Source organism: Pristiophorus japonicus, chromosome 17 (genome assembly GCF_044704955.1).
Source record: "Pristiophorus japonicus isolate sPriJap1 chromosome 17, sPriJap1.hap1, whole genome shotgun sequence".
Classification (NCBI taxonomy): domain Eukaryota; kingdom Metazoa; phylum Chordata; class Chondrichthyes; family Pristiophoridae; genus Pristiophorus; species Pristiophorus japonicus.
This window is the reverse complement of record NC_091993.1, coordinates 21877939-21938886: the sequence shown is the minus strand read 5'-3', so window position 1 is coordinate 21938886 and position 60948 is coordinate 21877939. Positions and strand designations below refer to the sequence as shown.

General features: G+C 46.3%; 1 protein-coding gene across 1 annotated transcript; it reads right to left on the bottom strand.

The window, feature by feature from the left end:
• Positions 1-1698: 1698 nt before the first annotated feature.
• Positions 1699-38470, bottom strand: LOC139228141 (retinaldehyde-binding protein 1-like). Its single transcript, XM_070859330.1, has 7 exons — positions 38459-38470; positions 34873-35001; positions 25215-25419; positions 21420-21598; positions 19717-19875; positions 13613-13723; positions 1699-1857 (listed from the first exon to the last, which is right to left on the bottom strand). Exons 1-7 carry the CDS (start codon positions 38468-38470, stop codon positions 1699-1701), a joined length of 954 nt encoding a protein of 317 aa, XP_070715431.1.
• Between the last annotated feature and the right edge of the window lie 22478 nt (positions 38471-60948).

Below are 60948 nucleotides of genomic sequence, written 5' to 3'. Positions count from 1 at the left end.
ACTCCATCTGCCAAATTTTTGCCCATTCACTTAGCGTGTCTATGTCCTTTTGCAGATTATTTGTGTCCTCCTCACACATTGCTTTTCCTCCCATCTTTGTATCAACAGCAAACTTGGCTACGCTACACTCAGTCCCTTCTTCCAAGTCGTTAATATAGATTGTAAATAGTTGATGTCCCAGCACTGATCCCTGCGGCACCCCACTGGTTACTGGTTGCCAACCAGAGAATGAACCATTTATCTCGACTCTCTGTTAATTAGCCAATCCTCTATCCATGCTAATATATTACCCCCAACCCTGTGAACTTTTATCTTGTGCAGTAACCTTTTATCGATTTCTCTCCAATATATTCAACGACTGAGCCTCCACAGCCCTCTGGGGTAGAGAGTTCCAAAGATTCACCACCCTCTGAGTGAAGAAGTTTCTCTTCATCTCAGTCCTAAATGGGCAACCCCTTATTCTGAGACTGTGACCCCTGGTTCTAGACTCCCCAGCCAGGGGAAACATCCTCCCTGCATCTACCCTGTCAAGCCCTGTAAGAATTTTGTATGTTTCAATAAGATCACCTCTTATTCTTCTAAACTATAGAGAATATAGAGTGCTGGACTTCTGCACTATTTGGCCCTATTGCACTATTTGGAACATCTATTTCTAGCAGCCAGCTGCCACAATACCTCCCACTTGCACAGACAAAGAAAGCCCCATTAGCGTACATTGGTTTGCTCAGCAGCTACATCTTACTTTCTGGCCGTGAATAATGTCTTCTTCTAGAACCTATTTTCTGCACTGAAAGAAAAGAGTATCCATTATTCAGAGCTTGCTAATCGATTCCTGTGCGATTTAGCTATTTACACACTATATCGTGCAGAGAAACAATCTTTCTCATAAATCTGAAAGCAAAATACTGCGGATGCTGGAAATCTGAAATAAAAACAGAAAGTGCTCAGCAGATCGGGCAGCATCTGTGGAGAGAGAAACAGAGTTAACGTTTCGGGTCGATGACCTTTGGCCAGTTCTGACGAAGGTTCATTGACCTAAAACGTTAACTCGGTTTCTCTCTCCACAGCCTGACCTGCTGAGTATTTCCAGCATTTTCTGTTTTTAATCCTCATAAATCTGCTGTGAAAACGTCTCTCTGGAACGCCAATCCTCTAAGAATAGATGGAGATGTGAAAGAATCGTAATTTGTTTCCCTTCCACCCCACAATTCTTTCCTCGCCTCCCAGTAACGAATCACGGACTCTTGCAGGTACCTGAACTGAGGCAGATTCTTCCTCTCCCTCTCCACCATGACGATCTCTTCAGGGTTGAGACCTACATAACAACCGGCACTACTCGACAAAGCAACTCGCTGTAAATGCGAACCAATTGGAGATGTTTCTGCAGGATGTGATGAGGTGATGTATAAATGGACGCCCGTCTTCTGTTATTGAACCACTGGGGGAGCTGCTTTTTGCTTTTCATAAAAACTCCTTTATTGCTAACTTTACATTTCAGGAAGGAACGATTTAGTTGCAGCACGGGCCTACCGTTAAAAACCATAAATGATGTGAAGAAAACATGGTGTGAGTTCAGAAAAGTTCAGTTTGTGTGGTGCAATGTTTTCGGTGGACAGTTTCAAGAACCCCCTTTACAATGTGAAAACTAGCCTGTAACTAGCACTATTTAAGGCTTTCTTCAACCCCCTTTATGGGTAACTAAAGGGCAGTATCTTCTGACTCAATACACTGACCAAAGATTTTCTCAGCGATCATTTTGCCGTCGTATTTGGGTAGATTACCGCCGAAATCTTCTGGGAGGATGTCAGCATCAATCTCCTTGAAGAAGGCGTCCAGCTCCTCACCATGCACATAAATCTGTGAAAAAAACAGTGTTTGATCCTGATCATAAATAATCTACTGGGCTAAAGCTACCGGAACTAAAATCACCAAATTTACCTCTTAAAGGGCTAAATTGAATGGATAAGCTATTATAATAAATTTGGCTTGTAGGGCACATGTTTCATTGATAAGTCATAGAAACATAGAAAATGGGAGCAGTAGTAGGCCATTCAGCCCTTCGAGCCTGCACCGCCATTCAATATGATCATGGCTGATCCTCTATTTCCAACACCGTATTCCCACTTTTTCCCCATATCCCTTGATGCTTTTTGTATCATTGGCCCTGAATTTGCATACGAGATGCACACGTGCCCAAAGGGGCCCCGCAGGTTATGGGTTTAGGCATGCACTGCACACGCGCCTAAACCCAGAACTTGCGATTTTCAATGATCCGCCTGACAAATCGCACGCATCTGAAGGTAAAGGGCCTCCGTGGGCGGAGAGTTGGGCGATTTGCCCACTTCTGCCCAGCCCTTCAAATTCTTATGACTGATAAAAGCAAGCGTAAGGCCTGCTTTTATTAGTGCAAGACTTTTAAACCTGGAATACTGCGTGCAGTTTTGGAGTCCCCTGAGGCCATCTCACTCTCCAACAAGAGTGCTGGCTCTTTTCATGCAAAGGCACTCCATGTTGGCTCTCGGCCTTTTGGCTAAGATCAAGTGTAGTCTCGGTTGATTGGGCATTCATATGCAAATTGACTGATTACAGAAACTCGTTTTTCCAGTTTTGCTGGCTCTGGCCTTTTGGTTTGGGCCAAGTGGCAATTGGAGAGAAGAGGAAAATCTGCATGTCGACTGACCATTGGGCGGGCCCGGAGGCCCGCCAAGGTGCCGGACTGGCACCACAACAGATTGAAGGCTTCGGCCAAAATACACATCGAAAGGAGGAATCTCTTTTGGCGGCCAACCGAGCGGCGAACCAGGGCGTCCGAAACACCATCCGAGTGACGGTAAAGAAAGTGGAAGGACAGACAACGATCAACTGGGACCTTTTTGTCGTGAAAGTCCTTCTGGGAACATGTGGCATGAAAGTCGCCGACATCTTTACCTTGCAGGACCTCCCGAAGAGAGGTTACTTTGATGCGACCTTCAGAACCGTCACCCTATGCCTGAAGTTCCTGAAGGGACTGAAGGAGGCCAGTGAACCGCTGCGCTCAGTGCCGACTTGGGAGCTACTGTTCACCCTCCCGTCGCAGAGAAGATGCACCATCACAGTGCAGATGTACAACCCCCACATTGATGTGCCAGGTATGTCGATGGGGCAGGAAACAGCAGCGACTTGAAAGACTTGCACGGGATTTGGACCAGCAAGCGCCAGATCCAGGTCACCATGAAGGTGGACGCCAGCAGAACCATTCTGCACCTCCCCCCCCCCCCCCCAGCTGCGCCATCGGAGGAAGTCGAGGCGACATGGTGTACGCTGGCCAACCCAACGTGTGCCGCACCTGCGGGAAGGCAGACCATGTGGCGGCAAGCTGCAAAACTGTTATCTGCCGAAACTGCAAGAACGAAGGCCACCAGACAAAGGACTGTAAGGAGACCAAATGTTGCAACCTCTGTGGTCTGGCTGGGCACCTTTACAAAAACTGCCCCAAAAGCAACTTCAGCTATGCGCAGGCAGCAAAGAACATTGCACCAGAGGAGGAGGAAGCTGAGGAACACAACGCTCCAGAGGAGACCCACACCCTCCCCCCGACCAACGCCCTGGGCAAAGAAGCAACCGCCCTCGTGGACTCGGAACAAGTCGGTGAGGAAGAGAAGCCTGCCACGGCGAGCTGCGAGACACCAGCAGCCAGCAGCGAAGCTCTCCCCCAGCGCACTGAGTCCAGGAACGAGGAGACAGCAGACGATGAAGCGGGATGGGAGACCGTCAAGAAAAAGGCCCGCAAGCGTAAGGAGAACAGGCGAGCAAGGGCCCCTGCGGAAACGACAGGGAAGAGGTGGCTAACAACCACGACAGACAGCAGCGACGGCAGCTCGTCTGTTGAGGAAAGGCGAGAAAAAGCCCCTTACTACCGCCACCAAAACAAGAGTCAATACGCCAACCCACAGCCACAGGCGACCGGGAGCAGTGAAGCGACCAGCGCAGCCCCACTCCAGGAATCCGCGAGCAGCGAAGCACACACGAGCTCCGGAACACCGGGAGCAAAGAAGCGACCAACACAGACCAGCTCCGGGAGAACGGGAGCAGCAAAGTGCCCAGCACACCCCACCTCCGGAATACCGGGAGCGACGCAGCGATCGAAGCACACCAGCCCGAGACTGCCGCGACTGAGGAAAAGAGGGAACCACCAACACCAGGCAACGAGAGTGCAGAGGACATATCGGACCTTATAACAGCACTGCAGCAGTCCCCTGGTCGAAACACTCCCAAGGCAGAGGATGACGACCACGCCAGCCCAGGTGCAGTCGACTTGTATAGTTTAAACCTATGCATGACGGAACTGGCCACTGGGCAGACCTCGGACTTAAAGGACGATTTATTTGAAGTGTAATGTTTGTAACTGTAAACAGTAACTTTAAAATGGATTTAAAAAAAGCTACTATTAACATGCGTAGCGTAAAATCCACTACGCGATGTGTTTCCACCTTGGGGTACCTCGCCAAGGTCAAAGCGGACCTGCTGTTCTTGCAGGAGTGCGGTCTGCCGCACTCCAGCAGTTACCGGCAGTGGTCACGATGGTGAGCCCATGGACCATCCATATGGTCAGAAGGCAATGACTGCCGGTCTTCCGGCTTAGGCATTCTGCTGCGGGGAGGCCACTTCGCCATCATCGAAGTTAAGGAGGTGGTGGGCGGCCGCCTCCTCGTAGCAGATGTAATGTACAAAAATTCCCCTCTAGGGCTAATTAACGTGTATGCCTCGCCTCTCAGAAGCGAGCAGCTGGCCCTCTTCCAGCAGCTCCCACTGCTGCTGGCGATGTCCAGGCCGGTCATTCTGGGCGGTGACTTCAACTGCATCATCGATGCGGCTGGACGATCCAGCAGAGCTGACAGCAAACTGGACGCCACGTCCAGACTCCTGATGGATGCGGTAAAAGATGCCAAGCTTTGCAACGTCTTCAGCAACCCTGCAGACGGAGCACCGCTCAGATACACCTGGTCGAGACCAGACGGGTCCTTCAGTTCCAAAATAGACTTCCTGTTTGTGTCCCACATACTCAAGGTCAAATCCACCGACGTCATGCCGGTGTTCTTCTCTGACCACTGCCTCCTACTGGCCGACTGTCGCCCACAGCAAAACCAGAAAGTTGGCAGAGGGATAGGGAAGCTGAACGTGAAACTGTTGACTCCGGAAAACGTTGAGGAACTCAAGAGGGATTACAAAGGTTGGAGAACTGTAAAACCCCTCTGCGATTCCCCCATGCACTGGTGGGAAACAATCAAGACGCACATCAAGAGGTTCTTCATCCTCAAAGGTGTTCAGGAGGCGAGAGGGAAACAGAGGGAATTGTCCCAACTCCAGACAAATATGCAAAACCTACTCCTGCTGCAGTCGATGGGGGTCGATGTCGCGGAGGAACTCGAAGAGGTGACGGGCCAGCAAGCCTCGCTCTTTGCCTCAGAGTCCTCCAAGATCATCTTCCGCTCCAGAGTCCGCTCCGTCGAGCAGGATGAGACGAGTTCGCGCTTCTTCTTCCAAAAGGTACACAGGGGGAGCTCTGTGATCACCAGCCTAAAGGAAGAAGACGGTTCTGTGATGTCTTCGCAGCCTGACATGCAGAGGATCAGCAAATCCTTCTATGCCGGGCTGTACGACATCAAGCCCACAGACTGCGCGGCCTCCCAGTCTTTCCTGTCATCTATTTCGGAGGTCTTAGACGACAGCGAGCAGGAGAGTCTGGACCATCCGCTAACTCTGGACGAGCTGACAAAGGCCGTCCGGTCCTTCGAGATGAATAAAACTCCTGGAAGCGACGGCTTACCGGTCGAGTTGTATTCGGCTCTGTGAGACTAGATGGGCCCAGATCTGCTAGAAGTGTACGGGGGTATGCTTCTGGCCGGCAGCATGCCAGAATCGATGAGGAAAGGCATCATCACCCTCATCTACAAGCAGAAGGGGGAGAAGGAGGAAATCAAAAACTCAATGTGGACTACAAGATCCTGTCAAAGGTCATCGCCAACAGGGTCAAGTCTGCTCTTGAGCTGGTGATTCACCCGGACCAGACCTGCGCTGTCCCAGGCAGGAAGATTTCTGATAGCCTCGCGCTACTCAGGGATATGATCGCCTACGTGCGGGACAGGAGGGTGGACACCTGCTTAATCAGCTTAGACCAGGAGAAGGCCTTTGACAGGATATCGCACACGTACCTGATGGATGTGCTCTCCAAAATGGGGTTTGGGGAGGGTTTCCGCAATTGGGTCCAACTGCTCTACACAGACATCAGTAGTGCAGTTCTAATCAACGGGTGGGAAACTGAAAGCTTTCCAATCAGATCTGGAGTCAGGCAAGGCTGTCCTCTCTCCTCTGTCTTGTTTGTGTGTTGTATCGAGCCCTTTGCCGAGTCCATCAGGAGGGATGCGGGCATTGGAGGGGTGACGATCCCAGGCAGCAGAGGTGCTCAGGTCAAGACCTCCCTGTACATGGACGACGTCGCCGTCTTTTGCTCGGATCTGCAGTCGGTCCGCAGATTGCGAGCAATCTGCGACCAGTTTTGAACTGGCCTTGGGAGCAAAGGTCAATCGCAGCAAAAGCGAGGCCATGCTCTTTGGCAACTGGACCGACCGATCCTTTATTCCCTTCACCGTTAAACCAGATTACCTGAAGGTGTTGGGAATATGGTTCGGAGCAGGCGGGGCGTATGCCAAAAACTGGGAAGAGCGTATCGCCAAAGTGAAGCAAAAACTGGGATGGTGGAAGCTGCGCTTCCTCTCCATGGCAGGAAAGAACCTGGTCATCAGGAGTGAGGTGCTCTCGGGGTTGCTGCACGTGGCACAGGTCTGGCCCATCTCTCGCTCCTGTGCCGAGGCAGTCACCCGGGCCGTCTTCCACTTTATCTGGTGGTCCAAAATGGAACGTGTCCGCAGAGACACAATCTACAAATCTCTGGAAAGTGGAGGAAAGGATGTTCTGAACGTGGCCCTCATCCTGATGGCCACCTTTGTGTGCGGCTGCATCACCAAGTGTCACTACGTGCTGAGGTTCTACCTGTTCACTTTGTTGCGAAGGATGAGCCTGGCTACGCTGCCGCGAAACACCCCCACCAGCTGGACCATGCCTGCCCACCTGTCCTTCGTGGAAAAGTTTTTCACAAAAAACCCCTTTGACCACAAGGCCATAAAACAGTGGTCAGCACATAACGTCCTGGACGCCCTACGAAAGAAGGAGAGGGTGGACCCTGTCAGGTGGTTCCCTGAGCAGACTGTCGAACTCGTTTGGCAGAACGTCTCATCGCCAGAGCTGTCACACAAGCACCAAGACGTAGCTTGGTTGGCGGTGAGGAGGGCCTTACCCGTCGGAGCGTTCATGCACAGCCGACATCTCAGCAGCACGGCACGGTGCCCCCGAGTCGGCTGCGGGGTGGACGAGACTGTCACCCATCTCCTTCAGGATTGTGCCTTCGCAAGGCAGGTTTGGAAAGAGATGCAGTGGTTACTGTCGAGGTTCATCCTGAGCAGCTCCATAACACATGACTCTGTGCTCTACGGGCTGTTCCCAGGGACACACACCGAGACAGACATCACCTGCTGCTGGAGGGCCATCAACTCGGTCAAAGACGCTCTTTGGTCTTGCCGAAACTTACTGGTCTTCCAGAGCAAGGAGATGTCTGCGTGTTGCAGACTGGCGCAATCCAAGATCCAGGATTACGTGCTGAGGGACGCACTTAAAATTGGTGCAGTCGCCGCAAAGGCACGGTGGGGAAGGGCCACAGTTTAAAGCCCTTCTGCCACGGTAAACCCGGGGGCAGGAATCAGTACAAAACTCCCCTCGGGCTGTACTTGTAACTTCTTTTTTGTGGACATCGAGCACCGTGATCTGTAAACACCTATGTAGTGCCATGTACAATGCAAGGTCTGTTTCGTGATGCACGTTGGAAAGGAAAAGTGTAAATGTACCGTCACCCATTCCGTGTACTGTATAGTGACACATGTAATGTAATTTGTTGAATGTACTACAATGTATCCCGTATTGTACCGAATTGTACTTGAACTGAAAAGCAGGGAAATGTATCGAACGGCACTGCCGTCAGCACCCAAATGTAGTGTATGGGATTGCTGCCCGCAGCTAAACGTACTGAACTGCTTTTGAATGTACTGTACAAATTTTTATATGAATAAAGTATATTTCGAAATTTAAAATAAAGATTTTTAAAAGACAGAAAAATAGTTTTTTTCCATAATTTAAGCATCTAAAATCCTACGGTAAGTTTATTTTTATACCCTTTTGAAATATGTACATTTATTTTCAAAAAATTTAATTTTTGTTTTAAATTAATTCAATTCCATTTTGATTCATTTTAAATATGTGATGTTTACTTTTAATTTATTTTAAGTTGTGTGTTTTTGGGGGTATTCCCATTCATACTTGTGGTCAGTTCCGTATGTATAGAACCACAAGTATGAATGGGAATACCCCTACTTGGATTGGTTGGGCCAGCCCACATGATCTCAGGGACACGTACGAAGCGTCCCTGGGATAGGTGGGCCTCTATGCAGGCCTTCGCCTGGAGACCCCGGACCACAAGTCTCCGAACCTCCCAGACCACCAGGTAGATTCGTAGAAACTTTCCAGGTCGGAGGCATACGATTGCAATTTCTGGGCCATGATAAGTATCTGCAGTACATCTGATGGCACTGTGAAAATCTTTTCAATGCTAAAGTTGTCACAATGTGTGATACAAAATCACGGCTAATTTTATAGCGAGAGTATGTTACTCTGAGATTGTAAAGTCTGGCCAACGGCATTGTTCCTTTTAAGCTGTGCTGCCGCACGGCCGAGCATCAGTCTGGAGGTCCCATGCAGCTGGCTCACTGGCTTTTAAATGGAAAAAACGCGCATGCATGGAATTTGGAATGGGCCTGTCAAAGTGCTGCGCAGCCCCCAAAATATTAGAGGGAACATTGGCCACCAGCTTCCCTTAAATCACTCTCGTGTATTCTGAAATGTTTTTCAGCTGCCATTTTTCTTCTCAGTAACTGAAATTTCTAACATCCAATAAAAGTGTTTGCACAAAATTGAAAAAAAACATATTTGATAGTAACGTGATCAACTTTATCCATGGAATTTTCTTCTGTGTCTTTTTTAATATTTGCATTAAAGTTTTTTTCTTGAAAGCGTCAGTCCCTCCCATAAACCTGGGCTTGGAATGGGGATATGCCTGCCTGGAACTGTGTGTAATACATCATCCGTCCCATCATATCCTTCAATCCCTTCTCTCACTAGAACTCTTGAGCCAATTTATATTGCCTGCTTCTACTGTCTCCCTTGGTCATTTATTCTCCAAGTCTGGCTTTGACCTCCTGAGACAGGAACGAGCTGCAGACCTCCAGAACAGTGACTTACATGGGCTATCTATAGAAATTTATACACAGAGCATTATGGAGCAACAACAACAACAACAACTTGCATTTATATAGCGCCTTTAACATAGTGAAACATCCCAAGGCGCTTCACAGGAGAATTATGAGATTAAAAAATTGACACCGAGTCGCGCAAGTAGAAATGAGGGCGGGAAAAGAGGTAAGTTTTAAGGAGCGTCTTGCAGGAGGAAAAAGAGGTAGAGAGGCAAGAGACGTTTAGGCAGGGAGTTCCAGAGCTTGGGGCCCAGGCAACAGAAAACATAGAAAACATAGAAAATAGGTGCAGGAGCAGGCCATTCAGCCCTTCTAGCCTGCACCGCCATTCAATGAGTTCATGGCTGAACATGAAACTTCAGTACCCCCTTCCTGCTTTCTCGCCATACCCCTTGATCCCCCGAGTAGTAAGGACTTCATCTAACTCCCTTTTGAATATATTTAGTGAATTGGCCTCAACTACTTTCTGTGGTAGAGAATTCCACAGGTTCACCACTCTCTGGGTGAAGAAGTTTCTCCTCATCTCGGTCCTAAATGGCTTACCCCTTATCCTTAGACTGTGACCCCTGGTTCTGGACTTCCCCAACATTGGGAACATTCTTCCTGCATCTAACCTGTCTAAACCCGTCAGAATTTTAAACGTTTCTATGAGGTCCCCTCTCATTCTTCTGAACTCCAGTGAATACAAGCCCAGTTGATCCAGTCTTTCTTGATAGGTCAGTCCCACCATCCCGGGAATCAGTCTGGTGAATCTTCGCTGCACTCCCTCAATAGCAAGAATGTCCTTCCTCAAGTTAGGAGACCAAAACTGTACACAATACTCCAGGTGTGGCCTCACCAAGGCCCTGTACAACTGTAGCAACACCTCCCTGCCCCTGTACTCAAATCCCCTCGCTATGAAGGCCAACATGCCATTTGCTTTCTTAACCGCCTGCTGTACCTGCATGCCAACCTTCAATGACTGATGCACCATGACACCCAGGTCTCGTTGCACCTTCCCTTTTCCTAATCTGTCACCATTCAGATAATAGTCTGTCTCTCTGTTTTTACCACCAAAGTGGATAACCTCACATTTATCCACATTATACTTCATCTGCCATTCATTTGCCCACTCACCTAACCTATCCAAGTCACTCTGCAGCCTCATAGCATCCTCCTCGCAGCTCACACTGCCACCCAACTTAGTGTCATCCGCAAATTTGGAGATACTACATTTAATCCCCTCGTCTAAATCATTAATGTACAATGTAAACAGCTGGGGCCCCAGCACAGAACCTTGTGGTACCCCACTAGTCACTGCCTGCCATTCTGAAAAGTACCCATTTACTCCTACTCTTTGCTTCCTGTCTGACAACCAGTTCTCAATCCACGTCAGCACACTACCCCCAATCCCATGTGCTTTAACTTTGCACATTAATCTCCTGTGTGGGACCTTGTCGAAAGCCTTCTGAAAGTCCAAATATACCACATCAACTGGTTCTCCTTTGTCCACTTTACTGGAAACATCCTCAAAAAATTCCAGAAGATTTGTCAAGCATGATTTCCCTTTCACAAATCCATGCTGACTTGGACCTATCATATCACCATTTTCCAAATGCGCTGCTATGACATCCTTAATAATTGATTCCATCATTTTACCCACTACTGAGGTCAGGCTGACCGGTCTATAATTCCCTGTTTTCTCTCTCCCTCCTTTTTTAAAAAGTGGGGTTACATTGGCTACCCTCCACGCGATAGGAACTGATCCAGAGTCAATGGAATGTTGGAAAATGACTGTCAATGCATCCGCTATTTCCAAGGCCATCTCCTTAAGTACTCTGGGATGCAGTCCATCAGGCCCTGGGGATTTATCGGCCTTCAATCCCATCAATTTCCCCAACACAATTTCCCGACGAATAAGGATTTCCCTCAGTTCCTCCTCCTTACTAGACCCTCTGACCCCTTTTATATCTGGAAGGTTGTTTGTGTCCTCCTTAGTGAATACCGAACCAAAGTACTTGTTCAATTGGTCTGCCATTTCTTTGTTCCCCGTTATGACTTCCCCTGATTCTGACTGCAGGGGACCTATGTTTGTCTTTACTAACCTTTTTCTCTTTACATACCTATAGAAACTTTTGCAATCCGCCTTAATGTTCCCTGCAAGCTTCTTCTCGTACTCCATTTTCCCTGCCCTAATCAAACCCTTTGTCCTCCTCTGCTGAGTTCTAAATTTCTCCCAGTCCCCGGGTTCGCTGCTATTTCTGGCCAATTTGTATGCCACTTCCTTGGCTTTAATACTATCCCTGATTTTCCTAGATAGCCACGGTTGAGCCACCTTCCCTTTTTTATTTTTACGCCAGACAGGAATGTACAATTGTTGTTATTCATCCATGCGGTCTCTAAATGTCTACCATTGCCCATCCACAGTCAACCCCTTAAGTATCATTCGCCAATCTATCCTAGCCAATTCACGCCTCATACCTTCAAAGTTACCCTTCTTTAAGTTCTGGACCATGGTCTCTGAATTAACTGTTTCATTCTCCATCCTAATGCAGAATTCCACCATATTATGGTCACTCTTCCCCAAGGGGCCTCGCACAATGAGATTGCTAATTAATCCTCTCTCATTACACAACACCCAGTCTAAGATGGCCTCCCCCCTAGTTGGTTCCTCGACATATTGGTCTAGAAAACCATCCCTTATGCACTCCAGGAAATCCTCCTCCACCGTATTGCTTCCAGTTTGGCTAGCCCAATCTATGTGCATATTAAAGTCACCCATTATAACTGCTGCACCTTTATTGCATGCACCCCTAATTTCCTGTTTGATGCCCTCCCCAACATCACCACTACTGTTTGGAGGTCTGTACACAACTCCCACTAACGTTTTTTGCCCTTTGGTGTTCTGCAGCTCTACCCATATAGATTCCACATCATCCAAGCTAATGTCTTTCCTAACTATTGCATTAATCTCCTCTTTAACCAGCAATGCTACCCCACCTCCTTTTCCTTTTATTCTATCCTTCCTGAATGTTGAATACCCCTGGATGTTGAGTTCCCAGCCCTGATCATCCTGGAGCCACGTCTCCGTAATCCCAATCACATCATATTTGTTAACATCTATTTGCACAGTTAATTCATCCACCCTATTGCGGATACTCCTTGCATTAAGACACAAAGCCTTCAGGCTTGTTTTTTTAACACCCTTTGTCCTTTTAGAATTTTGCTGTACAGTGGCCCTTTTTGTTCTTTGCCTTGGGTTTCTCTGCCCTCCACTTTTCCTCATCTCCTTTCTGTCTTTTGCTTTTGCCTCCTTTTTGTCTCCCTCTGTCTCCCTGCATTGGTTCCCATCCCCCTGCCATATTAGTTTAACTCCTCCCCAACAGCACTAGCAAACACTTCCCCTAGGACCTTGGTTCCGGTCCTGCCCAGGTGCAGACCGTCCGGTTTGTACTGGTCCCACCTCCCCCAGAACCGGTTCCAATGCCCCAGGAATTTGAATCCCTCCCTGCTGCACCACTGCTCAAGCCACGTATTCATCTGCGCTATCCTGCGATTCCTACTCTGACTAGCACGTGGCACTGGTAGCAATCCCAAGATTACTACTTTTGAGGTCCTACTTTTTAATTTAGCTCCTAGCTCCTTAAATTCGTTTCGTAGGACCTCATCCCTTTTTTTAACCTATGTCGTTGGTACCAATGTGCACCACGACAACTGGCTGTTCTCCCTCCCGTTTCAGAATGTCCTGCACCCGCTCCGAGACATCCTTGACCCTTGCACCAGGGAGGCAACATACCATCCTGGAGTCTCGGTTGCGGCCGCAGAAACGCCTATCTATTCCCCTCACCATTGAATCCCCTATCACTATCGCGCTCCCACTCTTTTTCCTGCCCTCCTGTGCAGCAGAGCCAGCCACCAATAGTTGAGCGATTATAATCAGGGATGTTCATGAGGGCAGAATTAGAGGGATGCAGATATCTCGGGGGGGGGGGTTGTGGGGGGGGTTGGGGGGGGGGGGGGGGTTGTGGGGGGGGGGGGGGGGGTTGTGGGGGGGGGGGGGGGTTGGGGGGGGGGGGTTGTGGGGGTGGGGGGGGGGGGTTGTGGGGGTGGGGGGGGGGGGGGGGGGGTTGTGGGGGGGGGGGGGTGGAGGAGATTAGAGTCTGAATAGAAACTTGAGAGAAGGCATAGGTTGGAAAAATGCTTTTCAGTACATTCGTTGTCCTTTGTTCTGCACTTACCCTCTCCAGAAGTTTGCTCTTCAAGAAAGGCTTGACCATGTTGTAGGTAGTGGTGAAATACCAAGGCTGATGGATGAAGTATACAGCTTTAAATCGAGCAGGAAAAGAGTCCTAGAAGTTCAAAACGAGGAACAGACATGAAATTATGAACTTCCATCACTCTTCCTTTGTTCGCTGAGCGTGTGTGTATGTCTCGGGACAGAGCTACAGGAGCACAGCAGCAAGACCATAACCCATTGCTTGGAGCCCAGTGTTTGGGACATCATTGGGGATTCCAGGACTAGGGTGCATAGTCTAAAAATTACAGCCAGTCCTTTCAGGAGTGAAATTAGGAGACACTTCTACACGCAAAGTGTGGTCGAAGTTTGAACGCTCTTCCCTAAATGGCAATTGATGCTGGATCAATTAATTTTAAATCGGAGATTGATAGCTTTCTGTTAACCAGAGGTATTAAGGAATATGGGCCAAAGGTATATATGGAGTTAGGTCGCAGATCAGCCATGATCTCATTGAATGGCGGAGCAGGCTTGAGCAACTGAATGGCCTCCTCCTGTTCCTATGTTCCTTATGAATAAGCCAAATCAAACCATCTGCTTTGACCTACTTTTTTAGGAGTAGATCCTTTGTAATCTTTTAACCCCTGTGACTTGGATTCATGTCCAGCCCACTTTTAAGCATGGTAGTTGTGATATATTCACAGAGCACAACACACACAGCTCCTAACATGGCAGGCAGCTCTCTCGGAAGCCTCCGGAATCTTCCTGGTTCTGTTTATTATTAACTCTGCACTTGCAGTACACAATATGTCCACATCCACAGTGTGGAGCTACAAACGTTACAAGCTTACAGACATTACACTTCTCCCTCCTCAATGAAGAAGTTATTATAACAAACATCATACATAACTTTCATGTTTATACATAACACAGGATATAAACTTTTTTTTTCCATATTTACAAATTTAACTTTCCCACTTGTTTTCTGTTTTGAAGAGGATATCTTTGCTCTCGAACAGAAGCTTCTAAACATGGTGTCGAATCTAAACTCATTCGAGGCTCATCCTGAGGAATGTTTCCCTCCATGGAATTTCCTTGATTTTCATTTGAACTCACTCTAACTTCAGGCTCTTTGCTTTTCTGACTCAGACTCAGACTTTCATTCTGATTCTCTCCTGGATTTGTTTCCAGTACATTGGATTTAGGATTTGCTACTGGTGTATCAAAACTATCTGATGAGTCAGAAATAATTGAATTATTCCCACCTTCAACTCCTTCCATGTCTGTAGGTAAAATATGATCAATATGAACGAACCTAACTTGTCCATTATCAAACATCTTTACCAAATATGTGCGAGGACCACATATCTTCACCACTCTTCCTGGTAACCACTTTAACCATTTATGGTGATGGTTCTTCACTCTCACCTTCTGGTTTAATTTCACACTTCTCTCTTTTACTCTACCTCTATCATGATTCTCTTTCTGTCTTAATTGTGTCTCTTCTGCGGACTGTGCCAAATTTGGTTTTAACAACGAGAATTTGGTTCGTGGCTGTCGTTTGAGAATCAACTCTGCTGGTGTTCTACCAGTAGTTGTATGAGGAATATTTTGATATGTAATCAAAAAATTAGCCAATTTGTGATCCAATGACAACTGTCGTTTCCTTGGATTTGGATCTAACATTTGTTTTATGAGGGCACGTTTTACAATTTGTATAGTGCGCTCTGCTGCACCATTCGAAGCAGGATGGTATGGTGGAATCATGGTATGTTTCACACCATTTTTTCTTGTGAATTGTGCAAATTCTTCTGAACGAAATTGTGGTCCATTATCCGAAACAATTTCTTCAGGGAGGCCAAATGAAGAAAATAATCTTCGTAAAATGTCCAATGTTTTACTTGTTATTTTCCACATTGGAAACACCTCAACCCACTTCGAATGGCTATCAATCACAATGAACAATTGTTGTCCTTCTAACTCAGCAAAATCAATATGTAGCCTTTGCCACACGCTGGGAGGCCATTTCCATGGCTGTAATGGTACTGGTGGTGGTTGCTTGCTTACCGATTGACATGTCGTACACTGACTCACAATGTACTCTATATCTTTATCAAGACCTGGCCACCATAAATAACTGCATGCAAAACTCTTGGTCAAGCACATTCCCAGGTGTTGGTCCTGGAGGTCTCCTAATAATTTGGACCTGAATTTATTTGGTATAACCACTCTTGCACCCAACATGATACAATCTTTATCGATGTTTGGTTGCTCTACCAATCTCTTCAGCTGTGACTGGCAGTTCATCAATCTATGAAAAATAAAACACTTCTTCCCTATCGGGTGTAACTTGTGATGGGGAAGGCAATCTAGACATTGCATCAGCATTACTGTGATCAGCTGATCGTCTGTATTCAATATCATATGTATATGCTGACAGAATCAAAGCCCATCTCTGCATTCGGGCTGCAGCTAATGTTGGAACTGGGGACTTTGGATGGAGGATTGCTGTTAGGGGCTTATGGTCCGTAACGATGGTAAACTTACGACCATATAAGTATTTGTGAAACTTCTTGACCCCAAAAATTAATGCCAAAGTTTCCCTTTCAATTTGCGCATAATTACTCTCACTGGCACTTAGAGTGCGTGAAGCAAGAGCAATTGATCTCTCCTCCCCAATACGTGATACATGAGATCACTGCCCCAACTCCATACGGAGAGGCATCACATGCTAGCTTAATCTCCTTAGATATGTCATAGTGAACTAACATGGTGCTCTCTACCAATTTGCTTTTACACTCCTTGAATGCTGTATCGCATTCTTTTGACCACTTCCAATGGATCTGTTTTTCAAAAGTTCATTCAGTGGATGTAATACTATAACCAAATTTGGGAGGAACTTTCCATAATAGTTCAAAAGACCCAAGAATGAACGAAGTTCAGTGACATTCCTGGAAGTGGGTGCATTTCTAATTGCATCCAATTTTTCCATGGTTGGATGTAAACCATCTTTGTCTACTCTGTACCCTAAGTACTCCACTGAGTTTATAAATAACTCACACTTACGAGCAGACACTCGTACTCTGTGCTTTTCTAGCCGTTTGAGGAACTTCATTCAATATGTTATTATGAATTTGCCTATTTGGTGTTGAAATTAGTATGTCATTTAAATAACATACTAACCCTTCAATACCTTGCAAAATCTGGTTCATCATCCCTTGAAATATGGCAGGGGCGGAAGACAATCCAAACGGCAGCCTATTAAATTGATATAGGCCTAGATGAGTATTTATAGTCAAACATGACTTGGACTTCTCATCTAGTTCAAGCTGTAAGTAGGCATTCGTAAGATCCAGTTTTGAGAAGATCTGACCACCTGTCAGTGTTGTGAACAAATCTTCTATATTCGGCAATGTATTGGGAACATTACCCTCTAGAACATGGTTTACGGTTACTTTATAATCACCACACAACCTTACCTTACCATCGGACTTAGGTAGAACAACAATGGGTGTAGCCCAATTACAACGATCTATCTTACAAATAATGTTCTCAGTCTCTCGTCTTTTGAGTTCTTGCTCAACTTTCTCCTTGAGTGCATATGGTACGGAACGTGGCTTGTAGTAAACCGATCTAGCTGTACCCTGACACTCGTCTTGAAGCCTTGGATCGGACTTCCCAATTCGCAGAACACCTTCGGATACTTCTTGATAACCTCATCCGTTGATGAAAATCGCGCTTCCACACAGAAAATCTTACTCCAATCCAGCTTCAGTGAGCTCAACCAATTTCTTCCTAGTAAGGCAGGCTTGTCTCCTTTCACTTCTATTAGAGGCAAGTTCTGAAATTGATCTTTATATTTCACCGGTATGGTGATACGACCTACCACAGGAATTTTCTCTCCTGAGTAGCCTCGCAGCTCTATCTTGAATTTCTCCAGTTGGAAATCACGCAATTTGTCAAGGTACAGCGACTCCGGTACTACGCTCACGGATGCACCTGTGTCAATCTCCATTGGTATTTGAATCCCGCAACATCTATGTGGATTTTGATGCTTTCTGAATCGCTGTCCGTTAACCTCGTGCTCCTGATGACGTGTAACTCTAACATCTCCTCATCCTGTTGTTGTTCTTCCATGCTGTGTAGTCTCTTGGGATTTCTACTCATAGCTTAGAACGCTGGACTCATAGCTTTAAAAGCTGGCTTACCCTTCAGTCGGCATGCCTTCGCAAGATGCCCAGTCTTTCTGCAGAAGAAACACTCTGCCTTCACGTATGGACAACTTTGAGCAATGTGTTGTCCCAGGCACCTATAGCACGACTTCGATGCTCTGTTAGAATTTCCAGTTTCTGAGACTTTGGACCCCCACCGACTTTTACTTTGAACCTGCAGGTGATTTACCTTGGTTGACTGACGACCGTAATCATTATTTAATTCTCGGGAATATTGTTCGGCCATGTCCATCGACCTCGCTGTCTGACAAGCAATCTCAAAAGTCAAGTCATCTCACATCAATAACTTCCTTCTGATCACATCATTTTTCACCCCACAAACAAAACGATCCCGTAATGCTCGGTTTTGAAAGTTTCCAAAATTACAGTGCATCGATAGCATTTTTAATGCTACGATGTTATCACTGATATTTTCATCAGTCTTTTGATTCCGAATCCCAAAATGATAGCTTTCAGCAATTTCTAGCAGTTTGGGGTTATAGTGCTGCTCCAGCTTAGTTAAAATCTCTTTAAGCATTGTGTCCTTTGGCTCGTTGGACACAAGCAGATTTATAAGTGTTTTGTATAATGCCGGACCCGCCTCCGATAAGAAGATCACTTTCTTATGTTCCAACACAGCCCGGTTCTGGACTGCATTGTCTGGAACTTCGATTATGTTATTTGCAGTGAAATATATTTCTTGCCGATCCACATACGCTTTAAAACGTTCCCGGTCATGTCTATATTCCCCCAAATGTCCAAGTACACCTGCCATTTTAATCTCTAGCTGTTCACACCGTGTGTTGTATTTTACTTTGGATTTTGTAGCTTTTTTCCAAAGACAGAAACTTCCAAAGTCTCTCTGTCGGCTGGCTGAATCCTTCAACAAAATGTAAGCTTTAAATCATCCGAAAAATCCCATCTCGCCGCCAAATGTGATATATTCACAGAGCACAGCACACACAGCTCCTAACATGGAAGGCAGCTCTCTCGGAAGCCTCCGGAATCTGCCTGGTTCTGAATATTATTAACTCTGCACTTGCAATACACAATACGTCCACATCCACAGTGTGGAGCTACAAACATTACAAGCTTACATACATTACAGTAGTAAAATGGGCTCACGGAGTATGTCGATGATTACGGCACATAGGATCGATTTCCCTCCCCACCGAGTTTCCAATCTCGGCTGAATTGCTTTGAGGATCTGGTGACTGGAGGCCTGGTACTCCCCGAGGAGGGAGGGAGGGAGGGAAAATCACAAATCTTGTCTGCAACCGCTTGTTGGATAATTTCAGTGATTGATGGCTGGTGCATCAGCAATGAAAAGGAAGCTTGTGCCTCCTTTTAAAGGGACACAATCAATAAAACTGTAACTTAAACTAAAACTTTAAACAACTTAAATTAAAATTCTATTTCGGGGGGTGCTGATGAAGCACTCCAGTCCCTCCGGTGTCCATCAATTGTGGAAGGCTTCAAGCCTGCCGGTGAACACCGCGTGCTCCATCTCCAGGGACACCCGGGCGCTAACATAGAGAGGCAGGCAGCTGGACCGAAGGTCCCGCTCGAATTCGCGCTGAAGCACTGTCTGCAAACTCTACCAAGTGACCAGTTTGGAGCAGCACTGGTAGAGACCCCTCAGCTGGAGGGGAACCATGGAGACCGAGGGGAGAGTGGGGAGAAAATAAGCAGACCCATTAGAACAATAAGGATCGGGAGGAATGATAGTTAGAAATGTAGATGCTAATTCCACCCGAATAGGCTCAAAATAAAGGAATTTAAGTTCATGTTCATAAGAGAAAATGTAAAGCCAGGGAAAGCACATGCCTTTCCCTGCATTTCCCCACATACACGTCTGAAGGAACACGCTCTGTGGCTGATGGCTTCCTACACTCACCTGAAGCATGTCTACCATTTTCTTCAGCTCTGAGGGCTTGATGCCAGATGCTTGTTGCATCGTAAATCCCTTAAAGTTTTCAATGATGCAAAATCCATTAATCTGTGTCTCCTCGTTCTCTAGAAGTTTCTCCAGGATCACGCAGTAAGCACGAAGGATCTAACAAGGAAGAGAACTGCTTAAAATCACACTCAATCATCTTCCGAGTCAGGTCTTTCAAATAAACATTCTTTTAGCTGATTTCAGCTGTGGTTGCAGCGAAATTGCGTCAACTATTTTAAAATAAAACTATAAAGCCAAGTGCCCCCTTATTAAAGGGGCTCTAGAACCAACAAATTAATAAATAAAACTTTCTGAACCTTAAGCAGTCAAGTTAAAATTTGGTTGCCGGGGGTGATGATACACTCCAGTCTCTCTGGTGCCCACCTCTCGCGGAAGGCCGCGAGCGTACCGGTGGACACCGCGTGCTCCATTACCAGGGACACCCTGGCGCGAATGTAGCCGCGGAAGAGAGGCAGGCAGTCGGGCTGAATGACCCACTTGACCGCAGGCTGCCTGGACTGGTTAATGGCCACCTTGGCCAGGCCTAGGAGCAATCCCACGAGGAGGCCTTCCGACTTAGTCATTTTCAACTGACCTCTGGAGCATAAAACTGGTATTACAGGTCGGACAGCTTTTATAGAAACTGCCCGATTTTTCTCACCTATTGATTTCAATTAAAGGGAAAATCAGGTGGTTTTCTATAATGGCCGCTGGATATGCAAATTGTAAATTTCTCCCCCTGCGTATCCGCGGATTTTCCAAGCCAGCATCTTCAGAAGAGGAGCAGAGATAGTTGGAAGAGCAAAGAGAGAGAAAAACAGCAAACAATAGTTTGGAGTCGCACATCTTCTTCGGTTCTTTGCGGCAGGATTTCCGACGTCTCAGGCCCGTATGAAGTTTCTACGGACCCGGGAAAGCATCGGAAAAGCCGATTTTCAGCACGCAATGCGCATGCACTGAAAACCGGCTTTTCCGATCTGTCGAGCTGGAGCTGGAGCTCGACAGATCATCCGCAGATCGGGAGCGAGGACATTTGTACGGACAAGTTTGGGCTATTTATCCATATCTTGCATGGCAAATGTCCTCAAAACTCTTGCACCTGAAAAAGCATAGCCTACTTTTACAGGTGTAAGAGTTTAAAAACATAGAAAAAACATAATTAAAATAAAAATTCAAAAAACACATTTATGTTAAAACCCTGCCCACTCAGATAATGTTATTTTAATCCCTAACCCTAACTTTTTTTTAAATTCGGCAATTTTTTTTTCTTTAAAAAACATGTGTAACATTTTTAATTTCTATTAGTTTATTGTGTGAGGTGTTTTTTTAAATGTTTTATGTTTTTTTTGTGAGTTTTGGGGTTTTTCTCATTCATTGTAATAGGAGTTTCTTAACTTACGAAACTCATATTACAATGAATGAGAAAATACTTAGCTGTGATTGGGTGTCCAGGCACACGTGACTCCTGCAGATGTCCCTACGAGCACGCGCTGTGCATCACAGGGAGAGGAGGCCTGTGGATCGGGAGTTCCAGCGGACGCAGCAGCTTCAGGTAAGTGCGATTTTATTTCTATTTATTGATTTGCCCGTGGGAAGTCCGCCTCGGAATTTCTGCCCCATCGATATCGGCCGAACCTTAATGGAAAGACGGGTTCTGTTACCTCATCGAATGTAATTTCCTCGTAATCCCAGTTCTCAATGTTAAAGAGCAACACGGCCCGGCCGTACTTGTCTCGATTTGTGAGGATACCGGGGTAACCCGCCTCAATGGTGCTGCGGACGGCCTCCGGCGTTAGGTTCTCAAAAAGCTCCGGGTATTGTTCACGGAAACGCACATAACCTATCGGAGAGAACAAATTGGAATAAATTAATCCCTTGGGGCCAGGGCTTTGGCACCACAATATTCGGTATTGGTTCGGTAGTCAAATGGTGATGGAACTCATAACCCAGTTAGTTAGGAGGGCTATTGTTGTGATGTCTGTACAGCTCTCAGATTGGGTTGTTTGATTTTTTTTTTGCATCCTCCCCTTTGGAGAATAGTGTGAAGTGATGCACGTATTTGCAGGCCAATTATCAGTATGGCAGGCTGCAAAGAGACTGCTCCTTCCATGGTCATATACTAACCGATTGGGTGGCTGGTCCTCAGTGGGCTCCCACAACCCACCTCCATCAGAAAGAAAGAAAGAAAAGCTTGGATTTATATAGTGTCTTTCACGACCACCGGACATCTCAAAGCGCCTTCCATAAGAGCATTAGAAATAGGAGCATGAGTAGGCCATACGGCCCCTCGAGCCTGCTCCGCCATTTAATTCGATCATGGCTGATCTGATCATGGTTTCAGCTCCACTTTCCCTGCCCGCTCCCCATAACCCCTTATTCCCATATCGGTTAAGAAACTGTCTATCTCTGTCTTAAATGTATTCAATGTCCCAGCTTCCACAGCTCTCTCAGGCAGCGAATTCCACAGATTTACAACCCTCTGAGAGAAGAAATTCCTCCTCATCTCAGTTTTAAATGGGCGGCCCCTTATTCTAAGATTATGCCCCCTAGCCAATGAAATACTTTTGGAGTGTAGTCACTGTTGTAATGTGGGAAACGCAGCAGCCAATTTGCACACAACAAGCTACCACAAACAGCAATGTGATAATGACCAGATAATCTGTTTTTGTTATGTTGAATGAGGGTTGCACACTTGCCTCTGAGTCAGAAGATTGTGGGTTCAAGTCCCACTCCAGAGACTTGAGCACATAAATCTAGGCCTACTTTCCAATGCAGTGCTGAGGGGGCGCTGCACTGTTGGAGGTGCCGTCTTTCGGATGAGACGTTAAACCGAGATCCCATCTGCTTACTCAAATGGACGTAAAAGGTCCCATGGCACTATCTCAAAGAAGAGCAGGGGAATTATCCCCAGTGTCCTGGCCAATATTTATCCCTCAATCAACATAACAAAAACAGATTATCTGGTCATTATCATATTGCTGTTTGTGGGAGCTTGCTGTGCGCAAATTGGCTGCTGCGTTTCCCACATTACAACAGTGACTACACTCCAAAAGTACTTCATTGGCTGTAAAGTGTTTTGAGATGGCCGGTGGTCGTGAAAGGCGCTATATAAATCCAAGTCTTTCTTTCATTATGTCACACCACACTTTGTTACAATCTTAAAAAGTGCAGAAAGAAAGCAAAAAGAAAGGTACTAGCAGCAACAATTTCACTTCGAAGTATCCTGAGACGTTTACAAGTCACCTGGATTTGCATATTTATACCATTCCCCCACAGGGAATACTTGAATCTTAAAGGGACAGGCCAGCTTAAACACAGCTCTATGTTAACTATGAATCAGCTGAGAGTACCATAATTGTTTTAGTGCCCGTGACTAGCCCCTGGTAGATGTAGAGAAGATGTTTCCACTTGTGGGGAAATCCAAAACTAGGAGTCATAAATATAAAATAGTCACTAATAAATCCAATAAGGAATTCAGGAGAAACATCTTTACCCAGACAGTGGTGAGAATGTGGAACTTGCTGCCACAGGAAGTAGTTGATACGAGTAGCATAGATGCATTTAAGAGGAAGCTGGATAAGCACATAATGGAGAAAGGAATAGAAGGCCATGCTGATAGGGTGAGCTGATGTAGGGTGGGAGGAGGCTCGTGTGGAGCATAGACACCGGCATAGACCAGTTGGGCCGAATGGCCGGTCTCTGTGCTGTACTTTCTATGTAATTCTGTGGCTGGGGAAGTGAAATAAGTTGTTCCTGCTGCTGATTAATGTCCAGTGGCTCTGGCTGGAAAGTGCTCAGTGTGTAAGTGTAATTAAGCTTGCTATCACAACCATTCTTCAGACCACAGACTATTGATGAGTAATGCCATGGGCGATCATCCAGTTTTAATAATTTAGTCTCTCATTTATTTAAAGGATTTTTGCATGTTGTTTTTCCATGGGTGTCAGCATTTTCTCCTCTTCCTAGTCTCAATTCTTTCCCTCCTGCTTTGCTCAATCGCTGGACAATGTCTGCCTGTGTCTCATGCACAGTGAGATGAAGCTTCTCATTGAAGAGCCACTAATTAACACAGCAAAGCTCTGCTTTCCCATGCCAAAGCTCTGGACCTTGTCAGAAGTAATTACTGTATACCAGACACAGCAGACATGTCTCCTATCTAATGAGCATCTTCAAAACCTCTAGCGGTTGAATTATTTCCCACTTGCTGATTAGATTTTGATGAAGGGGCAAGACTTGAGCTTCGGACATTCCATAGCAACCAAAGCCATTGTTGCTTGTGGTCCAATCCCCAGTATGTGCTGAGTTAGCCAGGATGAAGAGAAGGGCATGGACAATTGGTCTTGTGTCCTTGGGCTTGAGGAATGAAAAGGATAAGTTGCTGCTCCTGATTGGTGTGCCGTGGCTCCAACTGGGAGATGCTTATGTGTGAATAGAATCCAGATTTGTCTGTGATGTCGTTCACAATCAAACAGGCTTTCAACAGTCACTGGCCAGGCTTACACTCGAAGAACTACTTGGGCAAACTATACCCCAGCGGAAAAACTTGGGAGGAAATCTGAGGGAACAATCGGCCAAGTGTCAAATGTCTGCCAATCCTTCCCTTGATGCAATGCACTCTTGGTGCCAGGTTCTGAGATAACTTAAAAGGTGGCCAATCATGGACATCAACACGGTCTTTGCCACGATACCATATCAGCGTCCAATTGATGCTAAATCTGCGTTTCATTGGTTGAGCAGTTCAACTGATGGCTGAACTGGGTTTGAGCACTTCACCACTTGGGAATAGCTTGAACCCGATTGTCAATCACAGCAGTTGACCCTCAGCTCACGGTGCAGTGGAAAGCATCGACTGAAAATAAACCAATTCTTGTCCGATTGAGTACTATTCCAGAGAATTGGCCAGTGGAAAATCAAATCAGGTGGACCTCTGGAAACTATCTTTAAAATGTGTCAATGAGCTACATCCTATAAGAACATAAGAAATAGGAGCAGGCGTCGGCCATTTGGCCCTTCGAGCCTGCTCCGCCATTCAATAAGATCACGGCTGATCTGATCTTGGCCTCAACTCCACTTCCTCGCCCGCTCCCCATAACCCTCGACTCCCTTATCATTCAAAAATCTGTCTATCTCCACCTTAAATATATTCAATGACCCAGCCTCCACAGCTCCAAAGATTCACGACCCCTGAGAGAAGAAATTCCTCCTCATTTCCGTTTTAAATGGGCGACCCCTTATTCTGAAACTGTACCCCCTAGTTCTAGATTCCTCCATGAGGGGAAACATCCTCTCTGCATCTACCCTGTCGAGCCCCCTCAGAATCTTGTACGTTTCAATAAGATCACCTCTCATTCTTCTAAACTCCAATGAGTACAGGCCCAACCTGCTCAACCTTTCTTCATAAGACAAATGGTCTGACACTTCCGATTTCTCTTAATCAACCCAAGTTCATCTCTCACCTTTAAGAAGATCGTAGGACCTTTTCACATCATACTTTCTTGCTCTAACGAATCGCAGGAAGAAGGCATCATCTTTGTCTTTCGTTTTCTCAAGCACAGTCTTGCAGATCTCCTCTCCAGTTTCGGCAGTGTCTAGGACAAGTTTCTGAAGCTCTTTCACACATATTACCCGTTTCTCCTCTGTCTCATTCAATTCATCCTTAGCCTATGGAGGGAAAAGAAAATGTAAAGTCATTTTTCAGGAAGTTTCCAGTGCCCAAGGCCAATACCCCAAACTCAGAAAAAAATGGGCTTTCTCGCGCCTTCACCAAATGGGAATTTGTAATCTCGACTGGTCTAGAGTGCAGCATTGGCCCTTGTTTGAAGAGGAAAAGATTAAATGGATGATGAGTCCATCTGTGCCTCTCTTGTGCACCTCCTAAGAGCCAGTTCAGAATAATGCTGGAATATGCCTCTAAACAGACCATTTGCCTACTGACCTAGTTAGGAATAGTACTTGATGATGAGACGCTTAAAAGGAAAAAAATAATTACAACATGTAAGCGGTGAACTGACATTGATAAAGATCAGTAAAGCAGTTAAGCCTGTTTTAAAAAAAAAAAAAAATTTTTCTCTCAAGATTATTGACAAAGCACGACTGCAAGATAGGAGCAGTCCCACAAATCAGTATTCACAGCAATACTGGATGGATTCAAAGTTTTGTTATATCGGCACTGTAAGTGATCCAAGCCCTGTCAGATCTGTGCTGATGGTGGAGACCTGGGGTGGGGAGCATGCAATACCTGCATCGAAACACTCTTACATCTGCTGTTTGTAGCTTATCTAACACCTGATCTCATGTTCAGGACAAAATGGATTACATGGCAGCGCTCAAGCGCACTCAAAAAAAGCTCTGGCTGAACAACAGTGAAGGGAAGATCGTTATTAACATGAAGCCATCCATTAAAGTTACTGGGTTGAACTTTGAACCTTTCATCATGTCAAACATCACTCGCAGATAGCCTGCTCCATGCCACTTAAACAAAACAGATGGTAAATGAGGCAGTAATCCTGGCTATTCTTGTCCTGTCTCTCTCTTGTTCTGACATAATGGAGTGCGCTGACCCCAATTCCAAGGATAATAAAGATAGTCCTTTTTAAGGGCAATTATCTGTGTAGATTTGACAGCAAGCTGCTTGCTCATTGGATACAGCTCGGTAGGTGCAAGATAATTTTTTCAGATTTCTACTTTGAAGGCCTTGCTGCCTTTGAAGTAGAGTTTGGGACTATGGAGTAGCTAACAAGCATCTCTAGATCACTAGATAGGCGGACGCAATCCTCCCCTAAGAATGCTAAGAAATATAGATCCATAGAGACTATCAGGCAATCAGGGATCCAGCACATAAGAACATAAGAATTAGGAGCAGGAGTCAGCCATTCGGCCCCTCGAGCCTGCTCCGCTATTCAATAAGATCATGGCTGATCTTCTACCTCAACTCCGCTTTCCTGCACTATCCCCTTATCCCTTGATTCCCTTAATTTCCAAAAATCTATTGATCTCAGCCTTGAATATACTCAAAGACTGAGCCTCCACAGCCCTCTGAATTCCAGAGATTCACCACCCTCTGAGTGAAGAAATTCCTCCTCATCTCTCTTGCCCTGCACAACCCTGCCCAGATAACCCTGGCCGTGACAGCAGCCAGAGATTATATACTGGTACACTGAATGACAGCAGATCCAAGGTGGGACAAGCTTCGGTCTTGAGAGAATAGGTTGAACTGGCGCAGTGGGGTCACTACAGCCTAGAGTTCATTCTGCTCGCTTCCCAGCAATGCAGCTACAACGTTAAATCTCCAGACCACCAGTCGCTTCAACTTTTGCTGGCAGGTGACAGCGAAACTGAGGCTGGCCATCTGAAGAAGTTACAGAAATGTCCACCCCATTCTCACATCTGAAGGAACTTGGACAGAGTTTAAAGGTCTTTTAGAAAAGCCGAAGAAAATCGGGAATCTGAACTAAGTGAAAGAAGCTGGATGGTGAGAGGTCTGTCAGACACTGGTGATTGCTTGTCTTCGAACACAACAGAACACATCAGGAATTTAAAGCTGGAATAAATTTCACCACGGTTCAGTCAATGATACTGTTTTCCAAATGTTTAAAAGTGAATCAGTGAGGGTTTGGTGTGCAAAGGGGCCTGGAAAATTTCAGGACCTCTTTGTTTGTACGTATGCATGTCTGTCTTTGTGCTGTGTGTATATCCATATATGCTGTGTTTGTTTATGTATGTCTGTGCGTATGTGCTGTGCCTGTGTTTATGTTATTGTCTATGTGTGTATCTGTAGGTGCTGTGTTTGTGTACATGTTTGTTTGTCTGTATGTGCTGTGCATGTGTTAGCGTCAGCTGTTGCTCAGTGAGTAGCACTCTCACCTCTGAGTCACTCCAGGGACTTGAGCACAAAAATTCTAGGCTGACACTCCAGTGCAGTGCTGAGGGAGTGCTGCACTGTTGGAGGTGCCGTCGTTCGGATGAGACATTAAACCGAGGTCCCGTCTGCCCGCTCAAGTGGGCATAAAAGATCCCATGGCGCTATATAAATCCAAGTCTTTATTTTCTTTTATGTCGGTGCTGTGTTTGTGCACATGTTGGTACGTCTGTGTGGGTGTACGCTGTGGCTGTGTGCATGGTAATATCTGTGTGTGTGTTCTCTTCATTGGTTACTGGTTTCCGCAGTTTGCGGTAACCCATTCATTTTCGGGGCCTTTGAAATTCATTAGCTGTTTTTCTCGAGTCCGACAATGCCTTTAGGGGCTGGCCTTGAAAGACCTAAGTAGATCTTGTGGCAGAGCCCACTCTATTTCATTTACCCTCAGAGGGAATGAAAAGAAAGGCCACAGCATCATTCAAGTGAAGGAGCAGGTCAGATGCTGTGGGCTGAGAATGCTTAGTAAAAGCTGCAGCACATTCCAAAGGGCAGCACAATAATCCCTGCCTTTGGATTGTACTGCGAGGTGCTAATATCTCCGAGGGCTTTGACCAAGACAATAAACTACAGGAGCGAATCTCGAGCATTGTATGTTCGCTCAAGCCTGACATTCGAATGCATCTTTGCAAACACTCTGTGCTATACTTTAATAATACTATTGTGTTTCCCATGTAAGGTCGTGCTGCTTGTTAGCTTGGGAGTTTAAAATCTTGTTGCTCTCTGAGCTCTGCCTGATGACTCAGTAGGTAATATTGGGAAACATAGAAACATAGAAAATAGGTGCAGGAGCAGCCATTCGGCCTTCAAGCCTGCACCGCCATTCAATATGATCATGGCTGATCACGCAACCTCAGTACCCGACCCCTGCCTTCTCTCCGTAACCCTTGATCCCTTTAGCCGTAAGAGACACATCTAACTCCCTTTTGAATATGTCCAACGAACTGGACTCAATAACTTTCTGTGGCAGAGAATTCCACAGGTTCTCAACTCTCTGGGTGAAAAAGTTTCTCCTCATCTCAGTCCTATATGGCTTACCCCTTATCTTTAGACTGTGCAATCGAAGCAATTGTCTTCGGCCTTCTCTGTAGTGAATGGAGAAAGAGTCAGACTGAACACTGAGCTCAAAGACAAGTGTGACCTTAGTCTTTTATTGCAGGTCTCCAGAGTGCCTCTCCAACCTGTGAAGCCTTCTTAAATACCTGTGCTCCGAAGGGATTATGGGATCCCTTGGGACTCCAGAGAATGAGCCCTCTGGTGGCTGGACAGAGTAAATACAAGTCCACATATATAACAACATTCCCCCCCCAAAGTCAATAGTGTAACTATTTACAGTGTGAGTCGATCTGGGACCCTTCTTGCCCTGGTTGATCGTCTCGGTGTGAAAGCTGGTGTTGTTGAATCATTTGTTGGACCCTCGCTGGGCTGCTGTGCAGCTGGCCTTGCTGGGCTGCCTGGTGTGCTGGGCCCTGCAGGGCTGCTATGGATGATGGGTTCTGCTTCGTGGTCAACCGTGGCGCCAGTTGCCACTGGTGTGTATGTTGGGGGATCAAAAAAGGTAGGGTCCAAGGTGGGTTGCTCAGGATAGTCCGTGAATCTGGATTTGATTTGGTCCAAGTGTTTCCGATGAATGAGTCCATTTGAAAGTTTGACCCGAAACACTCCGCTCCCCTCTTTGGCCACGACAGTGCTGGGAAGCCACTTGGCACCTTGTCCATAATTTAATACAAGTACAGAATAATTGATTACAATCTCGCATGACACATTTGCGCTATCATGGTATGCACTTTGTTGAAGCCACCTGCTCTCTACCTGTTCATGATCAGGATGAACTAACGAAAGCCTTGTCTTAAGTGCTCTTTTCATGAGCAGTTCAGCAGGTGGGATCCCAGTGAGTGAGTGGGGTCTCGTGCGGTAGCTAAGCAGGATTCAGGATAGGCGAGTCTGCAGTGAGCCTTCAGTTACCCTCTTCAAGCCTTGCTTGATGGTGTCTCTCTGCTGACCATTGTACGCTGGTTTAAACGGGGCAGATGTGACATGTTTGATCCCGTTACGGGTCATGAATTCTTTGAACTCAGCACTGGTAAAATATGGCCCATTGTCGCTCACCAGAACATCGGGTAAGCCGTGAGTGGCAAACATGGCCCGCAGGCTTTCAGTAGTGGCAGCGGACGTGCTAGCCGACATTATCTCATATTCAATCCACTTGGAGTACGCGTCTACAACCACAAGGAACATTTTACCTAAGAACGGGCCTGCATAGTCGACATGTACACTAGACCACGGTTTGGAGGGCCAAGACCATAAACTTAGCGGCGCCTCCCTGGGTACATTGCTTAACTACAAGCATATATTTCATCTGTGAATGCAGGACTCTAAGTCCGCATCGATACCGGGCCACTACATGTGGGATCTGGCTATCTCTTTCATCATTACTATGCCTGGGTGGGTACTGTGGAGGTCATTGATGAAGGTGTCTCTGCCCTTCCTGGGGACCACTACTCGATTGCCCCATAGAAGGCAGTGTGTCTGTATAGACATTTCATCTTTGCGCCGCTGGAACGGCTTTATCTCTTCCTGCATTTCCACTGGGACACTGGACCAGCTCCCGTGAAGCACACAGCTTTTGACTAGAGATAATAAGGAGTCCTGACTTGTCCAGGTTTTGATCAGCCGGGCAGTGACGGGTGATTTCTCACTCTCATGCTTCCATAACCATGGCTAAATCTGTGGGCTGCGCCATTTCCACCCCCATGGTGGGCAATGACAGCCTACTGAGACCATCGGTGCAATTTTCTGTGCCTGGCCTGTGGCGGATGGCATAGTTGTATGTGGACAATGTGAGCGCCCATCTCTGGATGCGGGCCGATGCGTTGGTATTGATCCCTTTACTCTCGGAAAACAGGGATATAAGTGACTTATGGTCAGTTTCCAAATCGAATTTTAGCCCAAATCGGTATTGATGCATTTTCTTTACCCCATAGACACACTAACGCTTCTTTTTCAATCATGCTGTAGGCTCTCTTGGCCTTAGACAGACTCCTGGATGCATAAGCAACCGGTTGCAGTTTCCCGAAATCATTAGCTTGTTGCAATACACACCCGACGCCATATGACGACGCATCACACGCTAGTACCAAACGCTTACATGGATCATACAACACAAGCAATTTGTTTGAGCATAACAATTTTCTCGCTTTTTCAAAGGCATTTTCTTGGCTTTTGCCCCAAACCCATTTGCCCCCTTTTCGTAGTAAGACATGCAGTGGTTCTAGCAGGGTGCTGAGACCCGGTAAGAAGTTACCAAAGTAGTTCAAGAGTCCCAGAAACGACCGCAGCTCCGTCACGTTCTGTGGCCTCAGTGCGTTCTCGATTGCCTCCGTCTTCGCGTTCGTGGCCTGATGCCATCTGCCGCAATCCTCCTTCCCAGCAACTCTACTTCAGGCGCCAGGAAAATGCACTTCGAGCGTTTTAACCTGAGCCCCACGCGGTTGATTCGACTAAGAACCTCCTCCAGGTTCTGCAGATGCTCGACTGTGTTCCGACCTGTGAACAAAATGTCGTCCTGGAAGACCACGGTGTGCGGGACCGACTTCAGTAAACTTTCCATGTTTCTCTGGAATATCGCCGCTGCTGATCGGATTCCAAACGGACATCGGTTATAAACAAAAAGACCTTTGTGCGTGTTGATGCGGGTGAGGGCGTTTGATGATTCCTCCAGTTCCTGCGTCATGTCGGCTGAAGTCAGATCCAGCTTCATGAACATCTTTCCTCCCGCCAGTGTTGCAAAGAGGTCATCAGCTTTTGGTATTGGGTATTGGTCCTGCAGAGAGAAACGATTGATAGTTACTTTGTAATCGCCACAGATTCTGATGGTGCCGTCTCCCTTGAGGACTGGGACAATAGGACTGGCCCACTCGCTGAACTCAATCGGTGAAATGATGCACTCTCTTTGTAGCCGGTCTAGCTTGATCTCTACCCTTTCCCTCATCATGTACGGTACTGCTCTCACCTTGTGATGGATGGGTCGCACCTCCGGAATTAGGTGGATCTGCACTTTTGCTCCTTGGAATTTCCCGATGCCTGGTTCGAACAGCGAAGGAAATTTGTTTAAGACCTGGGCACACGAAGTTTCGTCAGCGGGCAATAGCGCTCGGACGTTGTCCCAGTTCCAGCGTATCTTTCCCAGCCAGCTCCTGCCGAGCAGCATGGGACCATCGCCCAGAGTGGTAGCTTGTGCACCGCTCCATCATAGGAGACTTTTACAGTAGCACTGTCAATGACAGGAATCAGTTCTTTTGTGTAAGTTCTTAGTTTCGTGCGAATTGAGGCCTTGTTGCACCACAACCTTTCGAAAGTCTTTTTGCCCATGATGGACTGGCTTGCGCCCATGTCCAGCTCCATTGACACCGGGAGTCCATTTAATTCAACATTCAGCATTATCGGGGGACAATTCGTGGTGAATGTGTGCACCCCATGTACCTCTGCCTCCTCTATCTGAGGCTCTGTTTCATTGTGATCCTCCTCTGCAACCTGGTGGGTTGCAGGCTTAGCAGCCGCCTGCACACTCGGAGGTGTCCCATTGTTCCACAGGCCTTGCAAATGTATCCTTTGAATCGGCATGAATGGAAATGGTGATCACCCCCGCAGCGCCAACAAGGCGTTAATGGCCTTGCATTCATCACCCTTGATGGTGGACTCTGAGACATCTGCGGACGTGTAGCTGCAGGTATGTGTGACCTGCCCTGTACATTATGATTCGAAAACAACATCACTTTGTTCACAGTACTTGTAGCAGCACTTGTTTGCTGAGAGATTTGCGTAGTATTGTCACTGGTGGCAATGAATGCCTGGGCTATCGCTATGGCCTTACTCAAGGTTGGGGTCTCTACAGTCAAAAGTTTGCGAAGTATGGTTTCGTGGCCAATGCCAAGTACGAAAAAGTCTCTGAGCATGTGCTCCAAATGTCCTTCAAATTCGCAATGTCCTGCAAGGTGTCTTAGCTCGGCGACATAACTCGCCACTTCCTGGCCTTCAAATCTTTTGTATATGTAGCAGCGGTACCTCGCCATCAGAAAGCTGTCCTTCGGGTTCAAATGCTCTCAGACCAGTGTGCACAAATCATCGTACAATTTCTCCGTGGGTTTCGCTGGAGTGAGCAGATTCTTCATGAGGCCATACGTCGGTGCCCCACAGACAGTGAGGAGGCTCAGCCTTCGTTTGGCAGTGCCCTCTTCCCCATCTAGCTTGTAGGCCACGAAGTATTGGTCGAGTCGCTCCACAAAAGTTTCTCAATCATCTCCCTCCGAAAATTTCTCCAGGATGCCCACTGTTCTCTGCATCTTTGGGTTTGCTATCTGTATCTCGTCGCCAGTTGTAGTGTATGGAGAAAAAGTCAGACTGAACACTGTGAGCTCAAAGTAAAGTGTGACCTTAGTCTTTTATTGCAGGTTTCCAGAGTGCCTCTCCAACCAGTGAAGCCTTCTTAAATACCTGTGCTCCCAAGGGATTATGGGATCCCTTGGGACTCGGGAAATGAGCCCTCTGGTGGCTGTACAGAATAAATACAAGTCCACATATATAACATTCTCCACAAACTCCTTTCCGTTGTGATCGATTCTATCCCCCTCTCTGGCCATTGTCTTAGGCTGATCTACTCTTCACAACCTCACTGTTGTATTTGATCCTAAGCTGAACTTCCGACCCTATTTCCTCTCCAATGCTAAGATCTATTTGCACCCTAGCAAGAGTGCCAATCTGCCTCAGCCCATCTGTTGCTGAAACCTTCATCTATGACTTTGCTATCTACAGACTCTACTATTCCAACGCTCTCCTGGCCGACCTCCCATCTTTCACCCTCCATAAACTTTAGCTCATCCAAAACTCTGCAGCACAACCTTACATGGAAAACATAATAGTATTATTAAAGTATAGCATAGAATGTTTGTGAAGATGCATTCTAATGTCAGGCTTGAGAAAACATACAATCCAACTCGCACTGAGTCCCGTACACCCATCACCCCTGTGCTCGTTGACCTACATTGGCTCCTGGTTAAGCAAAGCCTTTATTTTAAAATTCTCATCCTCGTGTTCAAATCCCTCCATAGCTTTGTGTCCCTCCCTGGCTCTATAACCTGCTCCAGCACTACAACCCTCCGAGATCTCTGCACTCCTCCACTTCTGGCCTCTTGTGCATGCCCCACTTCCTTCAGCCCACCACTGGCGGCCGTGCCTTCAGCTGCCTAGTTAAATGTGTGTGTTTGTGCATGCGTACATGTGTGCACAGAGAGAAGTATCTTTCTTCACTGATAATCCAGAGAGCTGTGTGCACTGGCCTTCCCTATCAGGGTCATTTGTGTCCTTTTGCAGATTTTTTGTGTCCTCCTCGCACATTGCTTTTCTTCCCATCTTTTTATCGTCATCAAACTTGGCTACGTTACACTCAGTCCCTTCTTCCAAGTTGTTAATGTATTGTAAATAGTTGGGGTCCCAGCACTGATCCCTGCGGCACCCCACTAGTTACTGGTTGCACAAAGCCATGGAGGGATTTGAACATGAGGATGAGAATTTTAAAATCAAGGCGTTGCTTAACCAGGAGCCAATGTAGGTCAACGAGCACAGGGGTGATGGTTGTACGAGACTCAGTGCGAGTTAGGATTGTATGTTTTCCTCAAGCCTGACATTAGAATGCATCTTCACAAACACTCAGTCCCTGGCCAAAGACCGCCCTAAGTGGAGGAAGTGCATCCGGGAGGGTGCTGAGCACCTCGAGTCTCATCGCCGAGAGCATGCAGAAATCAAGTGCAGGCAGCGGAAAGAGCGTGCGGCAAACCAGGCTCCCTGCCCACCCTTCCCCTCAACCACTGTCTGTCCTGCCTATGACAGAGACTGTGGTTCTCGTATTGGACTGTACAGCTACCTAAGAACTCATGCCAAGAGTGGAAGCAAGTCTTCCTCAATTCCAAGGGACTGCCTATAATATATTCAAAAAGGAGTTAGATGTAGTCCTTACTACTAGGGGGATCAAGGGGTATGGCGAGAAAGCAAGAATGGGGTACTGAAGTTACATGTTCAGCCATGAACTCATTGAATGGCAGAGCAGGCTCAAGGGGCCTTATGGCCTACTCCTGCTCCTATTTCTTATGTTCTTATTCCTTGTTGCGACATGCTCTGAGACCCAGGAAGATCCTCTCATTCACCTTCTGCAGCGTGTGAGCGGACAGCGTCTCACATTTGCCAAACACGGGCCCATGATCCTTTGTGGTAAGGCGCTCAAGTTTGGTGCGGAGAGCCTGCTCCTCCTCAGAAACCATCCGGAACGTTCCTGTCTGCTGAAGAACGCAATGCACTGATTACAACACCTGTACATTTTGATAGTGAAATTATAAGCTGCTAAAACAACGTCGTCAAACACATAATGATTGGAGGGGTAAGAGGGCCGCACGGCTCCGACTCACATGTTAACACAAAGAGGATACACAGCGGTGATTCTTTGTAAAATACATCTTTCTCACCAACTTTCTCTTCTTTTATAATCCCCCCCACATAATCTGAACATGTTGGGGGAGAATTTTGCGTGGGGGGGCGCTAACGGGGTGCAAACGACTTCTCACCTGGGGCGCGGGGTTGAGAATTAGCGGACGCACAAATCGGCAGCACTCTGCTCCTGCCTGTGACGTCTCGGGCCATTGTGGCAGCTACGACAACGTTGACGACCCTAGAGCAAAAATTCAGCAGCGGCTCATGAGGTTGCCACAGGCAATGCCCATGCCAGTTTCACGGGTCATGAACCGGGCCGCACTTGGCTCGCGGGGCTGAAAATGAAAGGAGCGGTGCAGCGCACAATTTTTTTTTAAATGGCCTACTTGCCTGGCTTTGTCGCGGCCTAGCTGTTTCAAGAGGAAGTGGAGCACGCGACATTGTGCTCCACTTCCTCTCGGGCGGTAACCCCAATTTTGCTGCCGGGGCGGGACATCCACACCTGACACAAAGTCTTGCCTCACCTCTAGTACCGCCCCGAATTTCAGCCCTGTTGACTCCTTGTTGGGTTACAGTTCAACATTCTCCAGGCACCCGCCTAACCAGTATTCCCAGTCAGTGAGTGCCTGCAAACTATTCAACTGTGGGGAGGGAAGCCCGATCCTGTCCTCGACACCCCAGCTACCCTGGGAGGACACACGCACCAACGTCAGTGTTCTCGATCAGGCCAACATCCCCAGCATCGAAGCACTGACCACGCTCGACCAGCTCCGCTGTGTGGGCCACATTGTTCGCATGCCCGACACAAGACTCTCAAAGCAAGCGCTCTACTCGGAATTCCTACATGGCAAGCGAGCCCCAGGTGGGCAGAGGAAACATTTCAAGGACACCCTCAAAGCCTCCCTGGTAAAGTGCAACATCCCCACTGGCACCTGAGAGTCCCTGGCCAAAGACCGCCCTAAGTGGAGGAAGAGCATCCGGGAGGGCGCTGAGCACCTCGAGTCTCATCGCCGAGAGCATGCAGAAAGCAAGCGGAAGGAGCGTGCAGCAAACCAGTCCCACCCATCCTTACCCTCAACCACTGTCTGTCCCACCTGTGACTGAACAGTCCAATATGGGAATTACAGTCTCTGTCACCTGAGATCTCACTTTTAGAGTGGAAGCAAGTCTTCCTCGATTTCGAGGGACTGCCTATGATGATCACCATCCACACCTCCACACTATCACCGGGTCTCCTTTCCTCCCATCTTGGGGTGCTGAAGACAGTTATGCCGCCTCTATTGGAGACTGGTGATCAACCTTTGGACCTTCCTAGTCTCTTCGGTTGAACTTCTCACTGCCTGAAGCAACTGAGGGAGCCAAACGTGATACTTTCTAAGAAATGCAGCTTTTGATTCTAACCCAACCTCACTTATATTGCTGACAGATCGGGAGCTGTGTGGCAACCTCTAACCGAGTCCAAAACTGGATGGGGACTGGATAGGGAGTTGAATTAATTGGTTATATACACTGATGTGTCTGCATCAGGACATATTCTCTGTACTCTATGCTCTACACCCTGGGCATTGAGACATTCTCTAATTGAGGAGAGCAAATGATTCTAAAGAGAGAGGCAGTTACATTACTACCATAAACATCAAATGGTGTACTGATGGGTGTGGTGTATTTAGATTTCCAAAAGGCATTCGATAAGGTGCCACACAAAAGGTTACTGCAGAAGATAAAGGTACGCGGAGTCAGAGGAAATGTATTAGCATGGATAGAGAATTGGCTGGCTAACAGAAAGCAGAGAGTCGGGATAAATGGGTCCTTTTCGGGTTGGAAATCGGTGGTTAGTGGTGTGCCACAGGGATCGGTGCTGGGACCACAACTGTTTACAATATACATAGATGACCTGGAAGAGGGGACAGAGTGTAGTGTAACAAGATTTGCAGATGACACAAAGATTAGTGGGAAAGCGGGTTGTGTAGAGGACACAGAGAGGCTGCAACGAGATTTAGATAGGTTAAGCGAATGGACTAAGGTTTGGCAGATGGAATACAATGTCGGAAAATGTGAGGTCATCCAACTTGGAAGAAAAAACAGTAAAAGAGAATATTATTTGAATGGGGATAAATTACAACATGCTGCGGTGCAGAAGGACCTGGGGGTCCTTGTGCATGAATCCCAAAAAGTTAGTTTGCAGGTGCAGCAGGTAATCAGGAAGGCGAATGGAATGTTGGCCTTCATTGCGAGAGGGATGGAGTACAAAAGCAGGGAGGTCCTGCTGCAACTGTACAGGGTATTGGTGAGGCCGCACCTGGAGTGCTGCGTGCAGTTTTGGTCACCTTACTTAAGGAAGGATATACTAGCTTTGGAGGGGGTACAGAGACGATTCACTAGGCTGATTCCGGAGATGAGGGGGTTACCTTATGATGATAGATTGAGCAGACTGGGTCTTTACTCGTTGGAGTTCAGAAGGATCTTATAGAAACATTTAAAATAATGAAAGGGATAGACAAGATAGAGGCAGAGAGGTTATTTCCACTGGTCGGGGAGACTAGAACTAGGGGGCACAGCCTCAAAATACGGGGGAGCCAATTTAAAACCAAGTTGAGAAGGAATTTCTTCTCCCAGAGGGTTGTGAATCTGTGGAATTCCCTGCCTAAGGAAGCAGTTGAGGCTAGCTCAATGAATGTATTCAAATCACAGAGAGATAGATTTTTAACCAATAAGGGAATTAAGGATTATGGGGAGCGGGCGGGTAAGTGGAGCTGAGTCCACGGCCAGATCAGCCATAACCTTGTTGAATGGCGGAGCAGGCTCGAGGGGCTAGATGGCCTAATTCTTATGTTCTTATCTTCTTATGTTCATAACATTCATAATCAGAGGTGAAGGAGTCTGGGATTTTTTGGGGGGATGAGCACTCTCTTTTCAAGTAATGTTTTCGCTTCTGCAGGGATCTCCTATGCCGCTCACAATCTCTGCTGAGGGGTTGCACGGGACTGGGAGGTGTTTGGAATCGTTGCTCGACCGAGAATCATAGAGCACAGAAGGAGGCCATTCGGCCCATCGTGCCTGGGCCAAAGTCACTCTAAAAATGCCCATTGAAAGGCCGGTGAAAGTGGCCTGGCTCTCTCTTTCTTCACTATTCCCTCTCTTGCTGATCTTTGCTCAGCACCTCCCTGCAATAATGTGGTTGAGATCACTGTGTTGACTGGTGAGAGATCACAGATGCAAGCCACCTTGTCTCCACACTCCATCGCATTGTCTATTGATGTTCTGAGATATGAAAACAAAATTAAATGGATTTCTTTACATACTTACAATCACAGCCATTTTATCTCTGTAGTTGTTCTAAACCCTGGAACAGAAAACAAAATAGGATCAGAGAGTCTTTGAAACCTAAGAACAGGAGTAGGCCTTTCAGCCTCGCGAGCCTGTTCCGCCATTCTATGAGATCATGGTCGATCTGTATCCTAACACCAGCCACCTGCCCTTGGCTCCATATTCCCTTAGTACCCTTGGCCAGCCAAATCTATCGATCTCAGTGTATAATGAAGAAAACGCTACAACGATTTGCATTTCTATCGCAGCTTTAACACAGAAAAACGGCCCACGGTGCTTCACACAGGTGTGAGGGTCTGAGAGGAGAAGAGGGAGGTGAAAAGATGGAGGGCTTTAGGGAAGGGATTTCAGAAAGTGGACCCAGTTGGCTGAAGGTCAATGGTGGGGCATAGTGATGGCGGGGTGTACAAGAGACCAGAGTCAGCGGAATGAGGGATAGTGGGGCTGAGGGAGATTACAAAGTTAGGGAGGGGTGAGGCCATGAGGGATTTATGGAACTGGGAGTCATTGTAGGTCAACAGGGTTGGGAGTGATGGATGAATGAGACTTTGTTCAGGATAGGAACTTTATGAAAGATGCAGTTTGGAAGTCCAGCCAGGAGAGCATTGGGATAATTGGAGTGACAAAGGCTGACATGAGGGCTTCAGATAGGCCGAGGAATGGGTAGAGGCAGGAAATATCTGGAGGTGGAATGGATGGTCTTCACGATGGACAGCGGGCGCGACTTTAACTTTGGGCGGACTTTGGGTCCTTGTCACGAGGCCCGAACCCTTTTGAGGACTGAACATCATCTGCTCAGCTGAGTTACGAGGGCAGGGGCAGAACCAGCACTCACGGGAAGCTTGCCAGTCAGGGCAAGGGGTGGGAATTTCAGTGGCCCCAATGCATAGCCGAGCCAAAACGTTATCTTTGTGGGGGACGGGGAAGCAATTATGGAACATCAGGGGACCAACTGGACAGAATATGCAGACTCCTGTTGGGCCCGTGGAAAACCTAGAAACTTACCTGCTTTTGAAACGGTTCCTTTAAGGATTGCTAGTGTGGCTGCTCAACACCTGGTATCAATACACAATCTGCCTATTAGTACCTCAAAATTGTGTCAAGGTCCTACATATGTCATAGGACCCCACCCTAAACAGCCCAGGCCACCAGCAAAAATGTTGGGTGGGAAGAACGGGAGTGGGAATAGGATGGTAAGTATTTAGCCACAATTTTTGGGGCGCTACTGCCCCTTTCCTAACAGGCGGAGCCCCCAAAAATTCGAGCCACTGGGCCAGCAGCTCAGCCAGGGTCAAATGGGACAGCAAGGTTGCGAACAGTTTGGTTCAGCGTGAGGGAGTGACCAGGGAGAGGATTGGAGTCAATGGCGATGGTACAGATTTTGTGGTGAGGGCCAAAGACAATGACTTTGGTTTTCCGACTGTTTAGCTAGAGGTAATTAAGGCTCAACCAAGACTGGATATCAGGCAAGCAATCAGACACCACAGTTGCAATGTAAGGGTTGAGAGAGTTGGGTTTGGTATCATTGGGGTGCATGCACAAGCTGACTCCATAGCTACAGATGATGTTGCTCAGGGGCACAGTGGTGAAACACTCCATCTTTTGAGGAGTAAGGTCCAAAAAGACCAACTTTGTTGGTTAAAGTTCCTGTGAAGCAACTTGAGACATTTTACTGCATTGAAGGTGTTGTATAAATGCAAGTTGTTGTTGTTGTAAACACTGGTGATGCACTGTCTACAATGGCCATGTTATTATTGGAGGTTTAGGAGGCATAATTAACCTGTGTTTTATTGTAGCTTTGAAGTGGCCCATTGCTTCCAAGTTTCTGTGGTCTACATATATGTGTAAATCGATTGATTTTTTTCATCTATGAGGTTTTATTTCTGTTACTCAATGAGAGACAGACAGACTTGGATTTATATAGCGCCTTTCACAACCACTGGACGTCTCAAATTACTTTACAGCCAATGAAGTACTTTTGGAGTGTAGCTACTGTTGTAATGTGGGAAACACGGCAGCCAATTTGCACACAGCAAGCTCCCACAAACAGCAATGTGATAATGAGCAGATAATCTGTTCTTTTGTTATGTTGATTGAGAGATAAATATTGGCCGGGACACCGGGGATAACGCCCCCTGCTCTTCTTCGAAATAGTGCTGTGGGATCTTTTTTCGTCCACCTGAGAGAGCAGACGGGGGCCTTTAGCTACAGAGTTGATTGTGTGACTGTGCTCGGACCATCCCATCAGCCCAGTTCCTGCGGGAATTACACTCAGCTCCAGGAATAGGCAAGCAGGGAAACTGCAAATGCCTCGCTTCTTTGAAGTTGATTGATTTCCGTAACATTCTGTGATAAAAACAGCTCTTAAGATACCACCACAACAGAACTTCCTGTTTGGACAGGAAGTAACCAACCAAAAGCAGCAGTATAAAAGCAAAATACTGCGGATACTGGAATCTGGAATAAAAACAGAAAATGCTGGAAATCTCAACGGGTCAGGCAGCATCTGTGAAGAGAAAGCAGAGTTAACCTTTCGGGTCGATGACAAACCTCAAAAGCAGCAGTAATGGCCACTGGTGAATCAGAGCTACTACTAATAATTGGCCCTAATCTCCAGCAAAGCGCTAGCCCTTCATTTTATCACTGCAATTAAATAAGCGAATCGAGCCAGTTTAGGGAATAATCTGCTTTGGCGAAGGGAGGGAACAGAGTGCCACGAAGTGTTGCAGCATTAATGCTCGGTGCTGGTGAGTGAGAGCACATGGTTCTTCTGTTCAGCTTCCAATCTGAGTCATGCTGAGCTGACAGATGCTGCCCACAGGCTATGGGCGTCTCCCTGCAAGGTGATCGCCTGCCTCGGTACAGCTCCTGGTGGCTGGGTATTTGCAGGGCTCCAGAAGCAGTGCCTATTCCTCGTTGTCCATAGCTGATGCTGCACACACAAGAACCATCGGATTAATGACCGAAAAAAGAAATTATGATGCTTGACACGCAGTCTATTATGAAGTACAATTGAGAGCAAAGTGGATCAAGTTACAATTTGCAAAGTCAGTGAGACCTTGAGATGGGCGGTTCCAGTTACACATTCCTGTGAAACTTCAGGGTGTGGCTTATCCTCCAAGGGACCAATCAGAAACAAAAGGTAGAGCATGTTGGCCACTTTTGCAGTACAAATAAGCGTATCCATAAAAATAACACTTTAGATCCACTGACTCTCAGTTATTATAGGCTGTGTGTTAACATAGCCTGCCCTATTATGATGGGTACGGTGGCATAGTGGTTATGGGCCCAAGATCCCCCTCCGGTTTTTTCGGCATACTTACCTGAAGTGCAGTGACTTTCTGCTCCCAAAACGGCGCAGAAAATGTAGCTCCATATTCTCCCCGCTCCTTGGACCGTCCTAGGCCTTGGCGTGGTGTGGCAAAAGCAGCGGGCCGTGCTGCTGAAACAGAGCCGGCAGCTGCGTGCATGCGCAGTGGAGTCTGCGTGCATGCGCAGTAGCTCCTCGCCCACCAAGCGTGTCCTGGCACCGGACCCCATGCTTGCCGCCCCTATCCCTGGCCGAAGGGGCGACCCGATGCTCGCTGACCCTCTCCCTGGCCAAGTGGCCTGCCGCTCAGGCCAGCCGCTGCCTTCCCGTGCTAAGAGCTACAAGAAATAGGTTGGTGCGGGGATTCTTTTGATCGGGGGGGTGGCGAAGAGTTTTGATTGGGGTGGGAGGAGGCGAATGGAAACATCGCTCGGCTTAATTTGTTTTAGGGAGATCCCTGTACAAGTAAAAAAATGATTGTGAAGGAGACCTGTAAAAATGTGCAAAGTAATGAGTGACATGAAAAAAGGCCTGTACATGTAAGTAGCTGCTTATATTGTTTAAACGACTGTGATTGTGTGTTTGCAGAGTTCGTTTATTTTCTTTTAGTCTTTCTTTAAAACTTTGTAAGTCTTGGTGCTTTAGGTGCAGGTCTTCTCTGCTTCCTTCTATTTTTTTATTTGTTATTGAATGCTTTTTGTGCTTTGTTTAGTGCTTTGTTTAGTCTTGGTGCTTTAGAATGTACTAACCTGCGCTAATTTCTTAACTCTCCGCAAGGGTTTTCTGTGTGGCCACAAGTGGCCACATATGCTGGCCTAAGTTAGTTAGGAGCAACTATTCGCTATCCAAACTGGCTTAAATGGCCAAAACGGGCGTAGGTGGCTGGTAACGCCCCCCTTTTGGAAAAAAAAAACAAAACTAAAAAAAATCCGAACTAACTCACTTACACTGGCGCAAATTGAATGTGCAGAATGGGGATTTTTAAGATACTCCAGAAAAATCAAGTTGCTCCAAAAAAAACGGAGCAACTCCTGGGGAAATTTGGGCTCATTGTTACTGGACGAGTAATCCAGAGACCTGGACTAATGATCCGGGGACTTGAGTTCAAATCCCATCACGGCAGCTGGGGAATTTAAATTCAATTAAATAAAAAATCAGTAATAAATAAAAAGCTAGCATCAGTAATGGTGATCATGAAACTATCAGATTGTCGTAAAAACCCATCTCGTTCATGAATGTCCTTCAGGGAAGGAAATCTGCTGTCCTTACCCAGTCTGGCCTATATGTGACTCCAGACCCACAGCACTGTGGTTGACACTTAACTGCCCTCTGAAATGGCCCAGCAAGCAGTGTTGTACCAAACCACTACTGCAGTAGTTCAAGAAGGCGGCTCACCGCCACCTTCTCAAGGGCAATTAGGGATGGGCAATAAATGCTGGCCTTGCTGGTGACGCCTACACCCCATGACAAATTAAAAAAACACTGGCTCTCAGCTGGCACACACCCTGCCCTATTATAAGGTTCTCAGTTAGAACACTCTATCTGTTACTTACCACACCCTCACCATAAGGCTCTGAGTTATAACCCAGTCTCTGGTATAAGCCTTGCCTCTGTGTTTTGCTGGTCCGTGTTGTACTGTACACTGCTTGCTAAGTACAGTGCCCCCTTGTTACACTCTGCTAACATCATGGCTTTGGGGAATTGTGTAACAATGAGTAGATGGAGTAGAATTGTCACTTAAAATATATTTTAGAAGGAATATTGGCAGCTCAATTATCTGCTATTCTGCACATTTCTATTTCTCTGTGACTCCAGGGCACAGATTACATGCCGAACTTAAAATTGAGGTGGAAAAAGTGAGCTTTTATATTTAAATTGAATCTACTTGGAAAATGACAGTTTACAGAAAATCAGGCATATTAACCCTGGATACCCAGAGACTTGTGATATAAACTCCAAAGTGAAGTTGCAATTCTCCACATAAACCTTCACAGCAGTGTTACTTCAGGAATGTAACGTGTCTTACAATTGGGCTCAGTGGCCCTGGCGAGGGAAGGGAAAGGTCATCCAGGGTTCCAGCTCCTAGCCGTGATCCCAGTGATTCCCAGTGGAGAGAGTGTGCACCTTAGCGGATGCAGAGGGAGGTTGGGGGATAGGGATGACTGTTGTGATGGCCTCCGTTGGCCAATAGCCTATCCAGGCTCACAGATCAGCTATTAGGATGAAGTAGCTGAGGGATTTAATTGCCTACAGAGCCATGCCTGAGCAAGAATCAATGCCTTCAGGTGAGGAGGGATGGATAGAAAACAGAAAGGGGGGAAAGAATGTAAGAAAAGTCCCATAACCGGCAGTGCCGTTGCTGCACTGCCAGTAATAAAAAGCCATTCAGTGTGGCAAAGGTTGCCGTGTAATGAAACACAAAAGGATAGTATGTAGGTACAGCAAGTGATCAGGAAGGCCAATGGTATCTTGGCCTTTATTGCAAAGGGGATGGAGTATAAAAGCAGGGAAGTTTTACTACAGCTATATAAGGTATAGCTGGAATACTGCGTGCAGTTTTGGTTTCCATATTTATGAAAGGCTATACTTGCTTTTGGAGGCAGTTCAGAGAAGGTTCACTAGGTTGATTCCGGGGATGAGGGGGTTGACTTATGAGGAAAGATTGAATAGGTTGGGCCTCTACTCATTGGAATTCAGAAGAATGAGAGGTGAACTTATCGAAACGTATAAGTTTATGAGGGGGTTTGACAAGGTGGATGCAGAGAGGATGTTTCCACTGATGGGGGAGACTCGAACTAGGGGGCACAATCTTAGAATAAGGAGCTGCCCATTTAAAACAGAGATGAGGAGAAATGTATTCTCTCAGAGGGTTGTGAATCTGTGGAATTTGCTGCCTCACAGAGCTGTGGAAGCTGGGACATTGAATAAATTTGACAGAAATAGACGGTTTCTTAATCGATAAGGGGTTATAGAGAGTGGCCGGGGAAGTGGAGCTGAGTCCATGATCAGATCAGCCATGATCTTATTGAATGATGGAGCAGGCTCGAGGGGCAGTATGGCTGACTCCTGTTTCTATTTCTTATGTTCTTATATAATCTGGGAAAAGGTGATTAGTCTACACAAACAGCAAAGCAGAGCGGCTGAACAGTGCTTATCGGTGCCGAGTGTTGCTCTGATACCAGGAAAAGGATGCAGCAGATTGTCTGAATGTTTTTTTTACAGAAATATTCTTTCTGCTTTGTTCGAGTGTCATAAACATTAGAAAAGGATTGCAGGTCACTGGCATTTCATCCAATTCACAAGTTGCTGGACAGCGATCTACATTTTTTTTTTAACTTGTAGGCCAATAAATTCATCTCGGGCAACGGCGCGGAATGAGCGGTATGGGATCGGATCCATTGCGGTCAATACAATTGATTATCAGGCGCTGCGTATAATGGCCGGCCGATCCGATACCGCCCGCCTGGTGCCATCGCCCGAGACGACTTTCTAGGCCCTACTTTCCAATTTTCTCCGTTCCTCGCGTGAAGCGGTTGTCTCCTTGTAATGGTGCAGTGCGGTTCCGTGGGCAGCAGGAGTTCCCCCGGCTCCTTGGCCATGGGAACACTCCTCATGTGTGCGTCGAGGTATTGAGTGCGAGAGGCTATTGTATGAGCATCACAGCCGTGCTCGATCCTGTCATCAACTGATACTCACGCAGGGTCACTGGATAGTAATCAGTTGCTGATTTCCCTTCCCTAACCCAGCGGTGCCGAAGCCAGTTGTAGACCCTAGTATCAGCTGTGACTCAATGGGTAGCACACTCGCCTCTGAGTCAGAAGTTTGTGGGTCACACTCCAGGGAATTGAGCACAAGAATCTAGGACCCTCCCAGTGCAGTGCTGAGGGAGTGCTGCACTGTCAGAGGTGCCATCTTTCAGAATGAGACATTAAACCGAGACCCCCGTTTGCCCTCTCAGGTGGACGTAAAAGATTCCATGGCACTATTTGAAGAAGAGCTGGGGAGTTATCCCCAGTGTCCTGGACAATATTTATCCCTCAATCAACATCACTAAAACAGATTGTCAGGTCATTATCACATTGCTGATTTGGGATCTTGCTGTGTGCAAATTGGCTGCCACATTTCCCACATTACAACAGTGCTTACATTCCAAAATGTACTTCATTAGCTGTAAAGCTCTTTGAGACATCCAGTGGTTGAGAAAGGCGCTATATAAATGCAAGTCTTTTGTTCTTTCTTTCTTTCTCCCCCTACCCCTCAGTAATACTGCCCCTCTTGAGATCATTAACTCAGCACCAGGGTCTGCAAACATTTTTATTTAAACTCTCTTTAATCAGTGTTACAATGAAAATCTTAGAATATTCATATCGACTTGACGCTGGATTTTTTTTGAGGCTGAGGTCAAAATTTTATCTCATAATACTCCTGTAAAGCGCCTTGGGATGTTTCACTATGTTAAAGGCGCTATTGTTGTTGCTGAGGGATGTCGGTGCTGGGAAACAGCACGTTCTTATTGTTTAGCTCGGACACTAACAGATTGTGTCTAACCGGGTTGCACCCTGCTCTACTAGTTTTCGTTATGAATCAGTGCATGTGATGGAGGTGAATGCAACGCCAAGTTCCAGGATGGAGCTAGCAAATCCAACATGAAGGCAATCACTTAGCTCCCAGTAATGACGCTATTGACTTCAGTGTGACACAAGGAACAACACAACTTTTTAATGTACGCCATGAAGCACTGGCCAGGGAGACGATTTCTAGCTGCCCGCCAGCACGGATCTTGAGTCAGTAAATGCTGCACAGATCAGCGGAAGTTCTATCCGCCAGGTCAGCTTGACCTCACTGACTTCCTCCAAGAAATGGAGCATCATTATGCAGGCACAGGTACACACAGCAAGATAAACACGGCCACCTGTTGTTGCTCCGCGATGAAAGGAACAGACAGGGCAAACACATATGTAGATTATTTCACTGGTAGGCAAATGGAACACAAAGGGTCATGATCTCAAGATAATCACTGGATACATAAAGGGGAGCTAAGAAGGAACCTTTTTCCTTCAAAGTGTTCCGGGAATGTGGATGGCTTTGCCACAAGAGAAGCACATTGCGGAATTGAGTGCAGCATTGAAGAAGGTACTGCCTAAGTATTAATAAAGGTATATGAAAGGATATGGGGAGAAAGCAGGAAAGTCAGACCCTGTAAAATCAGTCCCTGTGGGGGGCCTAAGCTTAGCACAGGCAAGGACAGCAAAGCAAATCCCCCCACCCCCTCCCCCCCGCCAGACATCTAGGCTTGTGTGGATTTATAATCTATCCCATGGTCTCTGATGACTGGTGTGCCAGTGCAGCCTTTGGGAGCCTGAGGAAGAGTTCGAAGACCAGGATCTCAAACCCGGCACAAAGCTCAGGGGGCTACAGAACAGTAGTGATACCCGCCCTCCTATATGGTTCAGAGACATGGACTATGTACCACAGGCACCTCAAAGCACTGGAGAAGTACCACCAGTGCTGCCTCCGCAAGATCCTGAAAATCCATTGGCAGGATAAACGCACGCTCAGTCCAACATCCCCAGCATTGAAGCATTGATCCGTTCCGATGGACGGGCCACATCGTCCGCAGGCCCGATACTAGCCTCCCAAAACAAGCGCTCTGCTCAGAGCTCCGACACGGCAAGCGAGTCCCAGGAGGGCAGAGAAAACACTTCAAGGACACCCTCAAAGCCTCCTTGAAAAAGTGCAACATCCCCACCGACACTTTGGAATCCCTGGCCCAAGAGCGCTCAAAGTGGAGGAGAAGCATCCGAGAAGGCGGCGAATACCTTCGTCGGGAGCATGCGGAAGCCAAGCACAAACAGCGAAGGAGCGCACGCCGACCCGTCCCTTCGACCACCTGTCCCGCATTGGTCTCATCAGTCACCTTAGAAGTCATATTAGTGTGGAAACAAATCATCCTCGACTCTGGGGCACTGCCTAAGAATAATAATAATAATAGGGAAGGCAAGCTGAGGAGGGGGGGGGTTGGTCTGCCTAAAATACGAGGGGTGGGTACACAAGGCCCCAAACTTGCTAACCATCACAGTCAACCCCATCCAAAAACAATGCTCCTCTTTCATGTACTGCTATTCAGTACATGAAATCAAATACTCATAGAAATTGATTTGAGAATCATTTAAATGGTCTGAGTTAGAAAAGGTTTCTTTGTCACTAAACGATTCGGTAACACACTGATGTGATTGAGATCAATGCTTAACTATGTCACCTGTGTGTTAACATCATCCTCATCATAGGCAGTCCCTTGAAATGAGGATGACTTGCTTCCACGCCAAGAAGGGATGAGTTCACAGGTGTTTCAATGAAGGACCAAATATTCCACATCCCGAACTTCATCTTGAAGGGTGGAAGATGCCTGTGCGTGGATTTTTTTTAACGTGTAGTGGCCGTTGCACACCAGCCACCACACGGGCTTAACAGAGCTAGGTCTTGGTCCAGTGGCAAGGATTAACCACGACGACTGGAGACCAGCTCTGCTGCACGGACCGAGCGCGCACACATATCGCAGTGTGGGCTGGCCCGTGCTGCCCCTGGGCCCTCGCCTCTTCTGGGCCCCGAACTCTCGCCTCTCCTCGGCCTCAATCATGTCCCTCTACGAACTTTCGCCGCTCCTCCGCCCCGAATACGCCATTCCTGCTGTACCTGCCCACGCTCCAATCAGCGATCTGGATTTAGGCGACATCAAATCAAGTCGCCCTCTTCACAGTTGTCGCCCTCCTGTAGCAGCATGCACTGCTCCCTGCAGTGGCATGCCGCCGTACGTTGTTCCCTCCAATGGCCTCGGCCCGGCCCGGAAATCGGCGCAGTCCCAGCCTCATCGCTAGGGAAAGTCTGGACAAGGCTTCATCACCTGGGAAATTTGGACCAGGCCTCATCACTCGGGAAAGGTTGGGTCGGGGGCCAGTCACTGGGGAAAGCCTGAACCAGGCTTCATTACTAGGGAAAGTCTGGACCAGGCCTCATCGCTCGGGATAGTCTGGACCAGGCCTCATTGCTGGTGATAGTTTGCACCAGGCCTCATCACTAGGGATAGTCTGGACTCAGGCCTCATTGCTGGTGAAAGGTTCGGTCGGGGCCTAGTCACTGGGGAAAGGTCCCGGCCTGGCTGTCAGCAGGCCAGGACCTTTCCCCAGTGACGAGGCCCCGACCCAACCTTGCACCAGCAATGAGGCCTGGTCCAGATTTCCCTAGCGATGAGGCCTGGTCCAGACTTTGGCCCTTGCTTTGCTGAGTCTCTTGCAGTTCGAGACCGCACCGATTTCCGGGCCGGGCCACCGTACCTGTGTGTACGTGTGACATCACTGTCAGGGATAACTGCCCATATGGAAAATCAGGAGAGTTCCTGAGTGCCACCAGTCCAGCCCTGATCATCCTGGACCCAGTCCATCCCTGATCACTGTGGATTCAGTCCCCACCCAGCAGCACCCCCCGCGCCCCTCCCCCGCCACTCCGATCACTGTGAACCCAGTCCATCTTTGATCAATATAGATTCAGTCCCCCGTCCCCCTCCTGATCTCTCTGGATTCAGTCCTCCCCCGATCACTGCGCACTACATTCATTCCCATTGTTATGTTCAGGCTGCTCCGCAGAACATTGCTGATTTCCCTTTCAGTGAGCCTTATTTGATCCAAATATTAGCTCATAAAGTGGAAGATGCTACCAACTGGGAACGCTCCCGGAATTGACTTTCATCACAGGCATAGGTCAGAAAGATCCAGGTCCATTTCCGAAATGACATTTTAATGCTTCCCAAACAATAATGTGTCAGGAACAAATCTGGAGAAAGGATATCAGAGTCTGTAAACTGTTTCCTAGTCAATCAATTTAGAAACCAATGTTTTGTTTTGGCGGAAGCTCCTCTTGAAATAATGTCATAAGTGAGTAATTAACGCAGGCTGGCTGGTTGCCCTTGTCTTCCTTGTTTAGCTTGTAGTTATGGCTTTCTCCAGTTGTTCTAACTTTAGATTGTGTTACAACCTCTCTGTGTTTTACTGTCGCTGCCTCCTTAACAACACTGTGGGAGCACTTTCACCACACGGACTGCAGCGGTTCAAGCAGAAGGCCTACTACCACCTTCGCGGCCAACTAGGGATGGGCAATAAATGTTGGCCTTGCTAGAAATGTCCACATCCCAACAATACATTTTTTTAAAAAGGACAATCTTTTATCTGGCTTACCGAGGCCTATGATCCCGCAGAAATGCAATTAATATTTCCGTGTATTTAAATGTAATTTAGTCGAATCATAGAATGGTTATAGCATGGAAGAATGCCATTCGGCCCATCGAGCCCATGCCGGCTCTTTGCAAGGGCACTTCAGCTCATCTCACTCCCCCGCCCTCTCTCTGTAGCCCTGCAGAACTTTTTCTTTCAAGTACTTATCCATCTCCCTTTTGAAAGCCATGGTTGAATCTGTCTCCACCACCCTTTCAGGCAGCGCATTCCAGATCCGAACCACTCGCTGCGTAAAAAAGTTTTTTCTTATGTCGTCTTTGGTTCTTTTGCCAATCAGCTTAAATCTGTGTTCTCTGATTCTCCACCCTTCAGTCAATGGGAATAATTTCTCTTCATCTACTCTGTCCAGACCCCTCATGATTTTGAAATACTGAAGAACTCAAGTTACAGTAACAAGAGGGTCACCAATCTAAGATAATCACAACAATAACTAAAGAGGTTAAAAGAGGTTACAATGTGGAATTCTCTGCCACAAACTGTAGTTGAAACGGAGTCCATAAAGTTTTCTTACAGGAATTTGTTGCTTGAAGTAGAAGAATATTAAAGGGCATGGGGATTGTGGAATCATAGAAAATTTGACACATAAGGAGGCCATTCGGCCCATCGTGTCTATGTCGGTGGAAAAAGAGCTACCCAGCCTAATCTCACTTTCCAGCACTAGGTCCGTAACCCTGTAGCTCATGGCTCTTTAATATGCACATAGATTTGGCTAACCAAACTGGAAGCAATACGGTGGAGGAGGATTTCCTGGAGTGCATAAGGGATGGTTTTCTGGACCAATATGTCGAGGAACCAACTAGGGGAGAGGCCATCTTAGACTGGGTGTTGTGTAATGAGAGAGGATTAATTAGCAATCTCGTTATGCGAGGCCCCTTGGGGAAGAGTGACCATAATATGGTGGAATTCTGCATTAGGATGGAGAATGAAACAGTTAATTCAGAGACCATGGTCCAGAACTTAAAGAAGGCTAACTTTGAAGATATGAGGCATGAATTGGCTAGGATTAATTGGCGAATGATACTTGAGGGGTTGACTGTGGATGGGCAATGGCAGACATTTAGAGACCGCATGGATGAACTACAACAATTGTACATTCCTGTCTGGCATAAAAATAAAAAGGCGAAGGTGGGTCAACCGTGGCTATCAAGGGAAATCAGGGATAGTATTAAAGCCAAGGAAGTGGCATACAAATTGGCCAGAAATAGCAGCGAACCCGGCGACTGGGAGAAATTTAGAACTCAGCAGAGGAGGACAAAGGGTTTGATTAGGGCAGGGAAAATGGAGTACGAGAAGAAGCTTGCAGGGAACATTAAGACGGATTGCAAAAGTTTCTATAGATGTGTAAAGAAAAAAAGGTTAATAAAGACAAATATAGGTCCCCTGCAGTCAGAATCAGAGGAAGTCATAACAGGGAACAAAGAAATGGCGGACCAATTGAACAAGTACTTTGGTTCGGTATTCACTAAGGAGGACACTAACAACATTCCGGATATAAGAAGGGTCAGAGGGTCTAATAAAGAGGAGGAACTGAGGGAAATCCTTATTAGTTGGGAAATTGTGTTGAGGAAATTGATGGGATTGAAGGCCGATAAATCTCTAGGGCCTGATGGACTGCATCCCAGAGTACTTAAGGAGGTGGCCTTGGAAATAGCGGATGCATTGACAGTCATTTTCCAACATTCCATTGACTCTGGATCAGTTCCTATCGAGTGGAGGGTAGCCAATGTAACCCCACTTTTAAAAAAAGGAGGGAGAGAGAAAACAGGAAATTATAGACCGGTCAGCCTGACATCGGTAGTGGGTAAGATGATGGAATCAATTATTAAGGATGTCATAGCAGCGCATTTGGAAAGAGGTGACATGATAGGTCCAAGTCAGCATGGATTTGTGAAAGGGAAATCATGCTTGACAAATCTTCTGGAATTTTTTGAGGATGTTTCCAGTAGAGTGGACAAGGGAGAACCATTTGATGTGGTATATTTGGACTTTCAGAAGACTTTCGACAAGGTTCCACACAAGAGATTAATGTGCAAAGTTAAAGCACATAGGATTGGGGGTAGTGTGCTGGCATGGATTGAGAAATGGTTGTCAGACAGGAAGCAAAGAGTAGGAGTAAATGGGTACTTTTCAGAATGGCAGGTGGTGAGTAGTGGGGTATGGCAAGGTTCTGTGCTGGGGCCCCAGTTGTTTACACTGTATATTAATGATTTAGACGAGGGGATTAAATGTAGTATCTCCAAATTTGCGGATGACACTAAGTTAGGTGGCAGTGTGAGCTGCGAGGAGGATGCTATGAGGCTGCAGAGTGACTTGGATAGGTTAGGTGAGTGGGCAAATGAATGGCAGATGAAGTATAATGTGGATAAATGTGAGGTTGTCCACTTTGATGGTAAAAACAGAGAGACAGACTATTATCTGAATGGTGACAGATTAGGAAAAGGGAGGTGCAATGAGACCTGGGTGTCATGGTACATCAGTCATTGAAGGTTGGCATGCAGGTACAGCAGGCGGTTAAGAAAGCAAATGGCATGTTGGCCTTCATAGCTAGGGGATTTGAGTACAGGGTCAGGGAGGTGTTGCTACAGTTGTACAGGGCCTTGGTGAGGCCACACCTGGAGTATTGTGTACAGTTTTGGTCTCCTAACCTGAGGAAGGACATTCTTGTTATTGAGGGAGTGCAGCGAAGGTTCACCAGACTGATTCCCGGGATGGCGGGACTGACCTATCAAGAAAGACTGAATCAACTGGGCTTGTATTCACTGGAGTTCAGAAGAATGAGAGGGGACCTTATAGAAACGTTTAAAATTCTGATGGGTTTAGACAGGTTAGATGCAGTAAGAATGTTCACAATGTTGGGGAAGTCCAGAACCAGGGGTCACAGTCTAAGGATAAGGGGTAAGCCATTTAGGACCGAGATGAGGAGAAACTTCTTCACCCAGAGAGTGGTGAACCTGTGGAATTTCTACCACAGAAAGTTGTTGAGGCCAATCCACTAAATATATTCAAAAAGGAGTTAGATGTAGTCCTTACTACTAGGGGGATCAAGGGGTATGGCAAGAAAGCAGGAATGGGGTACTGAAGTTGCATGTTCAGCCATGAACTCATTGAATGGCGGTACAGGCTAGAAGGGCCGAATGACCTACTCCTGCACCTATTTTCTATGTTTAAGTGCACATCCAAGTACTTTTTAAATGTGGTGAGGGTTTCTGCCTCTACCATCCTCTCAGGCAGTGAGTTCCAGACCTCTGCAACCCTCTGGGTGAAAAACAAGTCAGCTGCAGAATAACACTCTTCCTTCACTCTCCCAACAAGCACCGCCAGATCAGGTACAGCATGGGTAAGATGCAATTGTCCTATTGGAGCGCTCCCAAGTCAGGCTACATGCAGAGTAAAGGATCTTCTACACTGTCACAGCAATCGACCTCAGATCCAACCAATAAAGAGTGACCCGTGCTGTGCCAACGTAATATTTTTACGCCCAACATCAGCCTCTGTATACAGATTGATGATGGTATACTGCCTCAGAGTCCTGTTACCATGGGAATAGAGGATACATTTCAGCCCATCCAGCCTCCTCCAACATGATGATCCACGTGCTGTATCAGTTCCCATCCTCACCCCCCAAAGTCCCTACCCCAAATCCCAACCTTCCATTCTCTCCTCAGTTTTCACTGAATCTGGTTCCATTTTGAATGCTTTCACTGATTTTGAATATTTCCTGTGTTTACTGTTCTCTCAGATTTTATGTTGTTCATCATCACTGAACATTTTTTATTGTAATAGAGTCCCATGTTGATGTTTCACAGTTTTCAGTCTGGCTTTCCGTCACAACAGTGAGAAAAACAAATGTTTTAACCTGTCTGTCCTTAGAGGGGAAAAAGCTGTAAATTAACCTCTCTTCTCCACCTACCAGGCACATTTATGTGTTGAGTTTCCACATTTGTCTGCCAAGATTACAACAAAAGAACGAATTTGGATTCATATTGCACCTTATCACAATCCCCTGGGCACAAAACCTAACCATAAAATGATGGGTAGAAGAAAGGAGCTATAATGTCCACTCTTCCTAAAGAAAGGTAGGTTAAAACATTAGTTTCTTTACTAACTTCACAACCAATGAATTATGGTTGAAGTGCAGTCATTGTTATCTAGGTTAATGCAATCGGCTACATGCACAGATAACAGTTCCAACAGCAAATATACTGAATGATCGGTTAATCTGTTTGAGGGGAGAGGGATGTCAGCTACAAATTTGGATGAACTCCCTGCTTTCTTTTGAATCCATGGGAGTTCCAGGGGATCTTTAACATCCACCTGAATAGGCAGTTGGGGCTTCAGTTTAATGGCTCACAAAAGACCACATTTCTGGCAATCCACCACTCCCTCACTGCCGCACTGAAGCCCCAGCCTAGATGGTTTGCTCAAATACTGGAATGGCCCTTGAACCTACAACCTTCTAAGTGAGAGTGCTATCAACTGAGCCAAGCTAACACAGCAAAGTAAGTAACGTTATTAGTCCTACTCTCTTTTTCTGAGGGCCTTGGTTTAAATTAAGAGCTGGGATTAAAACTAAACATTTAGTAACTTCAAAATGTAATTAATTAAATCAAATATATTCGAGATGGTAGGACAGGTGATGTGTTGCTGTTGCAACATGTGGGAGCTGGTGGACACCATTGAGGTCCAGGGTGAGCACATCTGCAATAAGTGTTGGCTGCTCGAGGAAGTTCGGCTCCGTGTTGATGAGCTGGAGTCCGAGCTTCAAACACTGCAACATATCAGGGAGGGAGAGAGTTATCTAGACACTATGTTCCAGCAGAGAGCCGCACCCCTTAAGTTAAATAATTCAAATTTGGTCCGTGGTCAGGGAAAGGATGTGACTATGAGTAAGACAGGTATGGGAACCCAGCACATAGTGATGGAGGAGCCTCAGCCCTTGCTATAGTCCAACAGGTTCGAGGCTCTTACTCCCTGTGTGGACGAGAGCAGGGACTGCAGGGAGGATGAGCAAACTGACCACAGCACCATGGTACAGGGGGCCATTCAAGTTGGGGGAGTAAAAAGAAATGTGGTAGTGGTAGGGGACAGTATAGTTAGGGGATTAGATACTGTTCTCTGCAGCCAAGAGCATGAGTCTTGAAGGCTGTGTTGCCTGCCTAGTGCCAGGGTTAAGGACATCTCCTCTGGGCTGGAGAGGAACTTGTAGGAGAGGGAAGATCCAGTTGTCATGGTCCACTTAGGTACCAACGACATAGGTAGAACAAAGAAAGAGGTTCTTCTGATTGAGTATGAGCAGCTTGGAACTAAATTAAAAAGCAGAACCACAAGGGTAATAATCTCTGGATTACTATCTGAGCCACATGCAAATTTGCATAGGGTAAATAAGATCAGAGAAATTAATGTGTGGCTCAAAGATTGGTGTGGGAGGAATGGGTTTCAATTCATGGGGAACTTGCACCAGTACTGGGATAAGAGGGAGCTGTTCCATTGTGATGGACTTCACAAACCAGGCTGGGACCAGTATCCTGGCAAATCGAATAACTAGGGCTATAGATAGGACTTTAAACTAAATAGTGGGAGGGATCCGGTGAGCAGAAATTAAAAAAGTCAAAGAGAAAGGAGAAGGCAAAAGTGCAGGATAGCTATAGGGGTAATGATAATCAGAGTGTGACAAGTAGGGACAGAGCGTATCCACATAAGACAAAAAATTAAAAGCTCTGTATCTGAATGCATGAAGCATTCGCAACAAGATAGATAAGTTGATGGCACAAATAGAAATAAATGGGTATGATCTGATTGCCATTATAGAGACGTGGTTGCAAGGTGACCAAGGCTGGGAACTAACTATTCATGGGTATTTGCCACTTCGTACGGATGGGCAGAAAGGAAAAGGAGGTGGAGTACCTCTGTTAATGAAGGATGTGATCAGTCCAGTCGTAAGAAATGATATTGGCTCGGAAGATCAAGATGTAGAATCAATTTGGGTGGAGATAAAAAGTAATAAGGGGAAGAATCACTGGTGGAAGTGGTCTACAGATCCCCAAATAGTAGCCACTCTGTAGCACAGAGTATATATCAAGAAATAATGAAGGCTTGTAAAAAAGGTACAGCAATAATCATGGGCGATTTTAATCTGCATATTGATTGGACAAATCAAATTGGCAATGGTAACCTTGAGGAAGAGTTCATAGAGTGTATGCGGGATGGTTTCTTGGAACAATATGTTGTGGAACGAACTAGGGAGCAGACTATCTTAGATCTGGTAATGTGTAACGAGTCTGGATTAATTAATGATCTTGTAGTGAAGGATTCTCTTGAGAAGAGTGATCATAAAACGATAGAATTTCAAATTCAGTTTGAGGGTGAGAAAGCTAGATCTCAAACTAGTGGCCTGAACTTAAATAAAGGTAATTAGAAGGGTATGAAAGCAGAGTTGGTTAAAGTGGACTGGGAAAATATATTAAAGGGTAAGACTGTAGAAACACAGTGACAAATATTTAAGGAGATAATTCATAACTCCCAGCAAAGATTTATTCCAGTGAGAAATAAAGATGCTAAGAGAACGATGAACCATCCCTGGCTAACTAAGGAAGTAAAGGATGGTATCAAATTGAAAACAAAGGCATACAATGTAGCGAAGGACAGTGGAAGGCCAGAGGATTGGGAAATTTTTAGAAACCAGCAAAGGACAACCAAAAAAATAATAAAGGCAGAGAAGATAGCATATGAGAGCAAATTAGCAATAAATATAAAAACAGACAGTAAGAGCGTCTACAGGTATATAAAAAGGAAACAAATAGCTAAAGTAAATGTTGGTCCCTTAGAGGATGAGACTGGAGGATTAATAATGGAAAACAGGGAAATGGCAGAGATTTTGAACAAATCTTTTGTATCAGTCTTCACGGTAGAGGACACTAAAAGCATCCCAATAATTGATAATCAAAGAGCTGTTGTTCAGGGGGGGACTTAAAACAATCATTATCATTAGAGATAAAGTACTAGGCAAACTAATGGGACTAAAGGTGGACAAGTCCCATGGACCTGATTGCATGCATCCTAGGGTCTTAAAAGAAGTGGCTGCAGAGATAGTGGATGCATTGGTTATAATCTACCAAAATTCCCTGAATTCTGGAGAAGTCCCATCGGACTGGAAACCCATAAATGTAACACCCCTATTTAAGAAAGGAGGGAGACAGAAAACAGGAAGCTATAGACCAGTTAGCCTAACAGTTGTCATTGGGAACATGCTGGAGTCCATTATTAAGGAAGTAGTAGCAGGACGTTTAGAAAATCATAATGCAGTCGAGCAGAGTCAGCATGATTTTATGAAAATGAAATCATGTTTGACAAATTTGCTGGAGTTCTTTGAGGATGTAATCAGCAGAGTGGATAAAGGAGAACTAGTTGATGTCGTTTATTTGGATTTCCAGAAAGCTTTCGATAAGTTGCCACACAAAAGGTTACTGCACAAGATAAGAGCTCATGGGGTTGGGGGTAATATATTAGCATGGATAGGGGATTGGCTAACTAACAGAAAACAGAGAATCGGGATAAATGGTTCATTTTCAGGTTGGCAAACTGTAACTAATGGGGTGCCACAGGGATCAGTGCTAGGGCCTCAACTATTTACAATTTATATTAATGACTTGGATGAAGGGACCGAGTGTAATGTAGCCAAATTTGCTGATGATACAAAAATAGGTGGGAAAGCAAGTTGTGAGGAGGTTGCAAAGAATCTACAAAGGGGTTGAGATAGGCTCAGTGAGTGGGCAAAAGCTTGGCAGATGGACTATAATGTGGGAAAATGTGAGGTTATCCACTTTGGTAGGGAAAATAAAAAAGCTAATTATTATTTAAATGGGGAGCAATTACAAAATGCTGTAGTACAGAGAGATCTGGGGGCTTCTTGTACATGAAACGCAAAAAGTTAGCATGCACATACAGCAAGTAATCAGAAAGGCAAATGGAATGCTGGCCTTTATTGCAAGGAGGATGGAATATAAATGCAGGGAAGTCCTGCTCCTACTGTACAAGGCGTTGGTAAGACCACGCCTGGAATACTGCGTACAGTTTTGGTTTCCTTATTTAAGGAGGGATAGACTTGCATTGGAGGCAGTTCAGAGAAGGTTCACGAGGTTGATTCCTGAGATGAAGGGGTTGTCATATGAAGAAAGGTTGAGCAGGTTGGGCCTATACTCCTTGGAGTTTAGAAGAATGAGAGATGATCTTATTGAAACATATAAGATTCTGAAGGGGCTTGACAGGGTAAATGCAAGATGATGTTTCCCCTCATGGGGAATCTAGAACTACCAGGCATAGTTTCAGAATAAGGGGTCACCCATTTAAAACAGAAATGAGGAGGAATTTCTTCTCTCAGAGGGTCGTGAATCTTTGGAATTCTCTACTCCAGAGAGCTGTGGAGGCTGGGTCTTTGTCTATCTCCACCTTAAATATATTTAGAGTTTTGAATGATAAGGGAGTCAAGGGTTATGGGGAGCAGGCGGGGAAGTGGAGTTGAGGCCAGGATCAGATCAGCCATGATCTTATTGAATAGCAGAGCAGGCTCGAGGGGCCAAATGGCTTCCTCCTGCTCCTATTTCTTATGTTCTTATGATAATGCATTTTTTTTAAGTATCGGTTTCCTGAACATGGCAATCAAAGGGTATTGTCACTCTGGTGATGTGACCTGTTAATGGTTCTACCAAACCGGATTGTCGTAAAAACACATCTGGTTCACTAATGTCCTTTAGGAAAGGAAATCTGCCGCCCTTACCCGGTCTGGCCTATATGTGACTCCAGACCTACAGCAGTATAGTTGACTCTTAACTGCCCTCTGAAATGGCCTAGCAAGCAGTATTGTACCAAACCGCTACGACAAAGTCAGCACTGTGGGAGCACCTTCACCACGCGGACTGCAGCGGTTTAAGAAGGTGGCTCACCGCCACCTTCTCAAGGGCAATTAGGAATGGCCAATAAATGCCGGCCTTGCCAGCAACGCCCACATCCCAGGAACGAATACATTTTTATAAACTGCGCATAAAGGATACACAGTAACATAGTCATTGTATCATCTGCGATTATAGTACCTCATTGTGATTATATCTGCACGTAATAACAGTTATTTTCATAGAATCATAGAAATTTATGGCACAGGAGGAGGCCATTCGGCCCATTGTGTTTATGCCAGCCGAGAAAGAGCTACCCAGCCTCATCCCACTTTCCAGCTCTTGGTCTGTAGCCCTGCAGGTTACGGCACTTCAAGTGCACATCAAAGTACTTTTTAAACGTGATGAGGGTTTCTAGGTGAAGAAAATTCTCCTTTATTAGAAAGCCTTTAAAAATAAATGAGAAGATCTGATTGAAAGCCGCACTGCAATAATCCAGTTCTCCAGTAACTCTGGTCTCTTTTAGAGCCCGTGACATGCAGTACAGCAGCACAGGGATGTTGTTCCCTCCGATATTCCTGTCCTCTCTAGCGGGACTTGCTCAGTCTTCACCCCAGCCACCTCTCTAAAGCAGCAGTGCTGAGATCGTGCAGCTCAGCAACAGGAGGGAATCCTACCTACATTCTGCCTCTCGAATTACAGAGCTGCATTGCACTCCCATCAGCATTACTTCTTTCCGTCCTGCTCTCTGTTAAATCCTCAAAGGTAACTGAGAATTAACAATAGAATGAATTCTAATGTTCTACTAGTATGGAATTAGAGAAGTCACTCATCCAAACACCCACCCAATAGTGAACATTCCTGTCAAATTATAGAAACTTTGAAGCCAATAAACAAATGTATTTACACTTTAGTATTTGCCCGATAACTGAATATATTGAGCGGTAAATATTTGTTTGATGCATTTGTTTACTCTCCTTTTAGGGTGCTGACTCTTTCTGGGCAAGTGTTTCACACGTGCCAACTGCCTTCTGCCACCTGAGTCCAAAGACCGAGTGTCAGCAGGCTATTCAACCACATAAGGCGTCAGCAGGCTACTCAACCACAGAGGGCATCACAGTGAAGCCCGATTCTGTCCTCGTCTGAAGGTCACAGCTTGCACTTTGCAGCAGGGGGTCGGTGACCAGGAGTAGGAATCCTTGACTTGGTTTTCCACTCCCTAGCCCACGGGTGCTGAGGCACCCATTCTGCCTCATGGGGCCGGCTTCGGTTAACCAAGTGCAGACTTGGGAATCAAAGTTCCTGGTCTGTCTCAGCATCGTGCCAAAAGGCCACCTTTATCAGGAGAGCCAAGGATATTGTTCCTATCCTGCAATGTGCATAGGCACCAAGCTTTAGAATGGATGTAATAATTTACATTATATCTAGTCACCAACGCAAGATCTGAGGAGTTTTTTTTATCAGATATTAAACATCAGAAAGCACCGTTACAACCACCATTTACTAATCACACTTACTGCTTCGCCCGATGTCTTTAGTAATATTTTATTTTGCATCACATATATAGTACAGAGCAGCAGATTTATAATTATAATATTAATCCCGCATTGTTAAGCACTGCAGATCAATCAGCAACAGTCTAATTAAACATCGAATCAAGGACCGCAGCCAAAAGTGACTTTCTTATAAAACAGGCGAGTGGAGATTTCAACACGATTTCATCTTTCACCTGAAAGTTTATTTAAAGATTTTCTTTGTAGATCACAGGATTCAGTCACACACAGATTCGCAGACAAATAACGTATTGTTGCAGTTTTTAGAAAAAATAGCACGAAGGCCTTCCGAGAGCTTCGTTATGAACTGTTATCTGCTCAAAGATTTATTTTAATGGAAAGAGAAAAGATGGAGAGATTGAGTAAGACCGTGAAGGCAGGAAATCTGAGATTAAACTGGTAAAATGTCGGAAATACACAGCAAGTCACTCAGTAC

Coding starts and splice junctions, on each gene's coding strand:
- LOC139228141 (XM_070859330.1), bottom strand. Junction 21,599..25,214: donor GTCCTACGATCTTCTTAAAG/GTGAGAGATGAA, acceptor TCTCTCCGATAG/GTTATGTGCGTTTCCGTGAA. Junction 19,876..21,419: donor AGGAAATTACATTCGATGAG/GTAACAGAACCC, acceptor CTTCCTTGTTAG/ATCCTTCGTGCTTACTGCGT.